The following is a 72,089-nucleotide window of genomic DNA, read 5'->3' as shown; positions in this document are numbered from 1 at the left end:
GAAACTTGCACACAACTGATACTGAATCCATGGAAGGAACCTCTGCACTAGGATCATGGATATAGGCCAAATATGCTAGACATCCCTTCTCGACCATATGTTGAGCCTTCACATAAGAAATGCACCTACCAATGGAATGACCATGAGTCCTTCTCCACTCCAATCGAGGTAACCTCTGCATGGCTAAGGTCACAGTCTTGGCATGACACTCCAAGATAGCATGATATGGTGAAAACCAGCCCATGCCCAAGATAACATCAAAGTCTACCATGCTGAGTAAAGGAAAATCTACCCTCGTTTCATAACTCTCGATAGAGAATACACACGAATAGTAAACATGGTCTACCACATAGAATCACTCACAGGCGTAGACACATAAATAAGAGCACTCAAGAAATCACGATACACATCCATATATGAAGCAAAAAACGATGACACATAGGAATCAGTAGATCCTGGATCAAATAAAACGGATGCATCTCTATGGCAAACTGGAATAATACCTGTGATGACCATATCAGATGACTCTACCTCAGGTCTAGCTTGAAATGCTTAAAAATGGGGCCAAGCCCCACCACTTTGACCTCCACCTCTCGGACAACCTCTCCTTGGCTGGGATCCACCTCTAATGGCCTGACCACCATCATAGGATGCCTCAACCCCACCTCTAAGTGGTTGAGTGGATGGTGGAGCAATTGGAGTTGGAACTATGGCACGAGTACCCTATTGTGGTATGCTGCTATGTGATCTAGGGAAAAACCTTGCAACGTGCCTCGGATCTCCACAAATATAACATGTCCTCGGGTATTGTGACTGCTAACCTTGAAACTGACATTGTCGACCTAAATAACCACCTGAATAACTCTCAATAGGATGTGCACTGACTGGAGCTTAATGTGCATTGTAGGTTAGCTGCTCAGGATGAGACCTATAAGAACCACGACTACCAAAATCACCATGATATACCTGAAATGTTGACTGAATCGGCCTAGAAGGATAGCCTTTTTTGAATGAACCCCTACCTCCAAACGAGGAACCATTGAAACCAACAAAATGACGAGGCCTCTTCTCAGATACCGCCTCCCTACCCTAACCATGAACCATCTCGATCCCTCTAGTAGTTTGTACAACTGTGAGATACCTGAAATGTTGACTGAATCGGCCCAGAAGGATAGCCTTTTTTGAAAGAACCCCTACCTCCAGATGAGGAACCATTGAAACCAACAAAATGACGAGGTCTCTTCTTAAATACCGCCTCCCTACCCTGACCATGAACTCTCTCGATCCCTCGGGTGTTGTGACTGCTGACCTTGAAACTGACCTTATCGACCTAAATAACCACCCGAATAACTCTCAATAGGATGTGCACTGATTGGAGCTTAATGTGCATTATAGGCTAGTTGCTCAGGATAAGACCTAAAAGAACCACAACTACCAGAAGCACTGTGAGATACCTGAAATGTTGACTGAATTGGCCTAGAAGGATAACCTTTTATGAATGAACCCCTACCTCCAGACGAGGAACCATTGAAACCAACAGAATGACGAGGCCTCTTCTTAGATACTGCCTCCCTACCCTGACCATGAACCCTTTCGATCCCTCTAGCAGTCTCTACAACTTGCTAGAAAGAAATATCATCGCCAGTCTCCTTGGGCATCTATAGCCTGATAACAAAAGTAAGGCCATCAATGAATCTCCTCACTCTCTCCCTCTCAGTAGGGAGTAAAACAACTGCATGGTGAGCTAAGTTCATGAATATGGTCTCATACTAGGTAACAATCATGCTACCCTACTGGAGGCACTCAAACTGGCTATAGTACTCCTCTCTCAGAGAAAAAAAAATGAAATTCTCTAAAAATTGCAATGAGAACTCATCCCAAGTGAGTGGAGGTGATCCCTTTGGTCTGCCTCAGACATAATCCTCCTACTATCTCTTGGCGGAGCCATGCATCTAAAATACTGCAAAGTTAACTCCATTGGACTCCACTATACCTATGTTGCGAACCACCTCGTGGCAACAATCAATAAAATCTTGTGTCTCCTCAAAAGGAATGCCACCAAAGTGAATAGGAAATAACTTAGTGAACTTGTCTAATCTCTTCAACCCCTTAGAAGACATCACGAGCCTCTTCATGGGCTGAGTAGCAATGACAGGCTGAACTAGTCTAGTTGCTAGGATCGCCGAGTCTGATATATGAGATTCATCTACTCCGGTGTGTGGGTGGCGGGAGTTTGGGCTCCTCCCCTAGCCTGAAAGACAGCTAGTGCTATAGGAAATGCACCGGCTTGGGCCACACTCTCCATAAGACCTACCAGACGGACTAGTGCATCCTAAAGTACTGGAGTGGCGATAAACCCCTCTAGGACATGAGCTGGTCCTACTGGCACGGTCTAAATAGGGACCTCCTCCTCCTGCTCGAATCGAGGCTCTGCAATAGGTGTTGTTGCACATGCTCTATGCTGTGCTCTGCCCCTGCCTTTGCCTCTAGCTCGACCTCAGCCCCGACCTCTACCTCTAGCAGTGGCAGCAACCTGTGGTTCCGGATCCTGACCCGCCATGGATACTGTGTGTGTCCTCACCATCTGCGATAGAACAAGAATAGAATGTTTCAAACTTCATTGATAGGATAAAGTTGAACAATGGAGAAAGAAAGAAGTGAAATTTTTCTAAAGCATTATAGCCTCTAAAAGATAAGTACAAACATCTCTGTACTGATCATCTAAACTCTACTAAGGTTGCTCATGACTCGTGAGATCTAGGAAATATAGTGCTCTAATGCCAACTTTTCACGATCCGAAATCCCAAACCTCAGGGTTGTGATGGCGCCTAACTTCCACTTGCTAGGCAAGCCAAAATTAGTAGACAATTAATCATTTTTAATCAATTAAAAGTAGTTTGATAAGAATTCAAGCTGTAAAATTCCAAATTAAATATAATAACTCCAATACCGACTGGCCAAAACCCAGAACCTGATGTCACAGGTACATGAGCATACTAAACAGTACTACAACCAATGTCTGAAGGAATTACAACTGTTCAAAATAGAATAAACAGTAAAGATAGAATCGAAGGGGACTTCAGGGACTACAATCGCCATGCAGGTATACCTCAAGTCTCCAAATGTAGATGTGATCGAGGTAGCAACTCCACTAAACAACATTAGGACCAACTCTAGAATCTTCACAAAAAGTGCAGAAGTGTAGCATGGGTACAACCGGCCCAATGTACTTCGTAAGTATTGAGCCTAACCCCGACGAGGTAGTGACGAGGCTATGACAAGACACCTACTAAAATGCTTATACATAAAGCAACAAAAATAACAAGTAGAGCATTTAAAACAATAACAGGGAGGGGACACGTAAAAAGGGAACTAAGATATGAACGACAAGTACACAAATCACCAGGTAGCCTTTCTCCGTAATAAACAACAATGCAATCGATCAAATCACCAATCTGATAGTCAAATAACGTAATGAAATCAACAATGGCATGGCATCACCCTTCGTGCTTTTACTCTCATCCTCACCATGTAATATCATAAATGCAATGGCACGACATCACCCTTAGTGCTTTTACTCTCATCCTCACCATGTAATATCATAAATGCAATGGCACGACATCACCCTTCGTGCTTTTACTCTCATCCTCAGCATGTAATATAATGAATGAAATGACATGGCATCATCCATCGTGCTTTTACTCTCATCCTCACATGATGATAATAAATAGTAATGAAGCAATCATGTGCACGACATCTTCCTTCGTGCTTTAATCCACACAATCACTCAATTAATGACAATAATATGCATATATGGCGAGACAACACCCTTCGTGCTTTTCACTCTTTCCTCATCTAGTAACAATAACATCCTAAAGTGTTAAGCAAGGTGGAAAACAATTCACTTCAACCGTGGTGCAAAAAATAATCAATTCAACTTTCACTACTACCACAAGTTTAAAGTAAGTAATTTAAACATATTTAACAATTTAACGAATAAACAAGTTAACTAAAACATGGAAGGTATAGCAAGTGTAACCACATGATACGAATAAAGCAAATTCAACCCACATGCTTTAACCCATGACAACATATATATGCTCGTCACCATACATATACGTCGTCCCCACACATAATTCACATAGCAAATAGACTAACCCTAATTCTCTCAAATCAAAGTTAACCACGACACTTACCTCACTCCACAACCAAATCAATCCACCACAACCTTTCCCTTTGAATAAGCCTTCAAATCAATCAAATCTAGCCAATTATCGATTAAACAATTCAAAAATAAGCTTTAAAAACTACACACGAATGAAAAGGTTCAATTTTGATCATTTTAAAAAAAGTCAACCCCGTGCCCGCTTGGTCAAAATTCAAGATTCAGACCAAAACCCGATTACCATTCACCCTTGAGCCCGGTCATGTGATTTGCTTTGAAATCCGACCTTAATTTGAGGTCTAATTCTCAATTCTATAAAATCACTAATTTCTACCCAAAATTCCTATTTCTACCGTGGAATTCAAAGATTTGATGTTTAAACACTCATGAAATACAATGGGGAATTGATAGAAAATGGATTAAAGTTGCTTACCAATAAATTTAGGAAGAAAAAGTTCTTCAAAAATTGCCTCTAGAGTGTTTGAAGTTAAGAAATAAAGTAAAATGAGTTAAGTCCCGATTTTTTCCTCTTTTACCCAGCTGCAGGAATGTGATGCCCGCAAATGTGATACACATATCGCAATTGCGATCAATGCATCAGACCACACAACATCATAAATGTGACAAAAACCTCTCAAATGCAATATGCTCACTAACCACAAATGCGAGCCAAGTTTTGCATTTGCAAAGCTTCCTACCCCAGCCTTTTGCAACTCAAAGGTCGCAAATATGAACTCCTAGAGTCCACAAATGCGATCTAATGTTTGCAAATGCGAAATACCATCCCACCAGTCCCTTATCGCAAATGCAATTATTGAACCGCAAAAGCGAGCTCACAAATGTGAGCCAGATGTAGACCTGAGACACCAGCAATCCCTAAACCAAATAACCTCATCTGATACACACCTGAAACTCACCCGAGTCCCCCGGGCTTCAAATCGAACATGCACTCAAGTGTAATAACATTATACAAACTTGCTCGCTTCCTCAAATAATCAAACTAACATCAAATAACAAGAATTGATCTTTAAAACTCAATTTTTTTTTACTTAAACTCAATATTCACAAATTCGCACATAATGCGCCGAAACACATACGAGTCACCTCGGACCCCAATCAAACATGCATACAAATCCAAAAATATCATATAATCGTTAAAGCACCCATCCGAGGTCATTTATCCAAAATATTGATCGTGGTCAACTCTTGTCTCATTCTTAGTCAAAATTTTCATTTTCTTTAGAATTTCACATAAAAGCTTTTCAAAAAGCGACATGTACCACTCACGCAAATCAAGAAATATCAAATTGAACTAATAGAGAACATGAAAATAGAGGCTAGCACACAAAACAACCTATCGGGTCGTCACACTAACTTCCTATAATATTTATAATCTATTCTCCACAAACATTTTCAACCCATTTTTAAAAATAATATTTTTCAAAGACAATTTCCAAAAAACATTTTCAAACAAAAATCATTTCAAACTATGTCATACTTAAATTATTTTTATTTTTATATTATTTCACTAACAATTTTACTTCTCTTATCTTGCGAGGTACTATCACACGGAGTCGCTTTCGAAAGATGATACTCGGAGAAAATCAAAGATAAAACCCTGTCAAAATCCCGCTTCGTACTTCCCGTTCTCGAATGTACTAAAAATACAAGTATAGTAGAGTCATGGATAGAGGTCATATATAATATTTATTTATGCTTGTTTGATGTTTATTTACATATGACAAGACTTAGGACAAAATGCATCTAGTTAAATAATAAATATTCAACATGTGTGTGAAATAAGTGTGTAGCTTGCATCTATAATTAGATTATTGGATACGCTTTTGTAGCATGCTTAATTGACTAGGATTGACACGAACTTAATTAGTTAAACTAGTTTTTCACTACATAAGCATGATATTCTTTTATAATCAAATAATTTTACATTTTCTCACATGTGTGCTATTATACTTAGTTGTACTTTCAAGTCACTTTATTTGTAAATTACTTGTTTTAACCACCTCACTTTAAATAAACACATGTTTGTACAAATCTATGTTAATTGACCCTTTTTTATGAATAACACTTAACGTGATTAGTTTACATATAATTTTGCACAATTAGTTGTCTTCGTGTGAGATTCTCTCAAAGTCCAGCATATTTTATCACATTGTATATCCATTAGATTTATGTGAATGTAATTCATTGTGCTTGTCTATATTTCTCTTTTTTTTGAGAAATTGGAATATTTTATTCATATAGACTACGTAACGTCCATTACAAGATGCACAAGATCATTACAAAAGGATGAAAGGCCATATAAGGTATTTAGGTTGGCAAGTTTGGCAAGTTTCCTACAATTACTTTCACAAACAGATTTATTTTTAGGAGAAAACCCTCCTTGTCCTCCAGCATCCTGGACTCAACAAAGGTAGGGGTTACAACATAACAGACTAAACTATAGTGCTTTGGTTATTTGGCTCCTTCGGCTAGCAGGTGAGCGATTTCACTTCTTTCTCTAAAACTATGTCGGATCACCATCTCCTTGTCCTTCTGGGAGATCAAGTACCTGCATGATTGTAGTACTTGTCTATATTTCTTAGCATGTTCTTTGTTGGCCATGCACTTGCTAAAAATTCTTTTATCATTCTTTTCAAGACTACTTCAAACAAATATTCTTTCACATATTCCATTTTAATGTTGTTAATCATAAGTCAACTCTCATAGGCTTACTTTTGATTCATACCCCCGTCAAAATATTTTAATTTGTCAAAATATAACCTTTTGTACTTTATTAATTAAATGTATACCTTCCTCAAAGATTCCACCTTTATCACATATTTTCTCTACTTTCTTGTGCATACTCAATTACATATTTTATTTCAAGTTTCATGCTTTATTGAGAATAAATATTATTCTTGTGAATCTTCCCTCATTTATTCGATTAAGTCCGCCAGAACCATATCTTGTGGATCTTGAGAGATGTCTAACACCTTTCCCTAGTGATAATTTGAGTCATTACCTAGAATCTCAATGGTTTCGCAGATCATAATCAAAGTGTACATTCATAGTGTAGTATAGGTGTCCTAGTGTACCTTAAATACTAGGTGGTAACTCTAAATTTTAAATAATCTTGTAGAGTACTATAAGTTGTATGTTGTTTTGACTTGTGCAGACTAGGGTGCAACAATCCATATTACACAAAAAGCATATATCGAAATACATGTATACGAATAATGGATATCAAATTACATATTCATAAACTGATAAAGAGTAACATGCTAAGGTATATGCATGTGCGGAGTGTGCTACCACAGATCAGATTAGATATGCCATAAAATAGCAATTATTATGTTTGAATAGGAAATTAACCTACACATGATCTCTAACATGATTCAAGAAGCTCATGATGGGGTACAGACATATGAAATACGATAACAAGAAGCATAATATCCAATACAAGGCATAACACAACCTAAGGACTACCTTGAACATGGATAACATCCGGTGCACACACATATGTTCACCCCCCTGCATGTGCGTCACCCTCGGCATGTAGCCATCATCAACAATTCAAGCAACTAGTGCCTCAAACCAAGGCTAGGCAAGATTTATCTCAAACAAGCCAAATCAATACTCCAAAAATGCCTTCCCTTGCAAAATAGCCTCCAAACGGCTCGAATCTAGCCAAAAATAACTTAATAGAGCCAAACAAAACTATAGGAATAAATTGCAAACAATAACCTTCAATCTTTATTCAATTCCCAAAAAGTCAACAAAATTCAACCGAGGCTCACATAGTCAAAATCCGAGTCAAGTGGTAGATCTCGACTACTCATAACCCCACGAGTCCAAATATGTGATTAAATTCCAGAACCAAGTCCAAATCGATCTTCAAGTTCTCAATTTTACTCCCTTAAGTTATAGGAATGCCCCCCCCCCCCCAAATTTTCCTCAAATTTTCATGTTTTTAGGTGTAGAAATCCATGTAAATTCTTGAAATAATACCAAAGTTGAGTATAAATCACTTACCCCAAAGTCTTGTATAAGAATCTCCAAGCCAAAATCGCTTCTCCTAAGTCTAAGGTTAAAAAATATGAAAGAATGGCTAAAATTCAAAATTCATCACTTAAAAGCATTGAACAAGGGTACCCTTTGCGAACGCGGCACGTGCCTCGCGTTGCGAAGTACAACTGCTTATACCCCAAAAATACCTACTGCATTCACGGAACCTTCCTCGTGAACACGATGCACAAATTCTGCCTCCTTACACGAATGCAGCCAAGCCTTCGCAAACTTGAAGACCAAAACTCCAGCTCCCAACTCCCAGTTCAAAACTCCATCTCCTAGCTCCCTTTTGCGAACGCGAAGAAAAAACCTGGCCAACACCAAAATAACTCTCCGCAAATGTGATGCAGAGCCTGCGAATGCTATGAAGGACCTGACACCAGCAAAATTCTGCAACACCAACGATGCTCATGGTAGTTCGAAACTCACTCTAGCCACCCGGAACCCCGTCCAATTACACCAACAAGTCCATAAATACTACTCGAACTTATATAAAGCCTCCAAAAATATATGATAACATCACATCAATGAATTAAAGATCAAAATACAAGTTGAACTTCTCTTAAGTTCAAAAACTTCCAACTTCAAACCAAGCGTCTATTCAAGCCTAACCAATCCGGATTACAACCAAATTTTGCACACAAGTCTCAAATGACAAAATGAACCTATCACAAATTCCATAACAATAATCTGAACCTGATATGATCAAAGCCAACTCCTGATCAAATATAGGAACTCTCCAAACTTTCAAATTTCCAACTTTTGGTAAATAGAGCCAAAATATCCTAGGAACCTCCAAATATCCGAACATATGCCTAAGTCCAAAATTACCATACGAACCTATTAGAAGCATCAAATCCCCAATTCAGGCTATTTACAAAAAGTCAAACCTAGATCAACTCTTACAATTTAAGCTTCTAACAAAGGAACTAAGTATTCCAATTCACTCCAAAACCTCCCCGGAACAAAACCAATTATCCCCGTAAGTTTCAAAATTTCAAACAAGCATATGAAAAACATGGCTCAAATATACAAACCGACCGGCCAAGTCATTACAGCTAAATATAATGTGTTTGAGAGTGACGTGTATGTGAGGTGACGAACGTATATGCATGCACCAAGGTTATATCATGTTTGGGGGTAGATTTTAGGCTTCTTCATGCCTTGTTAGATTCATGTTCTCTTGTAACATATTCTTTTATTCGTACGACTACTTGAGCTTTCTTATTCATGTTAGAGATCATGTCTAGGTTTTTTATACTTTATCAGGACATGATGGCTATTCGTATGTTAGATTACACGTTATAGCTATACATATATCTGCATGTTTATCTCTCTTGTTCATATGCATCATATAGATACTATTATCTCTTGCTTATTTGCATACATTATTACATACAGTAATTTTATATTGAGTGAGTTGTGGCATGTGAATTATATGTGCGAGTTGAGATAATTATAGCACGTAAATTATCCATGCAAGTTGAGATGATCATGGCACACGATTTGTCTGTACGTTGGGTGTGCTGGTCACATTCATGTTTTACGTGTGGACAAGGATACATCTCCCTAGAGTTGCCCTCCAATGTTTCTCTTTTGGTGGCATACACGCGGTTTGACACTGGGAGTATCAGGTCACTGGGAGTGCCGATTGTGTAAAGTTCTTATCTTTATCATGCATAGGCATTCTAGACTCATATAGGAGTATTCATGCATATTGTCTATACATGCATATTCATGGATTTTACATATGTATGGGACTTGTTAACAGGTTGTTGGACATTTGGAGGATGTTAGATTGATGTAAGCTTTGTGTCTTTATCATGCATAGATATTCTACACTCGTGTAGAAATATTTTGAATTAATGCTATTTGTTGTATATCTCATTTACATGCGAACAACCAAGATGCATGAAAGCGGTTTCCAGCGCTGCTGGGCAGAAAGACATGATGGCATGAAATTAGATTACGTACGCTGATTGTTTGCCCACTTCAAATGCTCAAAACAAACCATTTTCCGTGTGAAATGTTAGGGATTGGTTTGGTTACTTAGGGAATCCCAAGAAAAGCAATCTACACAATTTCCGGGTTCAGTAGTAGGAAAGAAAGGGACCTCTCACTCAATTCAATAAGATGTTCTAGGGCATATTATTATAATTATAATGTTCGTATTTGACCAGGTTTTTTGGACGTTCCATGATTAAACCAACTAGCGGCACTTTCGAGATGCCACCTTGTTTATAAATATAAAAAAGTCTTTTCAATTCCATTTGACTCGGGGTGTCAGGGGCCCTCCAACAGAAACCTCATCTTTTTTGTCGTCGATAAGTTCTCCCTCAGTGCCCTACTATTCATAAGAAATACTGATTGTTGAGAGACTGATTTATGAAAGCCCGGTGAGGCCTCAACCGACAATGTTGCTTCGTTCTGCGACGATTTTCAAGCTAGCACCCGTTTCAGCATATCATCTCGCTTGACTCCAAAAAAAAGAGACGTCGTTTTGATTATCCAGTTCTATATCGAAAACGAGCAGTAGATCCCATGAAAGCAACGCTGACTTTGTTATCAACTGGAATTGTAAGAAGTGAGGTAAATTGCCATTCTTCCTACCGCATATGCCTCCTCTGCTTATGCCACTGGTGATGAACTCACTATGGCTATTCAACGTCAAACGCAGAGTTTTTCTTACTACATAGGCGGCTAAACGAAGCCCCAGTCTTGATTTCGCAATAAGAAACTTTTCCACATAGAGGTTTCAGCTACTTAAAGCGAGAGTACATCCAAAAATTCGAGAAGAGTGTTCGGCCCTGGTTGAAACAATTATAGGTGTCAATGAACCGATTTCACTAGCAGAGCACTTTTTCCAATGTGCGCAAACAGAGATGTCACTTTCAATGATGGACACCAACCCTTGTGTTAAAGTAGCATCGATTTTCGCTTGGAAACCAAAAAGTTTCTAGTTTCCAAATAAGTGGTACCCTTTCTTTAGAGTCCGGTAGGTCAATTAAGTTGCCTAAATCTCTTCCTTATCTGCTGCTCTATAGCTGCCTTCCTCACTTCATCTTCGGCTTTTAGAGTTGTGAACTAACCTCTTCCTTTTACAGCCAGACAAATGGCAGATAAGTTTGGCATCTAAAGAACATAAGATCCGAGCTGTCGCCAGGCATAAAAGTCATATTATCAACTAGGGAAATTGGCACAACCAGACATCTCAAACATTGATAAGGGAAAAATCAGGCTTTCATTAGGATGATATTCCTTTTATCCGAATGGCAAGGCTTGCTAGTTTCCTAAAGTACACTCGCATTTGTCTATCTATGTCATAGTTGCTTGGAAGGAAGATCTCAGATGTACCTTCAGCATGTAAGAGATTTTCTTTCCTCTATCTATGTCATACTTGGGATTCACTGATAGCCAATTCCAAGTAGATCCTCTCTCCCCCTCGCTCCACTTCGTTTCACTCGTTTTCTCTTTCCTTCTGCCTGCAAAAAAGTTATGAGATTGGTTTTGTGTGCGATAGTGATCATCAAACCTGTGACATAGATAAGATTTATGTTCATGCAGTTGGAATGCCTGAGATTACTTTTTGCCTTGCTGCTCTTGCTTCTCTGGCTACTGCTCCGGTTAAGGCTTTCTTTCCGCGTTGACTTGCCTTTCTTATCCTTCAATCTGGACTTGCATATGTTCCGCATATGACTATTTCGAGTTATTGTTGCTATCTGGCTTGAGTTAGACAAGCAGAGAAGGATATTATGTCACCGGTGAAAGCGGATATATATATATATATGACCTAGTTATTTACCCCCAAAAAAGCATACTTAACATCTCCGTCTTTGACTGTGCACCTTATTATTGATATCCGTTATTTCTTGGGTATTTTTCTGTTATTGTATATGCTTATGAACTGCACATGTTATGTAAAGTGAGTATCTTTTCACTAAACCCCCATCACTATTTCGTTGAGATTGGTCTTATACTTTTTGAGTACATGACATCACTTGTACTCATATTATATTTCTACATTTTGTGTGCAGATTTTGGAGCTGAGTTGCTGTAGAGTTTGAGAGCGAGCATTACAGATATATCAGAGTTCCAGTTAATAGCTGCCATTTAACCATGGTAGCCTAGGATATTGTATTTATGTTTATGTATGTTGAAATAGATGGTAATTTCTCATATCAACGTTGTATTTCTGTTCTTAGTTGCTTATAACTTAAGACACCAATTCTTGTGGTAGTTTGTATTAATTTTGTGTTCTTAGTTCATTAAATTGTGAATTCTGTTTGATGTTGGTTGATTCACCTGCCGGACTGGGTTAAGTTCCATCACAACGTGGTGGAATTTTGGATACAGGTCGTAGTCGGGGTCTAAGTCTTGGTCTCAGTTCGATGTCAATGTCGTATCGTATGTTGGAGGTCGAGTTAAGGTTCGATGGTTGGGGATGAGGGTCAGAAGGGGGCCGAGGTCAGGCTCGTTAGTGAGGGGGTCAGGGTTGGATTGAGGGTTAGGGTTATAGGTCAAGATCAGCTTAGGGGTCAAGGATCGAGGCAGGTCGATGTGGTTCTGGGTGGAGTCGGGGTATGATTTCCAATCGAAGTGTGTAGGCTTGAGGTTAGCGATGGTTGTCGGGATGGTTAGGTATATGTGTGTTGGGTGGTGGAAGTGAGGAGTTTTGAAGACAAGGTTAGAGAGCTTTGTAAAATATTTTTCCTAATTTTATAGGGGAAATCCTCTAATTAAAATAATTTTTAAAATAAAATAATTTTTAAAACATTCAAATCAAACAAACATGAAAAAATTTAAAAATATTTTTTGAAACACACCATAAATTTGCAAATAATAGTGCCAAAAAACAAATAATTGTTATGAAATATAACTCAAAGTAACAATATGGAACAAGAAAATAAAGCAATTTAGTAAAACATGAACAAGAAATGGAGATAGAGAGAAGGAAGAGATTTTCTTCTTCAATTGTGTGTATTTTCCTATCTATTACAAGGCCTTTATATAGGCATAAAAAGTGAAGAAAATATGTCATGGAATATGTCATTGAACATACAAAATATGTCATTGAATATGTCATTAAGCATTTGAGATGAAAATCATGGAAGAAGAGTAGACATCCACCATAATGTGATATTTATCATAACACTCCCCCTTGGATGTCCATAGATAATGTGCCTCGTTAAAACCTTACTAAGAAAAAACCCTGTAGGGAAAAAAAATCTTAGTGAAGGAAAAAGAGTACACATATCTATAATACGCTTTATTTGCTGCCTCATTAAAAACCTTACCAGTAAAACCCAGTGGGACAAATCCTAGGCTAAGGGAAAAAGAGTACAGCGCGTATCTTACTCCCCCTCATGAAAACATCACTTTATTTCTCGAAGACGGTGCATTCCAATCTCCTGTCTCAACTTCTCAAATGTTGAGGTTGGTTATGCCTTAGTGAACAGATCAGCCAAATTTTCACATGAACGAATCTGTTGAACACTAATTTCACCATTTTGTTGAAGATCATGCGTAAAAAAGAACTTTGGTGAAATGTGTTTTGTCCTATCTCCTTTTATGAATCCTCCCTTCAATTGGGCTATGCATGTTGCATTGTCTTCATACAAAATTGTGGGTAGTTTGTCACACTTCAAATCACATTTGTCTTGGATAAGATGTATTATAAAGCTCAACCAAATACATTCTCGACTTGCTTCATGAATAGCAATTATCTCAGCATGATTAGAAGAAGTAGCCACGATTGATTGCTTAGTCGATCGCCAAGATGTGGCAGTGTCGCCACATGTAAACACATAACCTGTTTGAGGTCGAGCCTTATGCAGGTCAGATAAATACCTAGCATCGGCATAACCAACAAGATCGGGATTGCAATCATTGCCATAAAATAAGCCCATATCGGTAGTCCCTTTTAGATATCGCAATATGTGTTTGATCCCATTCCAGTGTCTCCTTGTAGGAGCAGAGCTATATCTTGCTAAGACATTAACCGAAAAAGTTATGTCAGGCCTTGTAGTGTTAGCAAGATATATTAGTGCACCAATTGCACTAAGATATGGTACTTCAAGACCAAGAAGCTCTTCATTCTTTTCTTGAGGTCAGAACGGATCCTTATTCACATCAAGTGATCGAACAAGCATCGGAGTACTTAATGGATGTGCTCCATCCATGTAAAACCGTTTTAATACCTTTTCTATGTAGGTAGATTGATGAACAAAAATTCCATTTGCCAAATGTTCAATTTGCAAACCGAGACATAATTTTGTCTTTCCTAGATCTTTCATCTCGAATTCCTTCTTTAAACATTCTACGACTTTGGGAAGCTCTTTAGAAGTGCCAATGATATTCAAGTCATCAACATATACATCTATGATGACAAATTCAGATCCAGACCTCTTAATAAAGACACAAGGGCAAATAGGGTCATTTTTGTACCCTTGGTTTAGCAAATACTCGCTAAGGCGATTGTACCACATCCTCTCTGATTGCTTCAATCTGTATAAGGATTTCTGAAGTTTTATTGAACAAGTTTCTCTTGAACTTTTATGTGCTTCAGGAACTTTAAATCCTTCAGGGATTTTCATAAAAATCTCATTGTCTAGTGAGCCATATAAGTAGGTTGTGACAACGTCCATCAACCTCATATCAAGTTTTTCATGGACTGCCAAATTTATTAAATACCTGAAGGTAATTGCATCTACCACAGGAGAATATGTCTCCATATAATCAATGTCAGGCCTTTGCGAAAACCCTTGTGCCACAAGTCGTGCTTTATGCCTTATGATTTCACTTTTTTCATTTTGTTTTCGCACAAAAAACCATTTGTACCCCACTGGCTTGACACCTTCAGGTGTTTGGACTATTGGTCCAAAAACTTCATGTTTTTCGAGTGAAGCCAATTCCACTTGAATTGCATCTTTCCATTTTGGCCAGTCATTTCTCCGTCTACATTTATCGATAGATTTTGACTCAAGATCCCCATCTTGTTGCATTACTTCAACTGCAACATTATATGCAAAATTGTTGTCAATAATAACGTTATTTCGGTTCCACCCTTTTCCCATAGAGACATAACTTATTGAGATCTCTTCATTTTCATCATTTCCAGGTACTAGAACCTCCTGTGAGGTCTTATCAATTATTATGTCTTTATGCTCCTCTTGAGCAATTGCCTCTATGTTATGATCAACTTGATCATTCGCTCCTTTCCTCTTTCAGGGGTTCTTATCCTTGGAACTGATTGGTCTACCACGTTTAAGGCGTGGCCTAGACTCTTTTTCATTATCATACTGTCTAGCTGAGACATCAATTCGAATTGGAGCATTTACAGTTGGAATATGCGATTTAGTAACCCGTGGAAAGTTAGTAAATGCATCTAGCAATTGATTTGCAACATTTTGCATATAAATGATCTTTTGAACTTCTCGTTCACATTGATTTGTACGAGGATCCAAATGAGATAAAGATAATACGTTCCAATCTATCCCTTTTTTCACCTGTTTATTTTCTCCCCCTAATGTTGGAAAAACTGATTCATCAAAATGACAATCAACAAATCTGGTTGTAAACAAATCTCCTGTCATAGGCTCCAGATATTTAATAATAGAAGGAGATTCATAACCTACATATACTCCCAACCTTCTTTGGGGGCCCATCTTTGTGCGTTGTGGTGGAGAAATTGGAACATATACCGCACATCCAAAAATTCTTAGATGAGAAATATTTGGCTCCTGACCAAAAACCAACTGTAATGGGGAGACTTCATGATAACTGGTTGGCCTTATGCGCACAAGTGCTGCTGCATGCAAAATAGCATGTCCCCACACTGAAAGGGGAAGTTTTTTCCTCATTAGTAATGGTCTAGCTATTAATTGGAGGCATTTTATCAATGATTCTGCTGGACCATTTTGAGTATGAACATGAGCAACCGGATGCTCAACTTGTATTCCAGTGGCCATACAATAATCAGTAAAGACTTGAGATGTAAATTCACCCGCATTATCAAGACGAATTGTCTTAACTGCATAATCTGGAAATTGTACTCTTAATCTTATTATTTGGGCCAACAATCTCGCAAATGCCATGTTACGAGTTGACAATAAGCACACATGTGACCATCTTGTAGATGCGTCTATCAAGACCATAAAATACTTGAATGGTCCACATGGAGGGTGTATAGGCCCACATATATCACCCTGTATACGTTCCAGAAATGCAGGGGATTCAATCCCAACTTTAGCTGCTGATGGTTAAATAACCAATTTTCCTTGAGAGCAAGCAGCACAGGAGAATTCCTTAAATTGGAGAATCTTCTTGTTCTTCAATGTGTGTCCATTTGAATTCTCTATTATTCCGCGCATCATGTTAGAACTGGGATGGCCCAACCGGTCATGCCAAATGATAAAATCATTAGAAGTAGTAAACTTTTTGTTTACTATGGCATGTGATTCAACCACACCAATGTTTGTGTGGTACAACCCAGAAGAAAATGTGGGTAATTTTTCATGCACATATCTTTTACCCGCTTTTATTGTAGTAATATAAAGGTATTTAACCTTTCCTTCGTTTGATGTCTCAACATGGTAGCCATTTTGGCGAATAGCTTTGAAACTCAACAAGTTGATTGAGCATCAAATCTACTGGAAACTGAGAATGGGATCAGCTCAATTCTGGTTCGATAATTGGACTGAGATGGGAGCCTTATATTTTTAGGTGCCTGCAGAGTTTGGTATCGATGAGGATATTCATAATGTCAACGATCTGGTTGAAAATGGTATGTGGAATGTGGATAGAATTTTTGAGAGCCTACCTGAAGATTTGACAAACCACATTGTGCAGAATATTAGACCACCAACTGAAAGTTCACAGTTAGATACTCCTTTCTGGATGCTTGAAACAAGGGGACATTTTACAGTAAAATCTGCTTGGGATTACCTGAGAAGAAGAGCCAACCCAAAATTAGCTTACAAGATGATATGGGTAAAAGGTTTACCTTTCAAGATATCATTCTTCCTGTGGAAGGTGTGGAAAGCAAAACTACCACTTGATGATTTCTTGCGTAAAATAGGATACTCCATGCCATCTAAATATTGGTGTTATGCTGATCCTAAGGAGGAGTCTTTAGTATATTTGTTTTTCACATCAAATGCAGCTAGAAGTGTTTGGAGTTACTTCCTGAGGAGAGCATGAATTGAATTAGATGGGTTGTCATTACATCAAGCAATTATAAAGTGTTGGACAACACCAGTAGTACCTAGATTGAAGCCAGTTTTACAAGCTTTACCTGCATGCATTGTATGGGAACTTTGGAAGAGAAGAAACAGTTTGAAATATGGAGAAGTAGTGTCAGTGAGCAGAGTTATTTACCAGGTGTCATCTACTTTGCAAGCGGTGGTCCAACTGAAAAAGTCAGGACTACCTTTGCCTTACAAGTGGCTGGAGCAATACACACCTCGACTGAAATATGATAAAGTGTTATGGGAATTTCCTTCAAGAGGATGGATCAAAGTGAATACGGATGGAGCATGTAGAGGGAACCCAGGGAGGAGTTTAATTGGTTTCTACATAAGGGATGAGGCAGGTGATTTGATATATGCAGAAGGAAGAGAGATTTCTGAAGGAACCAACAATTAATCAGAAGCGGTAGCTATTGTGGAGGCTTTGAAGATGTGCAAATTTTTTAATTATGGCCGTATACGATTGCAGACAGATTCTATGCTATTAAAGAACATTATAGAGGAATCATGGAAGCCACCATGGTATATTACTAAACATGTAGAGGAGATTTTAAGATTGAAGGAACAAAGTAACATCAAGGTCACACACATTTTCAGAGAAGGGAATACATTAGCAGACCATCTTGCCAATTACGCCCTCGATGAAGGAAATACTGAGTGCCATGGTTTCTGGGATCTGGACTCAAAAGGAAGGAGGATTATTAACGAAGATAAGATGCAATGTCCTTACATAAGAGTGAAAGTTGCAAGGAATTAGGAGGAAAAGAGGATTCTTTTTGTTATCACACTCAAATCATTCTGGAGGAGAGTTTGGATAGCAATTTTTCGACTAACTTTGTTCACTTTTTTGCAGGTATTTCATCGAAGCTAAAGCCTAATCTTATAGTAGAATCTGAAATGGTGGTAGGAATGCAGTGCATTCAATCCACTGGGAGGACATTAAAGATGGGTTAACGCACTTTCACAATATATCTCACATCAAAGGGAAGTAATGCAATAGCATGGGAAATAAGCTGAGCATGTATTTTTAAGAAGATTTTGAACATTATCAGAAGCCAAATGAATTGGAGTGTGCAACGGCATAAAAAGGATCTGAGCAAAGGACTGAAAGAAATCAATAAAACATGCGAGTTGGAAAGACAAGATACATATGCTTTCAGACAAGAACACTTTTTCGAAAATGCAAATGAACGAATTACAACTAACTGTGCATTATGGCATTTTCTGATTCATAAAAATCTTTTAATGTGCACACATGGTTTAATGTGGAAGGCATGGCAGACAACACATGTTGTTGAGCAAAGGAATCACATAGAAAAGTGTAATACACATGGAAAGTTATCTAGGATACATAAAAGCATGCAATACTCTAGGATGATGGTACTATGGGATATATTTCTTTATGCTGCAGCTGTAGGTGAAGCTCACGTGCTTTCCACCACAAAGCTGTCTCTACTCGTCGGCTCAATCGAGGAACCAAAAGGATCGAAGCAATGGGGACAGAATCACGCACGACAGCAGATGTCGTGCACGCTTTCTGCTGTGCAACGTTATGCGATCAACATGTGGGAGAGATTTTTGACGAATGGATGCTGGCAGCTTAATCAAAATCAGCTGGGACGTGATCGAACAAGGAGGCACGACAATTCCAAATGGAATTGCACGCCAAGACTAATTGCTGAAAGTAACTCGAGGAGAGCATGTGAGTCTACTGAAAAGGGGAACATGGAACAAAACGCTTGGATTTAACACCAGCATGCTAGGGATTTTAGAGGAGCTCAGATATATATTTGTTTTAATGATGGAGGATGGAGGGAACTCGATAAGATCTGGTCAAATGAGTGGAAACAAATTACAGCATGCGTTTTTGAAAATAAAGAGAAAACAAGTGTCGAAAAAGATATGGAATTGCTACAAACAACCGGGTTTTTTTAATAGAAAGAACGTTGCATTGTGCATTGTAAAAGCCTTTCATATGCACATTCTTGGATGCAGAATTGTATTACAAAGTTTAATAGCATTAATGTGATATCAATGTTGAGTGCAACACTCAATTCGATAATAGGCTACTTGTTAAATTCAAACTTTATTCCTTTCAGTTCGTAGGATATCATGACATTGTATTTCGTCTTTTATCTGGTTATAAATAAAACTAGCCCTAGGCGTTTGCCTAGTGGATTGACTAAAAAAACAAGTTTCTTTGAGACTTACTACAATACAATACATTATCAATAGTTAATATCGTTCCTTCGGGTAATAATAAGGCCGCTTTTCCGGAGCCCTCAATCAACTTTGTACTACCGAATATTGTATTAACATAGACCTTTTTCATAACCAAATAAGAGAAAAATTTCTTTTCTCTTAATATTGTGTGAGTTGTAGTACTATCCAAAAGACATAAATCTTCATTACTCATCTTGGATTCAATTGAAGACTGGGGAATTTTAATTTCTTCATAAAAAAAAGAATAAAAGTACATCATGAGAAATACGGAAAACAAACATCTCCAACAACAACATAAGACAACTTAAGTACTACTTAAAAATAAAAACAACTTTAGATGAGATAAAAACACTGAAAATAACAACATAATTGCATTCCCCAATAAAATGATCAAACTTTAGTTTTGATCTCCAAAGAAATCTTCAACTTCCAAATGAGTAAGATCATCGAGGCCTTGAAAATCATCATCTTTCAAAGCAAGATTTGCCTCGGCATTGTCATCATTTTTGTTTGAAGGCCCTGCCTCAAAATCATTTTTAAAGGTCAAGTGTGACTCCACTGGGGCATTAGCAGAAGATGCTCCAACATTATTTGCCTTTCTTTTGATGGAGTTTTGATAAATCCTGACAAAATGCTCAGGTGCACGACATTCAATTTTCCAATGACCTTTCATGCCACAGCGGTGGCAGTTACCACTTTTGCCTTTTGAAGGATTGTTTTGAGAACCCATATTGTTCTCTCGTTTTCCATGACCAACACGATGACGACTATCATATCGTCTCTTAACATTGTCATACCCACGTACATTCATATGGCCATGATTATTATTCTGTCTTTTTCCAGACTTATCACATCTAGCTGCCATATTTGCTTCAGGAATCGGAGCTGACCCTGTGGGACGAGCTTCATGATTTTTCAGTAAAAGGGTGTTATGTTGCTCAGCCACCAGAAGGCATGAGATCAATTCAGAATACTTTTTAAAACCCCTTTCATGGTATTGCTGTTGTAATACCATATTTGAGGCATGGAAAGTAGTAAGAGTTTTTTCCAGCAAATCCTCATCATTCATAACTTCCCCACATAATTTCAATTGGGAAGTTATTCGAAATACAGCAGAGTTATACTCACTTACGGTTTTAAAATCTTGCAATCGTTAGTGCATCCACTCATATCGAGCCCTTGGCAATACTGTAGCCTTAAGGTGATCATACCTTTCCTTCAGGCCAGTCCACAATTCAAGTGGATCTTTCACTGTTAAATATTCAACCTTCAAACCTTCATCCAAATGATGACGAAGGAAAATCATGGCCTTCGCCTTGTCCTGGCTTGATGCCTCATTACCCTGAGTAATGGTGTTACCAAGGCCTTTAACGGCTAAGTGAATCTCAGCATTGAGAACCCATGATAGGTAATTCTTTCCAGAAATGTCAAGTGCCACAAACTCAAGCTTTGACAAATTTGACATAGTAAAAACTATCAAAGAAAATAAATGAATTAGAAATGATTAAGATGATACTGAAAATAAATAAATGGATATAAACATTACGAATGTTTAAATTGTGTTGCCATATAAAACATATAGTGATAATGATAATATTAATCTATTTATTAGTACTTATGCAGATTTGAGAATGAAAGGTTACGTATTATATCAAACAACAATTTCTATAAATGAAGACAAAATATACATAATAATATACGTTTAAGGTGATGGATTTTAACGCCAATAACTAGCAATTTATCATGTTTGCCACAGTGTAGTATGATTCATATTGATTCGTAATGATCACTTGTCATGATAACAATTTGACTTAATTCTTACAATACAATACCACTAGAATGACAAGAAGAGAAGAAGAAATGTAGAAGATAACCTGTTATACCTTTCGGATGAAGAATTGCACTTAACTTTCGACAAAGCTAGAGTCGTGCTGATAACGTGTTATGAAATATAACTCAAAGTAACAATATGGAACAAGAAAATAAAGCAATTTAGTAAAACATGAACAAGAAATGGAGATAGAGAGAAGGAAGAGATTTTCTTCTTCAATTGTGTGTATTTTCCTATCTATTACAAAACCTTTATTTAGGCATAAAAAGTGAAGAAAATATGTCATTGAATATGTCATTAAGCATTTGAGATGAAAATCATGGAAGAAGAGTAGACATCCACCGTAATGTGATATTTATCGTAACAAGAATAAGAAAAAAGCTATTATAGAATAAAAACCAGTGGAAAATGCTCCAACTGCACTATTTAAAACATGAGTGTGTGTCTGCAAGGACACGAGTTAGGCACATGTGCCGTCTCAATCACTATAAATACGCTCTTTGTACCCATCTTTCCTTTTTCTGTTATCTCTTTCCTTTTCTCCGTATTATTACTGAACCAGAAGCTTACTATCTATTTTCAACCTTTTCTTCTCTGAAAATTCAGAGACACAGAGCAGAGGTAAAAAAAAAAATGGCTGCTGACGGGAGTAGTGAAAGAGCAGTGAGTCGAAAAGTGCTTCAGATCTCCGCTGGTGCTAGTCATTCCGTTGCTCTTCTATGTACGTTTAACATTTGCCCACACCTTTTCTTCTTCTACTACTTTCTCTTTTTGCTTATAGATCATGAATAAAAGGAAATTAATGTAAAGGAAAGGGAATAATACGACCTACTGCATCTTATATTATAACATATAAGAGGCCTGATTAATGTGAAGTAGGTCTGTGGAAACATGTGTGTGTATGTGTTTCTGTAGATGCAATGTAAAAGCACAGACAGAGATGGCAAGAAAGAGGCATTTTAGGGGGCAGGGGAGGGGAGGGGGTAAAGGAGTTAAGGCTTTGTTAGAATTTGCATGGACAAAAATGCTCCACGTTGCCATGGGTAAAATGGTAATCTGGTCTCCCACCTTTATCACATCTCTTATGGCCCTTCATTTGATGTATGTACAAGTACAACAATTTCTGTTATTTTCCCCAGCCAAAGCGTCTTGGAACATATTAAAGGCGTTGATCTTTATTCATTTGTAATTTGTAAATAAAAAAGGTTATCTTTTTAGCTTTATGTAATTTCTAAAGTAAAAGGCTGTAGGAATTTGTAAGATTAGATGAATCAATATATTGGGAAAATAGTTAAAGTTCTATTGGTGATATTTTTATTTTTGCTTATATCTTGAAAGTAAAATATCCTCATTAAATTCCTTTGATGCTTAAGGGGTGATAAATGGACGGGCAAAAGAGAAAATGAAGAAGTGTTAGTAAATGTTTTCTTCTGAGATACAAAAAGTAGTACTTGTCCAAGACCTCCCCCCCCCCCCGGTTAACTACATAGCTTAAATGGAATAGATTGAATATCTTATTTTTAAAATATCAAGGAATCAGACTATCCGAGATCCTTCTTCTGGGAGTTACTTTTTCTTTTTCTTATTCAGTTTTTCTGTCGAATCTCTTGCCATACTTACTGGTCACATGAATGTTTTATCCTTTATGATGGAAACAACATTTACATTTGAATGGTGACATTTACTACTATGCTTAGACGGTAGTACAAGTTACTGGATGGGCATCAGGTGCTTCATAAACTGAAGCTGCTAAGGTGGATTAATGAAAGGTTCTCGGAATAACAATCCAGCCAAGTATAAGTGATTTATTTCTAAAGTTGCACTCTTTGGGGGTCGTTTGGTACATGAGATAAGGATAAGTTTGGATAAATTTTATCCTATGTTTGGTTTGAGCAGTGGCGAAACAAGGAATTTCCTCAAGGGTGTTCAAACTTAAAGAAGTAAAAAAAATTCTCCGAAAAAGAGTGTTCAATATATATTATATATTTCTAAAACCTAATATTTTACCTATATACGCAATGTAATTTTTCGAGGAAGGGTGGTCAGTTGACCACCTTTTAAGATATGTAGCTTCGTCCCTGGGTTTGAGGTATTAGCTAATATGGGAATAACTTTTACACTAAAATGGTAGGAGTAGTTATCCTATATAGAAGGTAGGATCACCAATCCCATGAGACATCCCACCCTGTGGGATATCTCACCATTGTACCAAACAACCCCTTTGATTTCTTTTAGCATTTGGCCCAGTATGAGATTTAGAAGCTTTTGATTGGACACTTTGGTCCCATTTAATTTTTTTCTTTCCCAATTGAGTGCCAAGTTAGCTGTCCCGAAGAAGTTTTGTCAAAAATTGGCCGGAATGGCTCACACGCGTCGGAAAAGTCATTGTAGCTCGCCAAAACCCTAGTTCTGGCGGCGCGGACTTTTTGTCGGAGCGATTGACTAGGGTTGTCACCTGACTTTTCCGAAAAAGATGGAGTGTTGGTTTTCACACAACACTTACTGATGAGGATATACGCAAATCAATCTTGAGTCGTAAACTGGAAAGACGCATGGTGACTCACTTTTCTGTTCAGATGGGGCTGGAATTTCTGGGGTTTGGTTGCACAATGGTTTCGAATCTGATGGTGGTACTGGTATATGCACAGTACCACTGTAGCAGTGATGAACCATGGAACAAGACAAGACGAAGTTGCCGGAAAATTGCACGGCGATGAGATTTTTCTCCCTGGATGTCGCTGGAATGACGCACAATGATAATTTTCTCACTGAAGCTCTGATACCATGTGGGAATGCACGAGAGAAAAATCTATTATTAACAATGATACAATGAGCCCTATATATAATACATATTCTACTCCTACTATATATGGGACTAGGACATATTCTACTCCTACTGCATATGAGACTAGGAGATATTCTACTCCTACTACATATGGGATTAGGACTATTTACACATAACTATCTAACATGTTTTATTTTTAATTTTGAGAAATCAAAATCTCAATTTCCCCCCAAATTTGTCAATGGACTCAGGTCAAAGTATCCGAAGTTAGTTAACCGAATACGGGATGTATCACATTCCCGCTCCCATCCCATGTCGAGACGGATGCTACACCAAAAATGAAGAGTCCGCGCAACTTAGATGGATGGGGATGTAGGAGGAGTGATCACGCCCAACTATGCCTTATAAAAAGGACAATGCGGACGTTGCAAATATAACCTGAGTATTCTGCCCAGAGTCGAATCCATAGAGAATTAACCTATCAATCACTATCTTTAGAACTACTAAACTCTTGAGAACCAATTTCCCCAAACATTTGAATCACAGTTGATGGTGTCTTCCATGACTAAAATTGCACGTAAATAAACAGCTGTAAACTAAGGATGCTAAGGTTGTAACAATAATGAGAAGACGCTAAGGTAATGACTTCCCCTATTGATGGAATCCCTTCTGTTTATGCTTCATACAAATTTCCCAACACACCTCTATCAATCATGAACACTTTTCTTACCGTAAATCTCTCCCGAGTAATCATAGTAATATACTATTGCACTCTCCCGAGATACACTAGCTAGCTTTAATTAACACAGTTCACTTAAGATTGCACCCAAGGTTTCGTTATCCCTAATCCCGTCTTTAAACCCGCAGTTATAGATTCCTCTTATACTTTAGGAGTGGTGTTATTCAACAATAACCTAAATATGCACTCTCTTCCGAGTTATGCACACTAAATAGGCACAACTAATTGAGGATCCTGTCAATTAACTACAACAAGAACATAGTTGAATAAATAAAGATTGAAACTAGCAATTTGTATTCGCATAAACAAGAAGTTCATCCCCCAATAGGTTCCATCAAAACCTTAGACAAGGGATTTAGCTACTCCTAACTATGGGTAAATAAACTAAAACAATATTCATCATAAAACTTGCAAGAAAAATAAAGAGAAAAAGAAACCAAGATGTTTTGGGTGCTCTCTCACACTTGTTCTTCTTGCCAAAAAAACTCTCAAAAACAATACATGCCTCTCTTGGGCGGAGTCTAGTGTTTAAAATAGGGTTTGGGCTAAAAATCCCGTGTTTTGCATTTTAGTCCCTGAAATTTCCGCCTCCTGCCGCGGTTCTACCGCGGTCGCGGTCAAACCGCGGCCAAACATGGCCTCTGATTCTTCAATTGTCTGCGTCTGCACTCTGCCGCGGTTCTGCCGCGGTCGCGGTGAAACCGCGGTTTTTCATCCTGTTCCGTTTGGAATTTGGAAAAATGCAAAACATGAAAGTTGTAGCCCTTTGAGTTATATTTCCAACCATATATTATGGAGCCAAAATGGAGTTCTGAGTAAAAAGTTATGTGCATTTTACTAGATAGTGCGCAATATGCCTCATCGAGTCTTCGTTTGTTCTCAACTATCAAATTTGACCCCCGAACACGATCTCGGCTTAATTCCTTGAGCTTTTACTCAGACTTTAAAGCTTCAAATCACTTAAATTCATTCCATAACATCTATATAGCTCGGAATCACACCTACAAGGCATAAAACACATAATTAGTGCAAAACACTAGCGATTAAAGCGCAAACTCAACTAAAGTGCAGTAAATTAGAGTGTAATAATCAACTAAAACACGTAATTATAGCCTATCATCAACACCCTACGCTTAAACCATTGCTCGTCCTCGAGTAATCAAACTACACTTTATATAGACACGACCTTTTTAAAGCAATTTTCCTAACTCATTACACCAAGAATATTTAAAATAGACTAAGCACAAAAGCGTAACATCTTCACCTCAAGATTTGACTCACAAGTACCACGCATTATTCACAACTCACCCACTTACTCTAATATAGAGGTCACTGACATTACCTTTCCTTCATAAATCAAGTGCCCTTACACAAAAAAAAAAAAGAGTGGTTCCACACAATAAAATTTAAGAACACTTAGGAACTCAAGATAGAAAGAATTCACTCACTCTCAAAAATAATATTGATATGCCACAAAAGATGCACCATAAGCTTGCCCGTAGTGTACTACTCCACTAATCGAGCTCATTCAATCTAGGATCAATTAGGACTTTATTTGGTTGTAATGTAGGCTACGAGACGGGTAGGATACATTTAGATATAAGAGTGACTACACCTCCCTAAGCACTTTAATACATATAATTTAACATTCAAACCCCATACTTATGTCAAACCAAACTCCACCTTCACATCAATATACATCAACTCCCAAATTATTTAAGCACAATTATATCAAGAGTCACCACTATCAAAGAATATTTTTTTTTCTTTTCCTTTTTTTTTTCAATTCAAGTGGCTCTTGCTTTTTCAAATCAGTGCACCTTTCTCCTTATTTCATTGGTTCCACTCAAAAGTCAAACCAACCACCCCACACTTTAACTTTTAGAAAGTTCATAACAATTCAAGTGCTCATGAGAGGTTACAATGGTTCAAATAGATGGTTAATTCAAACAAATGGGTAATGCTTGTAATATGGTTGCCAAAGAAACTAGATTACAGACTTAAAGGGGTTAACTACGATACATAACAATTAGGCGGGTAAAATATACATATCTGGCTCAACAAAGAAACGCCTATATCACTTCCAAGACTGAACAAAACTACTATTTCGCTTTGCAAACACACAGGGCAAGTTCTAGACATCAAATGCAATGCACAGAATACAACAAACCTCACACACGCATGACACATAACTCACTCAGGATTGGATTCATCAAGACACTCTAGTCAAAGCAGTTGAGCAAAGTTAAGATAATACAATTTAAGGTACTTCTACAAGAGTAAAAAACTGAGCCTAAGCGTCACAACCAAAGTACTCACTATTCTCAAGGCATAACAAAGTCAAGAGATATTGCTTCACTTCAAAACACAACATAATGGCTCCTACTCCCTAAAAAAAAAAAACTAACTACACCCGGTTCAAATAAAACCCTTGGAAAAGAACCGTGGTTTAAAGAAAAACCAAGGGGGAATTACTACACTACCTAGAAAAGAACAATAAAATAAAATAAAAAGAAGTTACATGGACTACTTCCCTCAAGAGTACTGTCCAAGTGGTCCGTCCTCAAGAAGAGTCTTGTACCTTTGTTTTTTTTTTTTTAGATCCGACTTTGACCCTCAAGAGACCCGTTGACAAGCGTCCGTCGTTGGGCCAAGTCAGTTACTCCTAATGTGAGTACATTCAACTATACGCAACAGCACATATACAATATTACAACATGTTCCATGTCTATGTACACTACAATACAGTATCAAGGCAAGTCTCCCACCCCACACTTAAAATTGTGCATTGTCTCCAATGCACACCATACTAATAAGAGGGTAAAAGAAACTCCCTGGTAGGCCAAAGGCCGAAGCACTAGCAGCTCATGGGGTACTCAGACTTCTCCCAATTTTGGTCCTTCGTGCGGGTACCTCACACTTAGTTCCAACCAATGGTTTGTTGTTACATCCTTCCAATGGCTTTGTGTTCTATGTTCCTAAAAATAAAAATCTACACTACAAGAATAATACAATAATAAATAAAAATAAAATAAAATAAAATAAAATAGGGTTGCCTCCCAACAAGCGCTTGATTTAAAGTCGCGGCACGACGCAAACAATTTTACCACTTTTCTCGCCACTTGGACGATATGAACTGTGCACCTAGCTTGGAATCAAGCTTGTGACCACGAGCGATAGGGGGTGGTAAGTTGATTATCGAGCCGAGCCTTAAATTCTTCATTTTGCACTTCTTGGCTCTCATGTGAGGAATGTCATTTTGGTTTTTTGTTTCCTCAAATTGTAAAATGTATGGTTGTTGCCTTTCCTCCTCGCAGTCCCTCACGGACTCATGTAGTTCAATTTTTATATCACTACACAATTCTAATGTTGAAAAATGCTTGGAATGTGACTTCAAACCTTCATTTTGCAATTTTTCTACTCTGACATCCTCTTCTTCCCCCGGATTAGAGTCATTCTCAACCAGATTTTTATTTACACCGGTTGATTCTAAGTCCATGTTTTTCTCGGCATCATTGGTACTCATGGGGTCGGTTGGCGGAGGTTCAATTCTTGACTCTTCAAATTTTAGCTCACATTCTTCCTCATTTTCAAGAATGGTCTCCAACATGAGCATTATTTTCTCATTTTGGGCATTTGAGAGTTCTTGGTTTTGATTAAGTGCCAAGGAATTTTGGAGACTATTTTCCAAAAGCTCCTCCAAGGCACTTTGTTCTTTGTGTCCTCCTTCAAGTAAACACTCCAACATGAGCTTGAACTCTCCCTTTCGGCCATGCTAAACTTCTTCCAATTCGTTAGCCCTATCATTTTCATCAAAAACAATAGAATCATCATAGCGGGGGCTTGGGGAAGGGAAGGACCAATCAACACAATCATCCCAATGACCATTTTGAAAACCACACTTATCACGAATACTCCACTCATGGGTTTGAGATTGTGCGCACAATCCACCCCCGGGAAAATTTAAACAATTTTGCCACGAGTGTGGTCCTCCACAATAAAGACAAGGGTCATCATAGTATGAACAACTACCATCCCACCAATTTTTATTATATGATGCCATTTTTCAAAACTAAGAAAATAAACAAGACCCAAACAATAAAAATAGACTAAGGTAAGAAAAATCAATTACACAAATATTCACAAGTTGGGCATAGAGAAAACTGACCACACTAAGAATTTTTGTATTTCTATCAATGGTAATTGATAATTCCGTTAACTTCCCGGCAACGGCGCCAAAATTTGATCACGCCCAACTATGCCTTATAAAAAGGACAATGCGGACGTTGCAAATATAACCTGAGTATTCTACCCAGAGTCGAATCCACAGAGAATTAACCTATCAATCACTATCTTTAGAACTACTAAACTCTTGAGAACCAATTTCCCCAAACATTTGAATCACAGTTGATGGTGTCTTCCATGACTAAAATTGCACGTAAATAAACAGCTGTAAACTAAGGATGCTAAGGTTGTAACAATAATGAGAAGACGCTAAGGTAATGACTTCCCCTATTGATGGAATCCCTTCTGTTTATGCTTCATACAAATTTCCCAACACACCTCTATCAATCATGAACACTTTTCTTACCGTAAATCTCTCCCGAGTAATCATAGTAATATACTATTGCACTCTCCCGAGATACACTAGCTAGCTTTAATTAACACAGTTCACTTAAGATTGCACCCAAGGTTTTGTTATCCCTAAATATGCACTCTCTTCCGAGTTATGCACACTAAATAGGCACAACTAATTGAGGATCCTGTCAATTAACTACAACAAGAACATAGTTGAATAAATAAAGATTGAAACTAGCAATTTGTATTCGCATAAACAAGAAGTTCATCCCCCAATAGGTTCCATCAAAACCTTAGACAAGGGATTTAGCTACTCCTAACTATGGGTAAATAAACTAAAACAATATTCATCATAAAATTTGCAAGAAAAATAAAGAGAAGAAGAAACCAAGATGTTTTGGGTGCTCTCTCACACTTGTTCTTCTTGCCAAAAAAACTCTCAAAAACAATACATGCCTCTCTTGGGCGGAGTCTAGTGTTTAATATAGGGTTTTGGGCTAAAAATCCCGTGTTTTGCATTTTAGTCCCTGAAATTTTCACCTCTTGCCGCGGTTCTACCGCGGTCGCGGTCAAACTGCGGCCAAACATGGCCTCTGATTCTTCAATTGTCTGCGTCTGCATTCTGCCGCGGTTCTGCCGCGGTCGCGGTGAAACCGCGGTTTTTCATCCTGTTCCGTTTGGAATTTGGAAAAATGCAAAACATGAAAGTTGTAGCCCTTTGAGTTATATTTCCAACCATATATTATGGAGCCAAAATGGAGTTCTGAGTAAAAAGTTATGTGCATTTTACTAGATAGTGCGCAATATGCCTCATCGAGTCTTCGTTTGTTCTCAACTATCAAATTTGACCCCCGAACACGATCCCGGCTTAATTCCTTGAGCTTTTACTCAGACTTCAAAGCTTCAAATCACTTAAATTCATTCCATAACATCTATATAGCTCGTAATCACACCTACAAGGCATAAAACACATAATTAGTGCAAAACACTAGCGATTAAAGCGCAAACTCAACTAAAGTGCAGTAAATTAGAGTGTAATAATCAACTAAAACACGTAATTATAGCCTATCATCAAGGAGCAATTGTAGACTCCTCAAAAGTTTGTATAGTTAGTAGTGGTGCTGTGGTTGTGGATTCCTCATAAGTAGGTACAAGTAAGACCTCAGATATATCAAGATGATCAAAAGAAGTAAGGTTGAGACTCAAAAGATGTGACATCAGCTGGCATAAGATACTTATGAAGATCAGGTGAGTAGCAGCGATACCCCTTTTGAACCCGAGAATAACCAAGGAAGACATACTTAAGAGCACGACGAGCTAATTTATCTTTTTTAGGAGCTAAGTTATGAACACATGTATTTCCAAAAAACATGAGGAGAAAGAGAGTATAAGGGTGACTTAGAGAATAATACTGGATGTGGAATCTAATTCTGCATAGAAGATGAAGGCATCCAATTAATCACGTAACAAGCTATAAGAACTGCATCGCCCCAAAAACGCAGTGAAACATGGGACTGAATGAGAAGTGTGCGAGTAGCTTCAACGACAGGCCTATTCTTTCTCTCTGCTACCCCATTCTGCTAAGGGATATACAAACAAGATATTTGATGGATAATTCCTTGAGAGGTCATAAACTGTTGAAACTGAGAATATAAGTATTCTAAAGCATTATTACTATGAAAACTGCGAATAGAAACACCAAACTGATTTTTAGTTTCAGCACAAAAATTCTAGAATATAAAAAACAACTCAAAACGATCATTCATTAGGAAAATCCAAGTACATCTTGAGTAATTATCAATGAAACTAACAAAATAGCGAAATCATGCCATGTTCGGCCTCTATACTCTCCTATCAAGGGCCATGTTCTTGGTAAGCTGAAGTCACTCCATGTCCTGCCTGATCACCTCTCTCAATACTTCTTAGGCCGCCCTTTACCTCTTCTCCTACCCGTCAGCGCCAACCGTTCACACTTTCTTGCTGGGGCATCTAGGTTTCTCTGTCTCACATGCCCGAACCATATGAGTCCCACTTCTCGCATCTTATCCTCTATGGGGGCCACACCCACTTTCTCCCGAATATCCTCATTCCTAATCTTATCCAACATAGTGCGCTCGCACATCCATCACAATATCCTCATTTTAGTTACATTCATCTTCTGGATATGAGAGTTCTTAACTGGCCAGCATTCTGCCCCATATAATATAGTCGGTCTAACCACCGCCTTGTAGAACTAACCTTTATGTTTTGATGGCACATTCTTGTCACCATGACGTCAAATGCTAACCTACATTTCATTCGCCCCGCCCCTATACGGTGTGTGACATCCTCGTCAATCTCCCCGTTCCCTTAGATAACTGATCCAAGATACTTGAAACTCCTTCTCTTGGGAATGACTTGCGAATCAAGCCTCACATCTAATATCCGCTCCCCCGTCACATCGTTGAACTTCCACTCTAAGTACTCCGTCTTAGTGCTATTCAACTTGAAACCTTTAGACTCTAAGGTCTATCTCCAAACCTTCAACTTTTTGTTGACATCGCTTTGCGTCTCATCAATCAGAACTATATCGTCAGCGAAAAACATACGCCATGGTACCTCCCCTTGAATATGACGTGTCAGTTCATCCATCGCCAAAGAAGATAAGAACGGGCTAAGCGCAGATCCTTGGTGTAACTCTATCCCAACCGGAATGTTCCGAGTCTCATCCCAGTGTCCTTACCCGAATCTTAGCTCCATCATACATATCCTTAATCACTCTAATGTATGCTATAGGGACACCTATACCTCCAAGCATCTCCAAAGGACCTCCCTAGGGACCTTGTCGTGCGCTTTCTCTAGGTCAATAAATACTATATGCAAATCCTTCTTCATATCCCTGTAGTGTTCCACCAACCTCCCAAAAAGATGGATGGCTTCCGTAGTCAAACGTCCCGGCATGAAACTGAACTGGTTCTCGGAAATAAACACAGTCCTCCTTACCCTTGCTTCCACCACCCTTTCCTAAACTTCCATAGTGTGACTAAGCGACTTGATACCTCTATAATTGTTACAATTTTCCATATCACCTTTGTTTTTGTACAACGGAAACATCGTACTCCACCTCCACTCCTCAGGCATCTTCTTCGTCCTAAAAATAGCATTAAATAGCCTAGTTAGCTACTCCAAGCCAGCCCTACCAGCATACCTCCAGAACTCAACCGAGATCTCATATCGCCCGGTCGCTCTACACATGCTCATCTTATGCACCGTCCCCGCGACCTCCTCAAAACTAAAGTGCCTATAATACCTAAAATCACGACGACTCTCGGAGTACTCCAAATCGCCCAGTGCAATGTTCCTATCCGCCCCCTCTTCATTCAGGAGTTCATGGAAGTAAGTCTGCCACCTTCCCCTCTCTCACCTTAGCCATCTGAAACAACTTTATGTCCCCGCCTTTATCCCTTAGTTCTTCATACAAACGAGCAAACTCTGCAGTCTTAGCCTCTGTGACTGCCAGCTTTGCCTTCTTCTTAGCCTTCTTATACCCTTCTCTGACGATCCTCTTCTCCTCCTCGTCCGTGCTCTCTATTAGCTTCAAATATGCCGCTTTCTTAGCTTTTACTTCCTTTGAACCTCCTCATTCCACCACCAGTCTTTTTTGTGGCCGCTAGCGTAACCTTTCGAGACCCCTAACACCTCTCTCGCAGCCTCCTTAATGTAGTCCACCGTCCTCATCCACATACCACTCGCGTCCCCGCTACTCTTCCGAGCCCCAACAGTCGACAACTTCTCTTGTAACTCCTGAGCCTTGTCCTTAGTCAAAACTCCCCATTTGATCTTCGATCGACCCCACCCAACCCTCTTCTTCCTCCTCATCACAATGTCTAAGTCCATCACCAAAGCCTATGCTGGGTCGCGAGGTTCTCGCTCGGGTATATCCTTGCAATCAGTGCACAGACCTTTATCACACCTCCTAAGAAGGAGATTATCGATTTGGGTCTTGGCCGCCGTGCTCGGGAAGGTAACCAAGTGCCTAAAAACTGGTCACTTTTTATAACCAAACAATGTTTTCAAAAGATTTTTGAAAAAAAGTGAAAAAACATTATGGACAAACGGGAGCTTAAAATCAGGTAAAATGCATTTATCAAACTGTTCTCAAAGCTTCTTGTTTATATCTCTCATCAAAAGGTTGCTATTCGCTAATGCCTATCTAATAGACTCCCTGCTAACTCTAGTAAACATTAAAATATTTTTCCTACATCCATTTGTGAAAGTACTCCTAATGGGTTAAAGACCGTATCAACAGATCTTCCATCTTGTAGATAAGGTATATCTTTTTTTTTTCTAATAAGGAAAAGAGTAAATGTGTAATAAGGCATATCTTGTCTAGGCAGAATTTGGAAAATGTGACCTTTGCTTCATAAATGTGGAGCACGAACGCAAAACTTTTTGCTTTTCCTTTCCCTCTCTCTCAGTCGAGCTAGTTTAAATATTTTTTTCTCCTTTTTTCGTGTCACTAGCTTCTTGTAAAGTCCATCTAGGGCTTCCCCTCAAGCTTTACTAATAGCCTTCTTAACTTCCCTTTGATCCCTTTAAGTCTTGCCCTTTTCCAATTGAGTCCTGAGTTAGTTAATTTCGTCGTTTGGATAACAGTGTCGCGGAGATTATTGGGAATTGTAAGGAGCATTGCTCCCTTATATTGTACTGGAATTGCCGAGCATGGTTAATGAGAATGAAATCCTAGTTCTGTTCTTTCTTTCTTCTTCCTCTTTCTCATTGTTCTCCTTCATTTCTCATATAGCTACGATATTGTGCGTTGAATTTGTGTAGTTCCACAATTTGAACCTTCACCTGTTCTGGCTACCTTTCATATACTGTCTAAACTTAGTTCGTCCCTCTTTGCGACTCTCTGTTAGGTATTTTACTTTGCTAAGGCCCCAGTAGAGACGGGAAGCATTGTTAATAACGTGTCTAGTGCTGGCCCTAGGGTTAATCTCTTTTTGATAACCAGGTTTCCTAGTTCTCTTTAATAATTATTCAACCGATGAGACTTGTTATAATATGTTTTAGGGTCTATGATAAGCATTAATTGGTTACAGCATAAAAATGGTATCTAACCTGCTATTGTAGGTTAAACTACAGTAATAGTGTGAAAAATCTTTACACTGTATGTGTATGTTACTTAATTTCTTAGAAAAAATGATCTTAAAAATTGTACTTGGATGACTTGGTGTTTGACTGCAACTGTTAGCTTCAGATAGCTTCTTTTGGAGCACTGTGTAACCCATGCTTAATTAAGTTAGATTGACTCAATCTGGATTGCCAACATGTCTATTTGACTTTGAGCGGGTCCAAAATGTTGTTACAACAACTCGCATAATCAATTATTAAGTCTTGTTGCATGATACTTTATATGGAAAGTTGAACTTGGAGTATGCAATACTGAACAAGTGAAGAGCTCGATTCAGTATTTCAGCTGTCAACTCAACTATTAAGCTTTTTGGCGTGATGGATAGTTGATGTAATTCATGTAATTGCAGCTGCAAATATCGTTGTCTCATGGGGAAGGGGAGAGGATGGACAACTCGGCCTTGGGGATGCTGAAGATCGATTTTCTCCAACTCAGGTGAGTGCATTGGATGAGCAGCAAATAGTATCTGTCACTTGTGGAGCTGATCATGCAACTGCTTACTCTGAGGCCCTCAAGCAAGTCTATAGCTGGGGATGGTAGGTTTTCATTCCATCAAATACTTCTAATTAAAACATTATTCTATTCAGAATCTTTGTTAAAGTTATGATAACTGGTAAGTTCTTGATATTAGCTAGTATTAAACATGAGTGTTATCTCAGGAATTTGGCTGCTAGTAAACCTGAGAATTTCTGATACTTTTGTGGTTTGTATATTAATAGATCTTATCTTAGCTAGTCCCTTTTCTGAACTGCCCAAAACCTGTTTATACGCAACTTGAGGAAGCAATTCGTGAAGCTACCTCTTCTACATATTGCAATTTTATTTTGAGCATGCCGAAGAATGGAACGTTAGAGGTGAGATCCTAAATCTGCTTAATGTAGTTCGAACATAAAAGTTGGCCAATAATGTGATAAAAATCTCTAAACTTTTAGAAACAAAGCGAACATAAAAGAGATTATAACAGCACGAAGAGGCAAATACAAGTGCTGATGAATTGGGAGCTACATTAAACATCCAGTTAAGATGTGACAACATGCAGCAACTATTAACTAACAATAGAATGATGTAGGAAGCAAAGAGTGGTAGATGCTGGTATTAGACCTCTGGCTTTGAGAGTGCTGCTTTAATTGAGTTGACTTTGAAGTCTTCCACTGTTTTGTAGCTTCTCAATATCTTTTGTTCTTATAGGTTCGAAATAAGTTATTATCTTTTCAGTCACGTTATACCTTGGTAAACATACATTTTTGTGTGTTTCACTGTTTTGTAAACTAATTTTTGTTAATAGAAATCCGCGTTGTACAAGCATGCACCTCGAAAAACACAGTTCACTTCTTAATGCTTTACCTGTTCAATTTTTCATGAAATAATTTCATTAAGGATATGCTTTTCCCATCTTTGCTTGAGTTTCTATCATTCTTGGCGTTCCTCGAGTTCTTGTAGTCTCAAGAATTAAGAGTGTTGTTCTATTCATCAAAAAAATAAGGCTGAATACATACGCGATCCCTTAAACTGGTCCAATCTTTTCATTTAGACACTTTAACTAAGCCTTGTTCCTATTGAACACCTGAACTCATGCCTAAGTATATCTATTAGACACAATTTTCACAATCTGCGAAACAATATAAGCGTGTTTTGTTAAACGCTTCGTACGTGGCCAAAAAAGCAAATCAAAATGTGACAAGTGGAAAATCTTTAAAAAAAATTCTTTTAGAAAATTTTTCTTCTTCCACCCATTCTTAATTACTGCCATGGTTGGCCAACAGAGCTCCCCATTAAAACCACCCTCACATTCCCTAAAAAATAAAGAAAGAACCATCACTCAAGCCTCGATTCCTTCCTCTAAAAAATCATGCACAGCCACCATAAATTCCTTCGAGCTTCTCCACTACACCCCTGCACTTTTCACAGCAAAAGCCATGAGCAATATCCAACACCATCTTATTCTATCCAGTTCACTACCATTGCTCACAATCTATCTCCATTTCATCTCCACCTAGATTCATGCTATCATCATACTCTTGTTAACCATCATCCTCGACGACCACAAACCCACCATCAGAACGGCCACCATTTTTAACCTTCATCGCTAGATAACATTAATAATTAAATAGTCGGCAACACCAACCTCCATTTCACTATGTTTTATCAAATACAACGGCTTCCCGTAACTCCATTTCACTCTATTTTGAGTTTTTTTCAATAGCTTGTGGCGGTAGGAATGGCGGTGATAATGGAGTTTGGGTTTTCAGTGGCGGCATTTGGATGGAGATACAGTAGATGATGATTATTATGGAGGTGGGACAGCAGTAATAAGGCGAAGGAGCCTAGTGGCAGCATGAAGTTTATAAAATCGAAACGATGGAGGTGCTATAGTGGGGGTATGACAGCTTTGGTGGTTAATTCCTGGGGTTCGAGTGAATTTGAGATTGTGAGTGTCGTCACTGTGTTTGTGTGTGCCTAGTGTATTCCGATGAAATTGTGTGCATTTTTCTTTTGTATGTGTGTGTAATGTTTATTGAGTGGTAAAAGAGAGAAAAGGTAGAAGGGGAGGTGGTGCTGGCTGGTATGGCAGAGGAGGTGGTGGTAGGAGAGAGAATGGGAAGAAGTGAGAAAAAAATTACTTTTTCTTTCTTTCAAAAGTTATGCCTTTCATGCGCCTTAAATGCGTGATTGCACACTGTGCCATGTAAGCACCGTGTGTCTAATTAACACGCTTTATTTTCACTTCTGGTGTTCAATAAGAACAAGTCTTAGTTTATGTGTCTAAATAAAATAAAAAAATCGGACAAATTTAAGGGGTCGCATATGTATCCAGCCAAAAAGGAATTTAGAATATTGTTCTTTGGTTGTAAAATTTCACTGGTCACCCTTAGTTGTGATTGATACTCCCATCCATCCCAATTTATGTGATACAACTTCCTTGTTTAGATATTCAAATAGACCAACTTCTACATCTTGATCAAATGATGATTCAAGCTTTTTGAAAATAAATTCGATACTCATAAAGTACTTGAAATTGTATGTGCATTGGCTGGTGGTGACAATTTATTCGAAGAATGGTATGGTCAAGAAATGAAGCCTTTTTTTTTGGGTTCAAAATTCAACATCTTTAATTTCCTGTAGTCCTTACTTTTTTCATCCATCTTATCCAATATATGTAGATTCGTTATGAGTGTTTGCCCTATGTATATTGAGTCTTATCATTGAACTTGCTTTTAGTTTCCCATGATCAGTGCTATCTTAGCAACTCCCCATGGTCTTCACTGAGACAAATGGGAGTATTCTGCTTGGATTTTACCATAATACGTGGATTGAATCCTACCAAGAATAATTTCTGCAATGAAAGAACATGAAAAACATTAACTTTCTATGCAGCATGTACTTTTAATGATTGTGTCAGCATGCATTTGGATCAAATCAGCAGGCGTTGTTTCTATTTCATTTGGTAGGGGTGATTTTGGGAGATTGGGTCATGGAAACTCCAGTGACTTGTTCACTCCTCAACCAATAAAAGCACTGCATGGTATATGCATTAAGCAGATTGCATGTGGGGACAGCCATTGTCTTGCTGTGACAATGGAAGGCGAAGTGCAGAGGTTGGTTGCTGTTGCTCTTGAGCGGTTGTTTTGGTGGATCTGTAAACCTTATGCTCATTTCTCTTCTTTTTCTTTTGATAAATATGTTTGTTTTGTCTCCTTAACCAGTGTTGCTATGACATTTGTCCAATCTAAATTAGGTGCATCTGTAATTTTACCATGTTCATCTACTTCTATCAATATTTAACTCTTGAGACTTCTGGTCTCATTTCTCTATTTAATTTTTTTTCTTAAAGTAAATTGGCCGTTCATCAATCTTTCTATTTTCGAACATTACTTCTGCAAACTTTTGTTCTCAAATTTTGTGGCTCTCATCTGTCACTTTTTGCTAGTTTGAGTTCAAAAAAATAAAATAATTGCCTGCTATGATTTGGCCATTTCCAGAATGAAAATGAAGGTGTTTAATTTTTTTCTTAATGGCAAAATTTGGATGCTTAGAAACCACATTGTTTAAAAGTTGAACAGAAAGAATCCAACATATAGCAGCCACAAATTTCCTACTTAAAGATTTGAATATAGATTTGAAGCATGAAAAGTGAAACATGACACTGAAGTTTTGGAAGGACATGAAGCTCTCTTATTTGATGAATATAACAAGTAAGAACCACTATCCAAAATGGTAGGGTTCTCAATAAACTATCAACTACGGAAAGAGAAAGTTTGAAGCCTTTTTGACTTATTATGTTTATTTAGAAAGATGGAAAGAATACAATTCCGTCTTCCCCAATAAAGTGACATATTTATTTCCTTTCGTCTCCACTTTCTGCTCAAACCAAACAAAGGACAAAAAGCACTTCCTACCACATTCTTTTATATTATGTAATTTTTATATTATCATCCTGTCTCTTTCTCTGACTAGTAGGATCACATTTTAAGTTTTCCCTGAATATAAAATATAGAAATCTGTTTTGCATACTTGGAATCGCTTTCTTGATATAAGATTTTATTATTTCTAAAGCTGCTTCTTTTTCATCTGACAATTTGAATCCAACTATTTATACTGTTATCAATTCAATTTTAGTTGGGGGAGAAATCAAAATGGCCAACTAGGCCTTGGCACCACAGAGGACTCTCTTGTGCCTCAAAAGATTGAAGCTTTCAAGGTATTGCTTCCTAATTGTTTGTTACGTTTTATGTAGTTATTATCTTGTTCTTTCACACACTCTTCTGTGACATTCCTGGTGACTTATCAAAAAGATGGTGTAAAGGATCCTTACTCTCAAGGCTTCACTTAGCTTATATGTTTGAATTCCAATAAATTAATAGCTTTATTCATATACTGGTGATAAACTTCAAATAGCTCATATAATGAGAAAATATTCTCTAAAACTACTCGGTTTTGAGTGCGTCATTTGGAATACTTGTGATGTAAGAACCTTTGTTGCTTTCATTTTGCAAAGATATGTAAGTACTCCAGCCGAAACCTGGTGTAGAAGATATGCATCTGCTTTGTTAGTTATCCAAGGGTGGACAATAATTGATTTTGTAATTGAATTTTTTGGTTTTTTTTTGAAAGGTTATCCATGAAACTTTCTCGATGAATGACTTGATAAGAATTTGAATTTCTTTGGTTGTGCATCATATTTAATTTGGTGTCACAATATCTGAAATTTACCTGACTACAACATGCTTTTGCAGGGAATACCTGTAAAAATGGTTGCTGCTGGTGCCGAACATACAGCTGCTGTTACGGAAGATGGTGAACTTTATGGTTGGGGTTGGGGTCGATATGGTAATCTGGGGTTAGGTGACCGAAATGATCGCTTGGTTCCAGTAAAAGTTTCAGCTACTGTGGTAGGCATCTCGTGTGGAATTCTGTTGATTACTATCAGGCTATTTTTTGACAAGAGTGGGCATCGTACAACTGGGTTTAAAACATTGTTTTGTGGTATGGAATCATTTTTATAATGTGTATCTGTTATTGCCCAAAAAGATGTATTGCTGACATGCAACACAAAGTTTAATGTTTGTTTTCAATTTTCTTTTCGTGTCAGAAGTGTTTAATCTGCAGATTTATAAGTTCTTCTGGATTAGGTGAAACTGGGGAAAAGGTAAAAAAACGAATATCCGCAGAAATCATTCAGAGAGAATTATTTGGAAAGTATATTGAGCGTGTCAAATGGTTAGGTTGTTGTATTCACTTTGAGTTATGCCTTGGGCTTCAAACAAAAGGATTATAGGAGAGAAGCATAGTGCCCTGAAATGTTTACCTTGAGTCTGTAATCTGTATATGTGGATTTTGTTTGCATGACGGCTGTAAATATTTTGTATTCTACATAGCTAATGCCAAGCAGACCCTACTAAGGATGTTGAGAGACTTACTTCTTTGGACGAATGACATTGTGGTGATTTTGTGTAATTATTTTGAACCTGAAGAACTAATTTGGATCGTTAAGTTGAAGTTATTGGTTCGTTCATCTTCTTGTATCTATTGAAAGAAGTGCACCGGTTAGCAGTAAGGTAAATTTCGGGTTTCTTCTTCCATTTATTAGTTTGTGCTTTCTTTTTCACCTAGTTATTTACATGCATTCTGGCAATAGTCGACCCACCTCCTTGGTTTCAGCTTGTTGAGATTGTACGTTTAATTTTTGGGAATCATGGATTATTTAAGTGAAATTCAAGGAATAACTTGTATTTCACAATCTCTGGATAACATGTATATATACAATTACAAGAGGCTCTATCAAAGGTAAGTAAATATCCTCAAGCACGAGGACTTTGTTTCAAACCATACAAGGATTTCTTCGGGTGACAGACTTTCCCATGCCCCCCCCCCCCAAACCCCAAGCAACAAAACCGGGAGATTGCTCTACATACATTTCTTCTTGGAGATCGCCATGAAGAAATGCATTCTTGATATCCAAACTGATGTAGTGGCCAATTCTCAGAAGCAGCTAGCTAAATAAACAAGCGAACAAAAGTGAGTGGCCATCGGAGAGAAAGTGTCGGAATAATCCATCCCATAAGTCTGAGCATATCCTTTAGCCACCAATGTGGCTTTAAGCCTAGCCACAGAACCATATAGATTTACTTTGACTGCAAATACCCATTTGCATCCCGCTGCTTTCTTTCCTTCGGGTAAATCTACCAAATCCCAAGTGATTTTCATTAAGTGCATGTATCTCCTCAAGTATTGCATCATACCACCCAGGGTGTCCCAACGCTTCCTTAACTGTATTGGGTACAGAGATAGAATCTAGGGAAGCAATCAAAGAACTTGACGTAGGAGTTAAGCGGTCATAAGAGATAAATTAGCAATGGAATATGTAGATTGACATTGATGTTTACCTTTGCGAAGAGCAATGGGAAGGTCAAGATCTGGAGGACTGACTTGGAGAGGATCTGATGACGAAGGAGCTGGTGCAGGACATGTATCTTTGGTCTCTCGTCTCCTAGAATAAACATGTACAATTGGCTGTCTTGCTGGAGCAGGAATAGCACGGGAAGGGACACCATATTTCAATTGTTCAACATGAGAGAAAGGAGACGAAACAACCTTATCCACGAATTGCTCTAAGCTTGGTGAAGTGACTATATATGAGCCATTCTTCTTCCTCCCCCTGGCTGAGAGAAGTGTGAATGGAGGAATAGAATGGAGTATTGTCGGAGAAAACCACATCTGTCGAGACCATATATCTCTTTAGGGTTGGAGAGTAGCACAGATACCCTTTCAGGAGGCAAGAATTCCCTAAAAAGAAACATTTTAAGGCCTTTGGATCCAGTTTAGTGACATGAGGCCTTACATCACGAACATAACATGTACTACCAAACACCCTTGGCTCTAGTGGAAATAGTGCCTTATTAGGAAAGGGAGCATTATGGGGAATGTCACCATTAAGTACTGAAGACGGCATACGGTTAATGAGAAAGCTAGCTGTAGAAACTGCATCAGCCCAAAATCTCTTAGGAACTTTCATTTGGAATAGCAAAGCACGAGCAGTCTCAAGCAGGTGTCTATTTTTCCTATTAGCCACTCCATTTTGAGAGGGTGTATCCTCTCAAGAGGATTGATGGAGAATGCCATGCCAATTCATATAATTCTGAATTGATTGTGACATGTATTTTTTAGCATTATCGCTCCTTAATGTATGTATGGAAGGGCGGCCTTGGCATAACTGATAAAGTTGCTGCCATGTGACCAGGAGGTCACGAGTTCGAGCCGTGGAAACAACTTTTTGCAAAAATGCAGGGTAAGGATGCGTACAATAGACCATTGTGGTTCGGACCTTCCCCAGACCCCGTGCATAGCGGGAGCTTAGTGCACCAGTTTGCCTTTTTTTTTTTAATGTATGTATAGAAACATTGAATTATGTCTTAATCTCTGCACAAAAAGTAGAGAATGAGAAAACACCTCAGAGCGGTTCTTCATAAAATAAATTCATGTCATTCGGGAAAAATCATCCACAAAAGTAACAATATCTGAACCCGACTTCAGACACAACATGACATGGTCCCCAAACGTCTGAATGGACTAGGTCAAAAACAAAATCAACTCGTTTATTAATTCTAGGGCTTAATGAGCTTCGATGATGTTTTGTAAAATGACAAGACTCACAATCTATTAAAGGTACATGAAACCGAGGACATAACTTCTTCAAAAACAGGTAGAGAAGGATGTCCCAACCGACAATGTGCTTCAAATGGAGAGACAACACTCTAGCAAACAACTGATTGAGGCACCGATGTGTCAAAAATGTAGAGACCATCAGAAACATGTCCTTTACTAATATTTTGCTTCGTCATAAGATCCTGAAAAATACAATGATGAGGAAAAAATGAGATAAAGCAATGTAGGTCTTTGGTGAGTTTACTCACGGAGATCAAATTAAAGGGGCAAGGCTAGGTAGTCTTAACACAAAGGACAAGGTAATAGATGAAGTGGGTTTAACTGTCCCAAATCCCTCAATAGTATAGGTTGACTCATCGGCTATAGTTACAGGACCGAAAACTAGAGAAGACTTTATAATTATCTGTCATGTGATCTGTGGCACCAGAATTAATGACCCATTTGTTTGAGGAGGAAATGAGACATTTGTTACCTGACTCAGCATGAGCTGGAGGAGATTCTTTCCCTATATTCTGATATTGAGCGAGCCTGGCATATTCATCAGCTGAGATTGTAACAGTTTTCTCTAAGGATGAAGGGGAAGTAGCAGCAACAGTGGTGGTCTGAGTTCTTTGATTATGAATATGTAATTTCTTACAATTTCGTTTCATGTGTCCTGGTTCCATACAGTAGCGGAAAATAAAGTCCGTGTTTCCTCCTTTGATATGGTTCCACCGCCCAGCATTGTTGTTATTGTTCCACCTCCCTGGATCACTGTTATTGTTCCCCCTCCCTGGATCACTGTTATTGTTCCACCTGCCAGTATTATTTTTTTCCTCTCCTTTTGCAACAAGCACATTCATTTACTGATTGGATGGAGTACTCTTTGTGCTCAACACCAAACTGAAAACATCTTTGAGAGAAGTGATTTCAGAACTAGAGAGAATCTGTGATTTGGATGTCTCAAACTGAGAGGGGAGCCATCAGTTGGAGGGTCATCAGTGAGGTGGTCATCTTTCTCAACACTACGCAAATATACCCTGATTTTTCTACTCCAGTCTAAATAATTAGGCCCATTTAGTTTATACTCCGTAATTTTGGCTAGTGCTGGAACTATTTCAGAAGTGACATAAGGTTTATCTTCAGACATTTTCAATTAATGCCAAAATTCTGACTACTCCACAATTGAATCAAAACCCTCCCTAGAAATAACAGAACCCTACCCAAACAGTAAGTGTACAATTGCAGAATACTTACGATGGAAACAAAATGAATCAACACACCTTAAAATAGAGATTCAACACCAGAAGAGTACCAGGAATGAAGAGACGACGCCGGAGAAACAAGCCAAGATCTGTTTTTCCGGACCACGGACCCCACATACCAGCGAGTGAGTGACAGTCACAAGGTACAGGTGGCTCATGAGATTAACATGCTGCCCGCCCAGATGCCGGAGATGAATCTTCCGGGCGGAAACCTCCTTCCCTTTCTTCATACAGTGGTGGTGAGATAAACTACTCACTTCTTAGCTTTGACCTAAGTAGCCGAAGCCTTTTCCTAAGATGCCAGGAAAAGTTTCGATTTTGCTGGACAGAGATCTTGAGCCCTAGGCTCTGATACCATGGAATTCAAGGGAATAACTTGTATTTCACATTCTCAGGAGTACATGTATATATACAATTACAAGAGGCTCTATCAAAGCTTAGTAAATATCCTACAAATCTCTCCTATGATTTAGCTAGCTATATAAGGTAAGAGAATATCTTTACACGATTCTACAATATTCTGTAACATTAAGCAAACAATTTGTACTAAGGTATGTTGTCTGTTTCCCATTTTTTCCCCTTTTCACTTGGCTTTTACATGCATACTGGCGATAATGGGCCTCTATGTTCTCAACTTGTTGAGCTGAAAATATTGAATTTTCTCTTTACAACTTTAGATAATATTCTGTTTGCTTTGGTTCTTGAGATAGGTATTCAGCTACGCTCTGTACAAATATTATATACAACTGCCTGCACTCTGCCGGCGCTTGCTCTAATCTTTGTTGCTGTTTTTAGCCCCCTTGTCTATTTACCTGATATCTAGAATCGCAGGGAGAAAAGATGTTCATGGTTGCATGCGGTTGGCGGCACACTATCTGTGTTTCCTCTTCTGGTGCTTTGTATACATATGGTTGGAGCAAATATGGTCAACTAGGACATGGTGATTTTGAGGATCATCTTTTCCCTCATAAGGTTCAAGCTTTGCATGACAGTTTTACTTCTCAGGTACATATTCTTTTATATGAAAACTTTCTGGCATACGTTTCTAAGATTAAAGATGGGAAGTTTTTATAGTAACTGTTGTACTCTATTTTCTGCATTTCCGGGCACTGAAAATTGTTGACCTCTTTATAATCTGTATTTTTATGCTTTATAGCTCCTTAATCCAAACTATTTACCTGACTGAAGTCTTTTTCCTTGGGAAATATTTGTATAGATGTTCTCATATCCTTGCATAGACTTTTACTGAAATTTGACATGCTCCTTTGTTAAAGTGCTTTGCTATTAACTTCTACTGGTTTATCTGTGTGGTATTTGCCATTTTTAACTTTCTCAGATTTTTTTAAATACTTTATCGTGACCTATCTACTGGTTTATCTGTGTGGTATTTTCCATTTTTAACTTTCTCAGATTTTTGTTAAATACTTTATTGTGACCTAGGAAGTGTTAAACTATGAAACTCTCCATTTGCAATATTAGCTATTGTAGTAACAAGAAATGTAATTGCTGCATATAAAGGAACATGTCCAGTAATGGGTTTTAGGTATCCAGCAATTTTCAAGAGATGGAAGGCATATGAAAGTCTGCATGTTAATTTCAAGCAAAAACATGGACAACCAAATGAAATCATGAGCTGCATTCCAAGAAGAGAGACACTACATATGCTCAACGAGTTTGCAAGTGAAAGGCAACAACAACAACAACGACCCAGTATAATCCCACAAGTGGGGTCTGGGAAGGGTAGTGTGTACGCAGACCTTACCTCTACCCCGATGAGATGGAGAGGCTGTTTCCTGTAGACCCTCGACTCAAGAAGACGAAAAAATGAAAAGAGACGATATATCAGTACCATCATGGAAATAATAACAGAAGAACCAGTGAATAGATGGAAAACAGAAATAATGACCAATAAATAAGGCCCGACACTATGAAAACGGAAGAGTAGTGTAAACACAACACTGGCCACTAGCAGTCTAAGACTAAATCCTATCAGCCTAGCCTCACACCTGTAGACTAAACATGCTCAACTACCTCCTAACCCACAACTTTAATGCTCGACCTCTACAGCTTCCTATCGAGTGCCATGTCCTCGGAGATTTGAAGCCTCGCCATATCCCGCCTGATCACCTCTCCCCAGTACTTGTCGCCCTCTACCTCTCCTCGTACCCACCAACGCCAATCGCTCGCACCTCCTTACCGGGGCATCAAGCTCCTCCTATGAACATGCCCGAACCATCTGAGTCTCGCTTCCCGCATCTTGTCATCAATAGGAGCCACGCCCACCTTCTCCAGGATATCTTCATTCCTAATCTTATCCATCTTAATGTGCCCGCACACCCACCTCAGCATCCTCATTTCTGCTGCTTTCATCTTCTGGGTATGGGAGTTCTTAACTGGCCAACACTCAGCCCCATACAACATGGTCGGCCTAACCACCGCTCTATAAAACTTACCTTTGAGTAGCGGAGGCACTTTCTTGTCACACAGGTCTCCAGATGCTAACCTCCATTTCATCCACCCCACCCCTATACGGTATGTGACATCTCCGTCGATCTCCCCATCCCCCTCGACAACTGACCCAAGGTACTTGAAATTGCCTTTCTTGGAAATGACCTGCGATCCAAGCCTCACGTCCATGCCCGCTTCCCTCGGCTCGACACTAAACTTGCACTCAAGATATTTCGTCTTCGTCCTGCTCAACTTGAAACCCTTAGACTCAAGGGCCTGTCTCCAAACCTCCAGCCTCTCGTTAACGCCACTCCGCGTCTCGTCAATCAGAACAATGTCATCAGCGAATAACAAACACCATGGCACCTCTCCTTGAACATGGTGTCTCAGTGCGTCCATTACCATTACCAGAGCAAACAAGAATGGGCTGAGCGCAGATCCTTGGTGTAACCCCATAACAACCGGAAAATGCTCAGAGTCGCCTCCCTAACATGAGTCTTAGCTCTATCATACATGCCCTTAATCGCCCTAACGTAAGCAACCGATGCACTTTTAGCCTCTAGGCATCTCCAAAGAACCTCTCTAGGAACCTTGTCATACGCTTTCTCCAGATCAATAAACACCATGTGCAGATCCTTCCTCTTATCCCCGTACTGTTCCACCAACCTCCTTGTGGATAGCTTCCATAGTAGAACGACCCGGCATGAACTCGAATTGGTTGTCTGATACAGACACCGTCCTCCTCACCCTCGCTTCTACTACCATCTCCCACACTTTCATGGTATGACTCAATAATTTGATACCCCTATAGTTGTTGCAACTCTGGATGTCACCTTTGTTCTTGTACAATGGAACCACCGTACTCCACCTCCACTCGTTCGGCATCTTCTTCGTCCTGAAAATAACATTAAACCCAGTCAGCCACTCCAGACTTGCTCTACCCACACACTTCCAAAATTCCACCGGAATCTCGTCAGGCCCGATAGCTCTGCCCCTGCTCATCTTTCGCATAGCCCCCATGACCTCCCCAACCTTAATGCGCCTACAGTACCCAAAATCACGGTGGCTCTCGGAATGCCCAACTCGCCTAGCACAATATCCTGATCCCCTTCTTCATTCAGAAGTTTATGAAAGTAAGTCTGCCATCTCCGCTTAATCTGGGCCTCTCCCATCAATACTCTACCGTCCTCGTTTTTGATGCACCTCACTTGGTCCAGATCCCGAGCCTTTCTCTTTCTCGCCTTAGCCAGCCGGAATAATTTCTTCTCCCCGCCTTTGGTATTGAATGAAAAAAAATGTATCCATAATTTGTTTATAGTGTATGATTTTATATATTCTGTGCATGCTAAGATAATGAACCAGACCCTAAAAACAAATGATTTTTGTCATGGCTTACGTGCCTAACCTATCTTAATTTGCACATGGAATAGCTGCTTAATGGATAACTGTTTTCCATGGATATTTCTTGTTGCGATCTTAACGTGTTTGTATTTTATTTCCCTTGTCACAAAGTACTTGATCCACTTCGAGTTGTGTGAAAGTCAAGAATTAGATATGTGAAAGACTGTTAAATTGATTAGGTAGAGAAGTGCTTAAAATATTACTTTGAAAATACAAATCCCATCACCATTATTGATGTGTAAGAAGGAGCCTGTTGATAAAGTAACTTATGATGCCTAGACATATGTGGATTTGTAGATTCGTTCTTCAAGAACATGAAAAGCATGGAGATAGGGGCGGAGGTACCGCTCAACTTACAGGTTCAGCAGAACCCAGTAACTTTGGTCCAGATCCTGTATTTGTGTTAAAAATTCTGCTTAATATTTAGAAATAATTTATCAACAACCCACTAAGTTGCCTTTTTTTTTTAAAATCTAGAACCCATAAACTCAAAATACTGGCTCCAATATGAGAAACATACTTCTTGGTGGGTGAGAAATCCTTTGAGCTCGTTGATATCAGCAACGTCGGGCTAAACTGGTTCATGATGGCAGGACAAACAAGAAACTCAACATGCAAATTAAGATAGATGAAGATAATCTCGGTTGACAATCTCGATTGGGTTTCCAGTCTGCTAAGGCAAGTTTTGACGGATCTGATAAGGCATGTTGTAGATGGGAATGTAAGGTTCATTCTATGGGTCTAGAGTATATTAAAACTTTAATAGATTTAGAAGGAAAGATATGAAGCATGGATTGGATAGTATAGAATGCAGTATTTATTCCAGAAATAATAGAAAATGTTAGATGGAAATATGCAGAGAAGATGTAGATGGGCAAAAATACAAAGGAATCTAAAATCTAACTTTCCCAAATGATCCCGTGCAGAGGCTGCAACAATATAGATGTTGCCAGAACAGCTCATAAGAGAAATTAAAGTATTAGATAGTCCAGCTAATAGGATTACATTGGATGAGAAAGCTTAGAGAGATCGAAAGGCTATCTAACTGGTTGCCTTGTGGGTAGCTTTGATGATGCAAGAAAAGCTTATCCAAGTGCCACACTGTTAAAGAATTGTTAAAAATTGGTGCATGTTAGATAGTTATGTGAATAACCCTAGTTTCACATGGAATAGGAGTAGAATATGTATTGTGTATAGTTATAAATATGGCTATTGTAAAACACTTAATAGAATATCAATAATTGTTGATTGGCTTAATTATTAGTAAAGATTTGTATCTGATTGAGATTAGATAATATTTTAATTGATTTTAAATTGAATGTAACTTATTTTCCTTCCTAAAATAGTCATAGGACTTAGTGTATAAATGCCTTTGCTTAGGGATGTAGATGTAAGAAATACATAGAAATACAAATAGCCTTTTCTTCTACTCAAAAATCTACATGGTATTAGAGCCATTGCTACCTTTTTTAGATGAGTTATCTCCCTCGCAACACTACGGTTTCGTTTTTATCAAAGAGTTCGAGTTTTCTCTCTCTTGTTGGCTGTCCGCAATACATACTCCTTTTGATTCCGTGGAGACAAATTTGGTCTCCGGCGAGACAGATTATTTTTAAGTAATTTTCTTCAGATTTCTTTCTTATTGTGCAGAAAATATGGAGACATACAAAGAGACAGTTTCTAGAGAAATCTTGTCTTCGAATGAAATTCAGCTTCTCCGTCGCCACCTAACCAAACTTGACTCCGCTAATGTTACCACATCTAATTATGTGCAATTAGGTACTGTCTTTGCTGCTCACCTTAATTCTTGGATTGTTGATTCTGGTGCAAATAGACACATGGAGAAGGGTAAGATAAGCAGCAAAGGCAGTACCTGATTGCACATAATTTGATATGGCAACATTAGCAGAGTCAAGTTTGTATAGGAGACGACGAAGAAGTTGAATTTCATCCGAAAACAAGATTTCTCCAAAACTCGTCTCCTTGAATGTCTCCATATTTTCTGCCCAATCAGAAGGATATTTGAAGAAAATTGCTCAAAAAAAATGTGCCTCGTCGGAAGCCAAATCTGCCTTGACGGAACCAGAAGAGGTTTGTGTTGCAGACAACCACCAAGAGAGAAAACTCAACCTCTTTGATAAAAACGGAACCCTAGTGCTGCGAGCTCACCTCAAAAAGGCAGCCATGACTCTGATACTATGTAGATTTTGAGAAGAAGAAAAAGTTTCTTATATTTCTATATTTTTGTGTATTTCTGACATCCCTAAGTAAATATATTTATACACTAAATCCTATGACTATTTTAGGAAGGAAAATAAATTACAATCAATCAGAATATAATCAAGTCTTTCCTAATAATTAAGTCAATCAACAATATGTTTACTGTGTGCGGTAGCCTGTTGTTTGGTCTGCAATGGGTAATGCAACATATACTTTAAAGAGGCCTTCACCAACTGGAGTACTGTAATGTGGAGAATCATAAAGTGGAGAATCAAGAAGAAACCTGCAGCAAGCTATCCTAAGTTACACTGTCCAGACAACTTTAGTTTTCTCCTTGTACTGGAATTTTTTTAACTTGAATTCATCTGAACACAGAATTTGCTTTAAGATGAGTAGGCTTTTTGTGCTTTGGTCCTTGTGTGAACTCTCATTATGTGTTTTCTTATAGAAGGCTCAATTAACGAGATTTTTTCCCAATTCTAGCTTTTGATAGGTGGAATGAAAATCCTACCCTACAGAAAAATAACTAAAAAGGCTTTCCATGAAGTTCCTAGGTTCGAGTTAGTCCGCGCTTTTATAAAGAGTCTTAATGCATGCTGCCTGGTAGTCTTTTGCTTTCGATATGAACTCACTATGTAGATGGGTTTAGAATAAAAATTGGGTGATTTATTTCAATAATACCCACATTTGATGATATTATGCACAGGTAGGCCGTGAACACCCAACTATTGTATAATAAAACTTAGGTAGGTTTAATCGATAGATTTTACGGCTTCCTAAAATGATATACTGAATTCATTGCGTTCAAAAGATCAAAACATCCTTGGAAGGAAAGAAATATGAGATGCTTTAATTATCAAATTTAAAAGAACAGATGTTTTGAGGGGACATCAACTTCTATACCATCTAAAAAAAGCTAAATGTCATGTGAATCCTTTTTGTTGGTGTAATTACAGTGGTGAAGATGATGTGGGTCAATTGTGCTAGATAATAACAACCCCCCCCCCCCCTCTTTCCCAGCTTATATGTTCCATTGTGGCTTGACGTGGATATTAAGAGAGCTTTGATAATGTAAGTTGCTTCGTATTTGTTGGGAAACTTGTTCATATTTCATCACTGTAAATGTGCTAAAAGATTTCTTTTACACTGACATCATTCTAGTACTTACTAGAAGGAAATATGACTTGTTTTGAAACAGAGGAATTAGCAAGGATTTAGAAAGGTTTCACATTCTGTGATTCAAGCTTTTGGGTACTGTTTCCAGTGATGCAATTATTGAAGGGATGGCATGACAAGCCTTACAATACTTCTAAAAACGTTTCATTGAGAGATGCGTTAAAATGCACGTATCTATGTGCTCTTATATCTCTAAATCTCGTAAGAATTTTCATTTTCCAGATATCAGGTGGTTGGAGGCATACCATGGCACTTACTGCTGATGGAGAACTTTATGGTTGGGGTTGGAACAAGGTTTGGGCGTTGTTTCATTATTTTTTCAGTTGAAAAACGCCGCTCATGTCCATTGCAACTTCAACTTAATGCACCACCTGCCTGTGTCTACACTTTGCTGTCTATGTTCTTTTCTTAGTTTATTTGTATCAGAAATGGAGTATTCTTCCTCACGTTTTTCTGTTAGCCAGTCCAAAGAATTTTCTCAGGTCTTTCTTAGGACATATCTTATAGTGTTTGTCACATGCATTATCAACATGCAATTAATGTCTTCATGCAAATTTGTCGTACATTTTTTTGAAGATGATTTGTTTGTTTCCTTCATGCTGTTTTGGTTCGTTGTGTTCATATGGAGTTCTAAGTAGCTCTAGCCTGAAAGTTTCTTTTTATATTTAGACGAACTAGGCTCACAACTATGATGTTTTTGGTAGAGAAATTATTTTCCAAAATTGGATGCTACAGATAGTTGGATAACTGAAAGCTAAATGTATTAGGTAGAAAGGCACCCAAAGGGACTTGTGTGCAAAACATATGAAAAAGAAAACGCAAAACTACATATTTCCAGAATATCAGTGCACTACCTTTCCAATATTAAATCACTTGTACATCATCATTGCTAATATTTGGAATCTCATTTTTCATTGTTAACCCTTCTGTTATGATGGTTCATACTGCATTCCAGGCGTCTCGGTTGTTATTTCATATGTATTTTTTTGCCTTGGCATGTACCCTTCGTCGCTTCCCTCCAACCAGTTTTATTTTAATGCCAAGTAATAAAGCCTTTATGGAAGACACCATTTCACGTTCAACGCTGTCTATTCTTGTTATACTTATAATTGCTAGATATGGCCGACCTACTTTTACTATTGTCAGCCTATTTTGTTACCTGGTAATCAACTTGATTTAAATGAGAAAATCTGTTTATATGCTTCGTAATCATTTTACTTGGTCCTCCATTCAGTTTTTCTTGATCATGCATATCCTTTGCGTAAGGCGGCATTCAATCACCTGTTGCTTGATGCAAACATCCTTTTAGTATCAGATAGAACTTCCCATAGGTTTATCTTATTGAATTGGTGTCTTGTTTTTCCTCATGAGCAGTTTGGACAAGTTGGTGTTGGTGACAATGTTGATCATTGTTCACCTGTACAAGTGAAATTTCCACATGATCAGGTACTGCTTTGTAAGTTCAGCTGAAATGTGCTCTAGTCTTTGTCATCTATGTGCTTTCATTATCGCCTTACCTGAGAGGTCTTGAAGTAACAAAAAATAAATAAATAAATAAAAAGTGACATTTTACTTTTTTTAAAATGGCAGAAAGTAATTCTGATTTCATGCGGATGGAGGCACACACTTGCTGTTACAGAAAGACAGAATGTCTTTTCCTGGGGAAGAGGTACAAATGGTCAGCTAGGTCATGGGGAGTCTGTTGATAGGTAATAACTGCAAGCATATCGAGTATTTAAACTCGTTGATAGAGCATTGAGATCTATAGTCGAATGGTCTATGCTATACTATTTTTGGTCCTTAAAGCAGCTTCTCATACAACAACAACAAATCCAGTATAATCTGACACGTGGGTTCTGGGAAGGTAGTGTGTACGCAGACCTTACCCCTTACTTTGAATGTAGAGAGGTTGTTTCCGATAGGTCTTCGGCTCAAGAGAAGATGAAAATAAAGCAGTAGCAACAATAGGTAACAACAATAAGATAATAAGAAAACAAAGTGAAAGGAACATGTAGTAATAGAAATTTAACAATAATAGAATACAAAACTAACACTACTACTGGTATGGCAAGAAACACTCTCGACTACCTACTAGTATTCTACCTAAATTCTCAACCTCCACGCCTCCCTATCAAGGGTCATATCCTCGGGAAACTGAAGCAATGCCATATCCTATCCGATCACCTTTCTTTAATAATTCTTTGGCGTATCTCTACCTCTTCTCAATTCCACCAAGGCTAACCTCTCACACCTCCTTACTGGATCATTTGTGCTTCTCCTCTTCACATGCCCAAACCATCTAAGCCTCGCTTCCCGCACCTTGTTCTCCATCGGGGCCGCTCCCGCCCTGCCACGAATAACTTCATTCCTAATTTTATTAATCCTGGTATGCCTTTACATTCATCTCAACTTGAATCCGAAAGAGAGTACTTGAGTTCTCCCAATAACTAAAAAGTATAGCATGCCTGAATCTATCTAGGGTTTACGTTGGTGGAGGAACTGGATCGGAAAAAGAGGGATTCTAGTTGTAAGATATCTAACAAAATCGTCGTTGGAATTGAGATCTTATTCAAAGGGAAAGATCTCAAATATCTGGAGTTTCTTTTTATATATATTGTATGGATGATCCAATTCGCAAGGGCCATGATCAGGAATTGTTTAATCGTCTTTCTCTGAGGAAGAGTCAAAATAGAATCAACTTGAATTCAGGACCGCTATTCTAAATCTTAGCGAAACACTAGAATTCTTATCGCATGCCTGCTTTTTGTGAAAAAATATCAATTGAAGTGGAGGATTTCTTCAAACAACAAGGGGATGGTTTTCGGAAATAGACACTCCTCCTCACCCTTGCTTCCACCACCCTCTCCCAAACTTTCATGGTATGGCTCAACAACTTGCAATTTTGGATATCACCTTTATTCTTGTACAACGGAATCATCGTGCTCCATCTCTATTCTTCAGGCATTTTCTTCGTCCTAAAAATGATGTTAAACAACCGAGTGAGTCATTCCAATCCTGCCCTTCCTGCGCTCTTCCAAAGTTCCACCGGGATTTCGTTTGGCCCTGTCCCTCTACCCCTGCTCATCTTACGCATAGCTCCATCTACCTCCTCAATACTAATACGCCTACAATAACAAAAATCTCGACGACTCTCGGAGTGCTTCAAATCACCTAACACGATCTCCCTGTCCCCCGCTTCGTTTAGGAGTTTATAGAATTATGAATGCCATCTAGGTCTAGTATGTGCCTCTTCCATCAATACTCTGTCTTTCTCATCTTTGATGCACTTCCTTTGGTCCAGGTCACAGACCTTCCTTTCTCTCACCTTGGTTAGCTTTTACAACTTCTTGTCCCCATTTCTTCCCCTAAGTTCTTCATACAAACGCCCAAACGCTACAGTCTTAGCTGCTGTAACCGCCAACTTTGCCTCCTTTTTGGACTTCTTATACCACTCCCTATTCATCCTCTTTTCCTCCTCCTTGCTTTCCACCAGCATTAAATGCGCTACTTTCTTGGTTTCTACTTTTCCTTGGACCTCTCCATTCCACTACCTGTTCCGTTTGTGTCCACTAGCGTAACCCTTCGAGACTCCTAGCACCTCTCTAGCAGATTCTCTAATGAAGTTCGCTGTCATGGTCCACATACCGCTCGCGTCCCGACAACTCGTCTAAGCCCCCATAGCCAACAACTTCTCCCCCAACTCCCAAGCTTTGTCCTTAGTCACGGCTACCCACTTGATTTTAGGTTGACCATACACAACCCTCTTTTTCCTCTTCCTCGTGATCTTTAAGTCCATCACCAAGAGCTTATGTTAAATCAAGAAATTCTCACTCATGATAACCTTGCAATCCGTGCAAAGACCTTTATCACACTTCCTAAGGAGTAGGTAGTCAATCTTGGCCACCGCGCTTTGGAAGGTAACCGAGTGCTCCTCCTTCTGAAATTTCGAGTTAGCTATCACCAAATCAAAGGCTTTAGCGAAATCCAACAACAAAGTTCCACCTTCGTTTCTATCCAAAAATCGAAGCCTCTATGCACATCGGCATAACCCCTGGAAGTCGTCCCGATGTGGCCATTGAAGTCCTTTCCTATAAAAAGCTTCTCGGTAAGCGGAATACCACGCACAAACTCGTCCATATCATCCCAGAAACGCCTTCTAACCTTCTCGTCCAATCCTGCATGAGGTGCGTAGGAACTAATAGCGTTTAAAGTGATCCCTCCAACAACTAACCTAATAGCCAAGCCTGTTGTTCACCCTCCTAACCTATATTACTAGCTCCCTGAGCTCCTTATCCGCCAAAATACCTACACCATTCTTACCCTTCCCACTTCCTAAGTACCACAGTTTATACCCGTCTACATTCCGTGTCTTAGACCTCACCACCTGGTTTCATGGACACACACTATACTAATCCTCTTCTTCAAAAGGATTTCACCAACTATATAGACCGCCTCGTCAAAGTCCCTACGTTCCAAGACCCAACTCTCGGCCTCGAGGCTCCCCTACCACCCCACTATATACCTTGTCTCCTGCCCCACCTCCCCACCCGAGGACACAACCTTACTCTACCATCATTCCTGTCACTCTCCGGAGCGGGACCGGTGCTCAACCGAGATAACCAGCCAAGCAAGTCTACCTGGTGCCTACTATATACCCTTGTCCATGAATGATTTAAAAAGAAATAATATGTAATAATCTACCGAGAATATAGAAATATGCAACACTGATTTCCATTACTTCAGGAACCCATTGTAGTTGACAAATTATTGCAACCCAATAGTTTTAAGTGGAAGCATAACGACAACAACATTTATAATTCCCCCATACATACATGACCCACAATGTGTCTACGGAGCCTCTAAACACTCATAAGTAAATTAAGAAAGTGTCGATGCTAGGGCCTTGGCTATACCCAAAATAATATACAAAAAGACCAAAATACAACATGAGGACCTCGGTGTAGAGTAGGGCTCACCACAACCAGCTGAAGAGAGGGTACGGTCCTATCGTGAATCTATGCCGCCTGTTGAGGTATCACCTGCATCCATTAAAGATGTAGTATCCCCGACAAAAATGACGTTAGTACATATGGAATAGTACTAGTACGTAAAGCTAAATACCCCATATGAAATGGACTGTCAACATAAGGAGAGAACACATGGAAATAGGAGAAAATCAATATGAAAATGACATGTTAAAGCATAAGGAAAAAGTGTAACATGAGTAAAACCTTCACATAAACATTAACATTGTAGTGGGGAGATCATTAGTTATCGACATAGGAACATATAACCACCATATGTGCGGCATGGCGTCCGACCTAGACCCGATCGGCTAAGCCTTCTCACCACAATGTCGTGTGGATCGACATGACTTTGCTAGCAATACATTCATCCCAATTAAAGGTCATAATCTCATCAAGTGCGAAGGGGACTTGTCCCCAATTACCTTCCTACACCGGCACGTGTAGTTTCGGGTATAGGTCTTTGCAACCTATACCTTCTCGGTTACATAACAATACTCCCAAAAACATTTCTTTAAAGCATTTCATAAAACCTTTCTTTTCATTGTCCCTTTTGGACATACATCATCATTCTCATTTTTGGCAAAAATGACTAAATATCATCTACATTCTTTTATTTCATTCACTTGCCATGGATTTTCGAAAGTCATAAAAATGTATTTAAAGCATCAGATAACCATAGCTGCAAACACATGAAAGCTTAGACATTTGAAATAAATTTCAAAGAGGATAGCATAGCAATGGAAAATGTAACATAAATCGAGTTCATAACAGTGTTATCAAAGGCGAAAAGCGCAAAAAAGCTCTAAGGTCCGTTGGGGCTTTAAGCGCAAAGCGCAAATAAAGCGTGAGCTTTAATAAAAAAAAGGCGCAACTGGAGAAAAAGTAAAAATATGTATATGTAGTCCAACACTAATAATTATAAGCATGAATAACAAATATACGGACAAAGAAATTGGAAACAAATTACGGAAAAAGTAAAATATCAATTGTTTAATGTCGCTTTTACAAGATTACACTCGTTGGCAAGAAAAGTATGCCTTAGAGCCTTGATGAAATAATAAAGCGCACACAAAGCAAGGCAAAACGCTCAACATGTTTTGAGCCTCGCTTCAGGGCTTAAGCGCGCCTTTGACAACACTGGTTCATAAGCTTTTGGTAATTCAAACATTTGAGGAATTCAATGCCCTAACCTTGGTCTTAACTCCATCATACATATCCATAATCACCCTAATGTATGCTATAGAGACACCTCACCTTCAAGCACCTCCATAAAACCTCTCTTGGGACTTTGTTGTATGCTTTTTCCAGATCGACAAATACCATTTGCAAGTCCCTCTTTCTCTCCCTATACTATTCCACCAACTTCCTGATGAGGTGAATGACTTCTGTGGTAGTTCGCCCCGGCATGAAACCGAACTGGCTCTCAGGTACAAATACTTTTTGCCGCACCATCATCTCTACCATCTTCTCCCCGACTTTCATAGTGTGGCTTAGCAACTTGATACCGCTATAATTATTGCAGTTTTGGATATCTCCCTTGTTCTTATACATCGGGATCATCATAATCCACTTCCATTCTTCGGGCATCTTGAAAGTCCTAAAAATAACATTAAATAGGCCGGTGAGACTTTCCAAGCCTGCCCTGCCCGCGCTCTTCCAGAACTCTACCGGAATCCATCGGGCTTGGTCGCCCTAACCCTTGCTCATCTTACGCATAGCCTCCACCACCTCCCCAACCCTAATTCGTCTACAATACCCAAAATCTTGGCGATTCTCGAAGTGCTCCAGATCACTAAGCACAATGTTCCTATCTCTCTCCTCATTTAAGAGCTTATGGAAATATGTCAGTCATCTTCGTCTAATATGCATCTCTTCCACCAAAACTCTTCTATCTTCGCCTTTGATGTGCTTCGCTTGGTCCAGATCACGGGCCATCATCTCTCTCGCCTTAGCTAGCTTGTATATCTTTTTGTCTGCGCCTTTGCCTTCAAGTTCTTCATACAAGCATCCTAACGTTGCTGTCTTTGCTGCCATGACTTCTAGCTTCGCTTCCCTCTTAGCCGTCTTGTACAACTTTTTGCTCGTCCTCTTCGTCACCTAGTCTTTGCTCCCTACCAACTTCAAATACACCACCTTCTTGACCTTCACTTTCCCTTGAACCTTTCCATTCCACATATAGTCTCCTTTGTGCCTTATAGAGTAGCCCTTAGAGACCCTTACCACCTCTTTAGCTACTTCCCTAATACAGTTCACTATCTTGGTCCACATGCTACTAGCATCCCTACTACTCAAGTAGGCCTCCATACCCCTTAGCTTCTCCTCCAACTCCTGAGCTTTATCCTTAGTCAACGCTCCCTTTTCGATCTCAGGTTGACCATGCACAACCCTTTTCTTCCTCCCTATCTTAATCCCCAAATCCATAACCATGAAGCTATGCTGGGTCACGAAGTTCTCACTCGGGAGAACTGTGAGAAAGCACGAGAAAAAATATATTATTTGATGTACATTAAGTGTTTTACAATAGCCCTATTTATATACAATATTTACATATACCTAAAGCCTTCTATACCAATGTGGGACACTATACATAAACTAATTCTAACACTCCTCAAACTGGTGCATATAAATTATATGTACCGAGCTTGTTACATATATAACTAGGACCAGTAAGAGACTTGGTGAAAATATCTGCAAGTTGATCATTTGATTTCACAAACTTTATAACAATATCTCCCAAGAGAATCTTCTCTATGATGAAGTGATATTCAATCTCAATGTGTCTGTTCCTCTCATGGAACACTGAATTTGATGCAATATGACGGGGAACTTGATTATCACACACAAGTTCCATCTGACTGATTTCTCTAAATTTTAATTCTTTGAGCAACAGTTTGACCAAAACTAGCTCACATGTTCCAAAAGCCATGGCTCGATACTCTGCTTCTGCGCTAGGCAGAGTAACTACATTCTATTTCTTGCTTTTCCAAGAGACTAAATTACTTCCTACTAAAACAGAATATCCAGATGTGGAACGTCTATCAAAAGGTGACCCTGCCCAATTATCATCTGTGTATCCAACAATATGCTCATGGCCTCGATTTTTGAATAGTAGTCCTTTGCCTGGAGCTGATTTTATATACTGAAGAATGTGAACAACTGCATCCCAATGACTATTGCAGGGACAATCCATAAATTGACTTACAATACTCACATGAAATGAAATATCAGGTCTAGTCACCGTGAGGTAATTCAATTTACCATCCAGCTGCCTATATCTTAAAGGATCGTTAAGAGGCTCCCGTCCTGGCAGAAGCTTAGCATTCGGATCCATAGGAGTGCCAACGAGTCTGCAACCCATTATTCCTGTCTCAAAAATGTCTAAAGCATACTTTCTTTGTGAAATAACAATACATGAAGTAGACTGAGCAACCTCAATACCTAGAGAGTACTTCAATCTACCGAGATCCTTAGTCTGAAATCCTTAGTCTGAAAGGGTTGAAAGAGATGTTGTTTCAGACTAGCAATGCCATCCTAATCATTGCCAATAGTAATAATATCATAGACAAACCACCAGATAAATACACAAATTAGGAGCAGAATGCCGATAGAACATTGAGTGATCAACTTCACTACGAGTCATGCCGAACTCCTGAATAACTGTGCTGAACTTGCCAAACCAGGCTCGAGGAGATTGTTTTAGACCATAAAGTGACTTGCGTAATCGACATACAAGACCACTAGACTCCCCCTAAGCAACAAAACCAGTTGGTTGCTCCATATAAACTTCATCCTCAAGATCACCGTGGAGAAAGGCATTCTCAATGTCCAACTAATAAAGAGGCCAATGACGAACAACCATAGACAGGAAAAGGCGAACATATGCGACTTTAGCCACGGGAGAGAAAATGTCACTATAATTAAGCCCAAATATCTGAGTATATCCTTTTGCAATCAGACGAGCTTTAAGCCGGCAACTTGGCCATCCGGGTCAACTTTGACAGCATAAACCTAACGACAACCAATGGTAGACTTACCTGAAGGAAGAGGAACAAGCTCCCAAGTACCACTCGCATGTAAAGCAGACATCTTGTCTATCATCGCCCGGCGCTATCCGGGATGAGATAGTGCCTCACATGTAGACTTAGAAATGGAAATAGTGGATAAAGATGATACAAAAGCATAATGGGGTGATAACAGACGATTATAACTTAAACCAACGTAATGGAGGTTAGGATTAAGTGTGGATCGTACACATTTTCGAAGTGCAATCGGTTGACGAGAAGGAGACAAGTCTGCAGTAGGTGTAGAAGCTGATGCAGGACGTGAGTAATCTGGGCCTGATGCTGGATGTAGACGACGATGATAAGTCAAGAGTGGTGGCCTTATGGTTGGAGATGTAGGAGGAGCAACTGCAGACTCATCAGAAGTCGGTATAGGTAGGAGTGGCTGTGGTGGTATTGTAGACGTCAATGGGGATGTAAGAGGAGGAACAATAGATTCCTCACAAGTAGGTATAAGTAAGACCCTAGATATATCTAGATGATTAGATGAAGTAAAGTAAGGTTGAGACTCAAAGAACGTGACATCGGCTGACATAAGATACCTACGAAGATCAGGTAAGTAGCAACGATATCCCTTTTGTACCCGAGAATAGCCAAGGAAGATACACTTGAGAGCATGATGAGCTAATTTATCTTTTCCAGAAGCTAAGTTATGAACAAAACATGTACTCCCAAAAACATAAGGAGGAAGAGAATATAAGGGTGACCTTGGGAACAATATTGAATGTGGAATGTGATTCTGAGTGGATGATGAAGGCATCCGATTAATTAAGTAACAAACTGTAAGAACTACATCGCCCCAAAAACGCAGCGGAACATGGGATTGAATGAGAAGTCTGCGTGCAGTTTCAATGAGATGCCTATTCTTTCTCTCTGCTACCCTATTATGTTGAGGAGTATACGGACAAGATGTCTGATGGATAATTCCTTGAGAAGACATAAACGGCTGAAATTGAGAGGATAAATATTCTAAGGAATTATCACTACGAAAATTGAAAAGTGCGAATAGAAACACCAAACTGAGTTTTAATTTCAGCACAAAAACTTTGGAATATATAGAACTTAGAACGATCTTTCATTAGGAAAATTCAAGTACATCTTGAGTAATCATCAATGAAACTAGCAAAATAACAAAATCCTAAGGTTGAACTGACTCTTCTACGACCCTATATATCAGACTGAACTAAAGAAAAAATAGACGTTGCACGATTCTCAACACTACGTGAAAATGTAGCTTGAATATGTTTCCCAGGTTGACACGACTCACAAACTAATTTAGATAAGCTAGTCAAACTAGGCACCATTTTCTGAAGCTTGGATAAACTTGGATGTCCTAAACGTTTGTTAATTAGGTCTAGATGATCTGTAGTTGGGCATACTGTAGAGGGATTGCGTAAGTTAAGGTAATAATGGCCTTATAATTCATGCCCTGTGCCAATTGACTTTCCCATATAGCGGTCCTGCATAATAAAAGAATCATCAATAAAATATATACCACAATGAAGGGCACGACTAGGAGATGTGAGATTAAAAGGACAATTAGGGACATAAAGAACATAATCTAAAGTGACAGGGGATTAGCTTGTCCAACTCCTTTTGCTTTTGTTTGGACTCCATTGGCTAGAGTAACATTGAGAAGAGATTGTGAATAAACAATATTGACAAAAGTGACCTATTATTAGAAATATGATCAGAGGCGCCTGAGTCCATGACCCATGGTCCAAGAGTAGTACACTGGAAAACACAAGCAAAGGAATTACCTACCACAGAAGTATCAGTCTTTGTGATAGAGGCTACTTATGGAGACGTCTGCTTAGTTGCTTGATACTGAAGGAACTCATTATTCTCCCCTTCAGATAAAGAAAACCCCTGGTTACCTGCAGTCTCAGTCTGAGCAATATGAGCATTTCTAGATGGTCGACCATGCAAAGAGTAACACACCTCACGAGTGTGCCCAAGCATGTTACAATAAGAACACTTTGGTCGAGTTCTTCAAAAATGACCTCCTCCTCGTCCATTCTCCATAGTCTGAGGTGCTCGATTTTCCACTAGGATGCGAGAACAGAGGAGTTAGCTATCTGTGATGAGATCACTGTATGACTGGGCATTGCAACAGGGCGAAGTAATCGAGAGAATAATTCATCAATTGTGGGGACAGCCGGACTAGCCAAAATTTGGTCATGTAATGAATCAAGGTCATTAGGAAGTCCAGCGAGGATAAGAACTAGAAACATCTTCTATCATTGCTCTTGTTGCTTTTCAACACTAGTAGACATTAGTCTGAGGTGCTCGATTTTCCACTAGGATGCGAGAACAGAGGAGTTAGCTATCTGTGATGAGATCACTGTATGACTGGGCATTGCAACAATGCGAAGTAATCGAGAGAATAATTCATCAACTGTGGGGACAGCCGGACTAGCCAAAATCTGGTCACGTAATGAATCAAGGTTATTAGGAAGTCCAGCGAGGGTAAGAACTAGAAACATCTTCTGTCATTGCTCTTGTTGCTTTTCAACACTAGTAGAAACTTGCATCAACTTCTCAAATTCCTCCATGACTGCCCGTACTTGTCACAAGTAAGTAGACATATCTAATTCCTGTTTCTTTAAATTTGTCATCCGCGATATCACATCATAGAAACGAGATATGTCATTAGTGTATAAAGTGCGAGCCTTTTCCCAAACTAATAACATGTCTGGAATGGACGAAACAAGGGTATCAACTTGGAATCAATAGATTGCCATACGATACTACATAATTGAGCATCGGTTTTCTTCCAAAGTGCTTTGGCCTTTTCATTTCCTTCGCTAGACTTTTTGATTAAATGATCTTGAACAGCTTGAGCTTTATACCACAACTTGATAGACGAAACCCAAGCTAAGTAGTTTGAATTTCCCATTAAAGGTTCCGAGGTAATTATAACACTAGAATTTTCAGGACCCATGTTTTTAGACCCAAAAACATCAAATTCTAAAGACATCATTGGATTGAAGAGCGGCCTAGCAAAATTATCACCAAATAACAGAAAGAATCAACTGTAACTCGCTGGAAAAATTACTGTAGTTGCTAGAAAAATTACTGCAGTTGCTAGAAAATATTAGTGTAGTCACAGGAAAAATCTCAAAGTGCTCGGAATAAAAAGAAAACAATATGGGTAGGGTCGGAATTACTAGATGAGACAATTGTCTGACCAAAATAAGGATCCTAATTTGCATGAGCAATAGGTCTTACATGTAAATGGTCCTGTACCCACGACTCAAATTTTTCTTGTCAAGCCCGACCCCGATTCATGGATCTCTCGGTTCGGAAAATCAAAATAAGAGGCTCGGACGATTTCTTCGGACTCTTCTTCCAATTTGATAAATATTGGTTGGTTGTATATTTCATTATTGTTCTATGATTTAGAAAATCCTTTTTGCCTTGGAATAGGAGTAAATGGAAGAAAAGGGGTTGATATTGGTACAATTTGATATTTTTTCAAAAAATGGCCAGAGCAAGTGTCACACGCCGGCGTATGGGTCTGACACGCTGCTGGCGTTAGAGCTTCTTCAAGCGCATGAGGGCGCGTGACTAAGGTTGTTCCGGTTTGGTTTTTCAGTGTTTGGTTGCTTGTGAATTCTGCACCTGCTGGTGGTGTTACTTTTCAATAAAAACCCCACTAGAGAAGAGGTCACACAAAAACAACTTGAAATTCACCAAAAAAAGGGCACGGTGACTGTCCCGGACTTGCTGGTTACCGCAGAACGGGGATTTCTCACTAGTTGCTCTGGTACCATGTGAGGAAGCACGGAAAAAAAATATATTATTGATGTACGTTAAGTGTTTTACAATAGTCCTACTTATATGCAATATTTACATATATCTAAAGCCTTCTATACCAATGTGGGACACTCTGCATGAACTAATTCTAACTGCAATATTTACATATATCTAAAGCCTTCTATACCAATGTGGGACACTCTGCATGAACTAATTCTAACAAGAACCTTGCAATCCGTGCATACCCTTCCATCACATTTTTCGAGAAGTAAGTAAGCAATCCGTGTATTAAGTTTTCTTCCTTTCATTTTTTTGCTTCATAGTTCATCTCCTTAGAGCTGTGCAAAACTTGAGTTGTGTTTCAGGGTTAGCGTCATCACATAAATAACTTTTCTGTCTAAATTGTGCACCTGGTATATTGCAAGTTGTTTATTTGTAGCAGGGCTTATCAAACTTTTATGATGGTTTTCCTAGTTGAATGACTATCTATTTTCATTGTAATAATATCACATAATGAAGTTCTCAATATAAACAATTTGGCACCCTCATATCATATGTAATAATACTCACATAATGAAGTCCTCAATGTAAACAATTTTGCACCCTCATATAATCTAAATACTGTAATCTCCAGGTAGGAATTAACTGTAGTGCTATATTTTAATAGGTTAAAGTGGCGCCGTGGATAATAACATCTGTTCTCTATTTTCAACATTCTGCTTTAGTGAACTAACACAATTTCATGCTATGGTAATTCCAAAATTAAACTTACTGATGTTCGTGAGGTGTGAAGGAATGTCCCAAGGATAATAGAAGCATTAAGTGTTGATGGATCAAGTGGACAACAAATCGGGTCTTCGACTTTTGACCCATCAGCAGGTTTGCATCTGCTTCGCCTTCCCCATCTCCCTCCCTCCCTCTCCCTCTCCCTCTCCCTCTTCCTCTCTCTCTCTCTCTCTCTTTACTTCTTCATAATCTTTTCTTTCACAAAATTAAATGATACTGTATATCTGATATTTTCTCAAAACTTCTGTTCAGCTGAAAAATCTTGGGTTTCACCAACAGAGAGATATGCTGTTGTTCCAAATGAAAATGTAAGCTCACCATTCAAGCAAGCTTTATTTTGTTGAATGGTCTAAAATAGCATCAGCGTTGTCCCATTAAAAATTATCCATTTGTGCAATGGGTACATCAAAATTTATTTCAGGTGGTGGTTGGTTAGAGTATGATCGGTTAAGTTTGTACCCTGGATATATGGTCGATGCAACTGCATAACTATGCATATTTTGCTGGTTCGTAAAATGATTTCCCAGGTTATGCAATTTTTAGTGAAATCACTTGATTCCAATTAGGAGAAATGTCCAAAAAGATATTTGTATTTTGACTTTCAAGTTACATGTCTTCCCGTCTTATCAGCGGATAACTCAAAGTTAACTACCAGACGTCAGATATCCTTCTCTTCGAAAACTTTAAAGGTGACACGAAATGATCCGAGATATTATTTTCTACCTGCAGGTGCCCAAGCAAACAGTGACTTCAGTAAAAGGGAACGGAAACGACGTAAATGTGCCTGAAAATGATGTGAAAAGGATACGGCTATGAGATTTTTAGTGTATGCATGTAACAGTTTGACGTTTGCTGGTGGACTTTCTGCACTGATATCTGCTTTTCAAATAATAATATACCTCTATTTAAGTCGCTAGGCAACGGGCTATGCAGATCTGCATTTCTTTTTATGATTTTTGTTGGCTTTTTTATTTTATTTTTTTTTGGGGGGGGGGGGGAGTGGGGAGCGGGTGTCATAGCATGTGATGATCTCGTCTTATCTTAGCTTCCCATTGTTCATATTTCCTACTTTGTCACAAGAGAGTTGATTTCAGTTCAATTTACCCTGAAGTTGGAGGGAGAACTACAATTTCTACATGTCTTCGGGTGTAATTGCTGGTTTTAGAACAAGTAAAATTGAAAGTGCTATATGTTCTTGCACGAAGACGCATGAAATGAGGTTTTGATCACCAATACTGTTTGATACTCGACCATAATAGATTGATCAACGAAGAGGAACTCTATGATATCTCAGAAACTTGTTGGGGTCAAATGCACCCACAAGTCTACATGGTCAACAAGTAATAATAATGATAAAGTAAAGTATTGTTCCCATGAGAACATGTAATTAACAATCAATTAAATTAAACTAGTATGAATTATCTATTTAAGTTATTCCTGAAGATGTGGTTCTTAACTAGAAATATTGCAAAAATTATAAAGCAATTAAAGATACTAGTGATAGAATGAAACACTTAGGCAACTTAGTATAAAATTAATAGGAGAAAACTTTTCTAAGTTATAGGTTAGCTAACAATCTTGTTGAGTTGTTTAAATTGTCTAATTGATTTGTTTGGTTTGTTAATTCACAAGGTTAATATTACTCGTAAGAATTGAACTTCTTACTTGCTTATTCGAGTTAATCTTAGCATATAACAAGAACGTGTTTATTATCATGCATAATAACCAAGCAAGATGATTAAGTATATGTCTATTCTAATGGTGAATTTGTTCCTTAATGTCCAGGTTCAAGAACTTGTTTTTTTTAATCCTATGCACATGCTAGAATTCACTTTCGAGTTAACTCTAGATTCGTAGATAGTATTTTTATGTTAGCTACAAAGTAAAATAATAGAGCTAAAGATTAAATAAACAAATCAATCCGGTATAATCAAAGTAGTCAACTCAAACTTCGAACGTCAACATACATTTAGCATCCATAACCGTAGAACTAAGAGAACGACCCACTCATGCTAACGTTCGTATGAAAGTTTAAAAGCATAAAACTATGGATAAGAAGAGAAAGGAAGAAAAACTCTATGATTTCCGACTCCTAAGTTGCTCTAGCAGCGTTTCTCCTTCACAAGGGTCGAACTCCCCCTAAAACGAGTTTAAGAATTATTTATAGGTGTTGGAAAAATCCGAGACGATTTTAACCAAGTCCAACCAAAGTATGAAAGAGTTGGCTTCGAGAATATATTGGTCGCGCCGCACTGGGAATCTTAGTTGATCCAAGTAATGTAGTGGTTGCGTCGCGACTGGAAACACAACATTCTCAGGTGTTGTTATGTCCAAAAATAGTTATAAGAACTTGAGTGTTCATATTGTAAAAAAGTAGAAGCAGTGTCATTTTAATAAGTGAATTGTTAGTGAAGAGAGAATAGATACTCAGTGTCGTTTTGTGCAAGTGAGTTAGTTAATTGCTGGTAGCAAGTTGTTAGACGGTTTGGGAAATAGTTAGTAACTAATTTGGGTTTAAAAGAAAAAATTCATTTGTATATTGACAGAGGCTGAATTCAAATGAAAATAACTCTCTTTTTTCTCTCTAGCTTTCTACTTTTTCTCTGATTCTTGAATCCCGATTGCAACCGATTTCTGTTCAGGAACTCTTCTTCTAAAAGTTCCTTAGGAGATCATCGTTTCACTTAAGCTCACTTCGAATCAAGCTGTATCATTTGGTATCAAAGCCACTGGTCCTCACAGGAACATAGCCATGGGAGAATGACGTTATGCAGAGTTTCGTAAAGAAGTTGATGGAGTCCATTACTCAAATGGTCACTCAACTATCCCAAATTATCTCTTAAAGTCACTTTACTTTCGTTTATAACAACAAAGTCACTGAACTATGCCTATTGCACTTAGAAGGTCACTCAACTAGATTTTTCAAATTTTGGATTGCCAAATACCTATTTTACCCTCTAAATTATAAACATTTATCTTCCGTTTAATTTTTTTAAATTTTTTAATATTATGATTTCTCCTTTTTAATTTATATTATGAACTTACCTATAGAATAAATAAATATTACTTATAAATTAAAAAATAGAAAGTATTTAAGCATATATAATGCTGGAAGCATAGTAAAAAAAATTAATTAGAATAATTTGTTAGTAATAATAATTTTAGTATTAACAACAAAAATTCAAAATTTATTTACACAATTCAGAATGAATGAAAATAAAGGTTGTAAAATATATATTCCATGCTCATAATATAAAAATAATTATTTAAATAGAGGTATTTTTATAATATACATTATATATTCTTGAAAATTATGCTCAATTATATTATTATGTTTCTACCAACTTTTCGACGACACAAAGTTACATCACCAGAAAGCAGGGGGACTAATTCTGTATATGGTAAAATATGTTATGTTAAAGCGTGCATGTAATATATATAATATAATTGAGCATAATTTTCAAGAATATATAATGTATATTATAAAAATATTTTTATTTAAATAATTATTTTTATATTACGTGCATGGAATATATATTTTACAACCTTTATTTTCTTACATTCTGAACTGTGTAAATAAATTTTTTAATTTTTGTTGTTAATACTAAAATTATTATTACTAACATATTATTCTAATTACTTTTTTACTATGCTCATTATTTTGTTATTCCAGCATTATATATGCTTATATACTTTCTATTTTTTTAATTTATAAATAATATTTATTTATTCTATAGGTAAGTCCATAATATAAATTAAAAGAGAAAATCATAATATTAAAAAGTTTTTAATAAAAAAATAAATAAATAAATTTATAATTTAGAGGGTAAAATAGGTATTTGGCAATCCAAAATTTGGAAGTTGGGTGACCTTCTGAATGCAATAGACATAGTTCAGTGACTTTGTTGTTACAAACGAAAGAAAAGTGACTTTAGAAGATAATTTGAGATAGTTGAGTGACCATTTGAGTAATTGACTCGAAGTTGATGGTATTAAGGAATCCTTTGAGGAATTCAGAAAATCAATGGAGGTCCGACAAGCTCAGTCCATGGAGGAACTCAAGACTTTTTTTTGGTTCTTGGATGAGTGAATATAAACTTCCAACGAGTAAAAACCGTCCTCAAAATCCTAGAGGAAGTCCGAATCTTGAAGAGCAGCATATGGAAGCTTCAGACACTGGTTACTCGTAAGTATCAAATTGAGTTCCAAAATTTGATGGGAGCGAGTTGAGGGACTAGGTTTCCAACGAGCAATATTTGATGTAGAAAATACTCAGAAAATTTGAAGGTCAACCTAGCATCATTGCATCTAGAAGGAAAAGACTGCATCAAAGGTACATGAAAAGTAGGATTACTCGAGAATGGCCAACATGGGATGAGTATGTTAAAGCTCTTTTTGGTAGATTTGATACTACATTATATAATGATCCAATGGGTGATTTGAAAGATCTTAATCAACCTTCGTGTGTACAACATTATGTTGATGTATTTGACTAATTGTTGACTAGGGTAGAATTAAGTGAGGAGTGGCATCCCAGTGAAAATGTTTTAGCGTAGAACTTTACAAAAAGCCATAAGCCTAGCCAAGATCCAAGAACAGACCTTATCCTTACCTAAACAATCTTCCAAATCCTTACCTCCATTACTATCAATACCCAAATTAGCCCGATAAAAGACACCCCCCCCACCACCACCACCATTTTTCCTTCAAGTTCAGGCTATCAAATTCCATCAAAGGGTCCTAAAATGTTGATCCCTCCTGCAATAGAGGAAAAGATGTTTAAGGGGCTATATTTTTATTGTGATGAGAAGTACTCTCCTAGTCTTCAATGGTTTAGGAAGAGACAACTTTTCTATATGGAGTTGAGTGATGATTCGTGGGAAGGAGGGGAAAAAGAGGACGGTCCACAAGGATGAAGTATGATGAAATGGCCTCAATATGGGGAGCATGATGAGGAAAATGGGTTTGCAATGATTTCTCAAGTGTGTGCATGCTATAACTGGGTCGATGAATTACAGGACAATGAAGTGATTGGATTGGTGGGTGGAAAGGTTGTGCAAATCTTGATTGATATAGGAAGTAGTCATAAATTCTTGAATCTTAATACACTAAAAAGATTGGAATGTTTCTTGCAGGAAATCCCTCCATTTGCTTGTAATATCAGATGGGAATACAATATACAGTAAGTACATGTATGAAGGGTTTTCTTGGAGGATGCAGGGTGTCGACTTTGCTAGTAACATGTTGATTTTACCATTGGGAAGGTGTAGTTTAGTTTTGGGAATTCAATGGTTGATTACATTGGGGGATATCAAGTGGAACTTTAGATATTTGAAGATGGGATTCATGATTCAGGGGAAGAATGTTACGACCCAACTCCCACCGGAAGCACGATATCGTCTAGCACCGCTTGTTAGGCAATTCAATAATAAATATGCGGAATTATACCTCAATAATGATAAGAAATAGTCTCAAAACTGGAATGGTATAAATAATAGAAGTTAAAAATGTCAGTGCTATATCCACCACAAAATCTGGTATCAACGAGTATATGAACTCTATGGAATACTAATTACAAAGTCAGAACAATAAACAATACTATGTGGAAGACTGAACCGTAAGAATATAAGATAAAAGGGAGGACACCGAACGAAACATATGTGCTGCCTCGAAATCTCCAGTCTAATCCGCATACAGCTAACTAGCAACCACCGTTGTCAGCAACACTTAGATATGTACACAAAGGGAAGAGTGTATTAATAGTACATCTGACCCTATGTACTCAATAAGTAGCAAACTTAACCTCCGGCTGAAAGTAGTGAAGAGCTTGGAAAGGTCCGATGCTCACTATCCACAACCAACAATAGCAATAACGGCAGAATAATATATATATATATAATCTAGGGACATTAGCCAGTGACGTGGCATATCTCTTTAATAAGGAATGTTATTTATCTTTTTTGTCATTTTTATTGAATTCTGTGTTCCGAGGTTTTGAAAACCTCATTTAGCATCACCTCGATTTGCGTGCACAGTTCAGACGCGTAGCCAGAAAGCCTAAGTATGAAAATTTGTGAAAAATGATAAGTTTTGATTATAAAATGAGCTAATTTGACGGTCCCGGAGGGTCCGTAGGAAAATAAGAGACTTGGGTATATTTCCGGAATCGAATTCCGAGGTCCCAAGCCCGAGAAATGAGTTTTTAAAGAAAATTATTTTCTGAAATTGTTTAAAGGAATTTGAAATGAAATTGGATTAGAACATGATGGTATCGGGCCCGTATTTTGGTTCTGACACCCGGTACAGGTCTTATATATGATTTAAGATAATTCTGTGGAATTTGGTGAAAAACAGATGTCATTTGACGTGATTCGGACTTAAATTGCAAAAATTGATATTGTAAGAGTTTGAGAAAAATTCTTTGATTTTGAGGTTTAATTCGTTGTTATTGAGATTATTTTGGCGATTTCATCGCACATATAAGTTCGTATGATGTCATTGAGTTAGTATGTATTTTGGTTAGGAGCCCCGAGGGCTCGAGTGTGTTTCGGAAGGTTTTGGACTTAAGAAAAGTTGCATGTTTTCAGTTGTTGGTTTTCTGATATGCCCTTCTTCACGTTCGTGGGAGGACCCCCGTGAGCGCGATGTATTAATTTTTGCTGAAGGAAATTCCTTCTACACGAACGCGTAACCCAGGTCGCGAACGTGAAGTCTTGGTAGGCCTTCCCTTGGCGAACGTGGCCCTGGCCACGCGAACGCGAAGGCTAATTGAGCCTGGGCAGGGGTGGGGCATTTGACCTATGCGAACGCGATCCTTTGCACGCGAATGTGAGGCTCGAGGAGTTTCTTCTCCGCGAACACGAGCCGTTTTCCGCGAACGCGACCAGTTATTTTTAAAAGACCAGAAACAGTAGCATTACGAGATTTTCACAAAAACTCACAACTTCTTCATCTAAACACCAAATTGGGCAATTTTTGAAAGAGTATTTCACCACAA

General features: G+C 38.4%; 2 protein-coding genes across 2 annotated transcripts; one reads left to right on the top strand and one right to left on the bottom strand.

Moving 5' to 3' along the window:
• Positions 1-20,098: 20,098 nt before the first annotated feature.
• LOC107775131 (uncharacterized) lies at positions 20,099-20,770 on the bottom strand. The gene has a single exon (XM_016594815.2). It carries the CDS (start codon positions 20,768-20,770, stop codon positions 20,099-20,101), a length of 672 nt encoding a protein of 223 aa, XP_016450301.2.
• Positions 20,771-21,970: 1,200 nt separating this feature from the next.
• On the top strand, positions 21,971-66,007 carry LOC107776776 (ultraviolet-B receptor UVR8). The gene is made up of 12 exons (XM_075253580.1): positions 21,971-22,253; positions 35,157-35,343; positions 38,257-38,403; positions 39,425-39,506; positions 40,042-40,197; positions 45,046-45,219; positions 51,682-51,753; positions 52,834-52,905; positions 53,050-53,168; positions 65,100-65,185; positions 65,345-65,400; positions 65,822-66,007. Exons 1-12 carry the CDS (start codon positions 22,001-22,003, stop codon positions 65,906-65,908), a joined length of 1,491 nt encoding a protein of 496 aa, XP_075109681.1. The 5' UTR covers positions 21,971-22,000; the 3' UTR covers positions 65,909-66,007.
• Positions 66,008-72,089: the final 6,082 nt, after the last annotated feature.

This window comes from Nicotiana tabacum, chromosome 5, assembly GCF_000715075.1.
Source record: "Nicotiana tabacum cultivar K326 chromosome 5, ASM71507v2, whole genome shotgun sequence".
Lineage (NCBI taxonomy): Eukaryota > Viridiplantae > Streptophyta > Magnoliopsida > Solanales > Solanaceae > Nicotiana > Nicotiana tabacum.
This window is presented reverse-complemented; position numbering and strand designations above follow the sequence as displayed.

Excerpts from the sequence above, each read along its gene's own strand:
- LOC107776776 (XM_075253580.1), top strand. The coding sequence starts at position 22,001 with ATGTGCCGTCTCAATCACTATAAATACGCTCTTTGTACCCATCTTTCC. Across the intron at positions 52,906-53,049 it reads TGAAATTTCCACATGATCAG|AAAGTAATTCTGATTTCATG; the intron begins GTACTGCTTTGT and ends TTAAAATGGCAG. Across the intron at positions 65,186-65,344 it reads GACTTTTGACCCATCAGCAG|CTGAAAAATCTTGGGTTTCA; the intron begins GTTTGCATCTGC and ends ACTTCTGTTCAG.
- LOC107775131 (XM_016594815.2), bottom strand. The coding sequence starts at position 20,770 with ATGAATGATGAGGATTTGCTGGAAAAAACTCTTACTACTTTCCATGCC.